General features: G+C 42.2%; 1 long non-coding RNA gene across 3 annotated transcripts; it reads left to right on the top strand.

Annotated features, from left to right (window-relative positions):
- The first annotated feature begins 14,751 nt into the window (after positions 1 to 14,751).
- On the top strand, positions 14,752 to 37,064 carry LOC109282898 (uncharacterized). Of its 3 annotated transcripts, none has more exons than XR_009463881.1 (3): positions 14,752 to 14,860; positions 34,907 to 34,947; positions 36,027 to 37,064. It is a non-coding gene; the product is annotated as an uncharacterized LOC109282898 (long non-coding RNA). The 3 variants fall into 3 exon arrangements; XR_002089933.2 differs by lacking the exon at positions 14,752 to 14,860 and adding an exon at positions 18,729 to 18,823; XR_009463882.1 differs by lacking the exon at positions 14,752 to 14,860 and adding an exon at positions 33,773 to 34,063.
- Positions 37,065 to 72,089: the final 35,025 nt, after the last annotated feature.

Consider the following 72,089-nt stretch of genomic DNA (forward strand, 5'->3'; position numbering starts at 1 on the left):
GAATAAAGCCAGTCTGTCTTATGCTGCTATTTTTTTGGTGTATTTGGAATTTGCCCCTTCACTGCAGGCCTCAAACCCAGGAAGTTAGACAACACCAGTTTCACAGTTTCCTGTTTCTATCTTCTGACCCTCCTGTAGAAGTTCCTTCTCTCTTCCATTCTAATATCTGCATTCTTCTCACTGTTGCTACATAAAGGCATTTACAGAAGAGGAGACTAGAATTTGTAGACATAGAAGTAAATTTCTCAAGACGCGAGGGGAATTTTAATAAATCTTAGTGCTGTGCTGGAGAGAGAAGAACCATAGTAATGACAGCTTTGATACAGGTAGGATATAGAAAGGACTTCAGGTGTCATCATGTCCAGCCTGCTACACTATGGCAGGAATGCTACTTCTAAATCATATCTGTCCAATGGTTTCACAGTTTCATAGTTGGTAGGGTCAGAAGGGACCTGAGCAGATCATCAAGTCCGACCCTGTGCCATGGCAGGAAAAAGTATTGGGGTCAAACGACCCCAGCAAGATGTTTGTCTAACCTCCTTTTAAGACCCCCATGGTAGGAGCCAGTACCACTTTGCTTGGAAGTTGGTTCCAGATCCTAGCTGCCCTGACAGTGAAGTAGCGCCTCCTGATGTCTAGCCTGAATCTACCCTCTGCCAGCTTGTGACCGTTATTTCTAGTCACTCCTGGTAGTGCTTGGGGGAACAGGGACTCCCCCAATGCCTGCAGGTCCCCCCTGACTAGCTTGTAACAGGCCACTAGATCCCCCCTCAGCTTTCTCTTTTGGAGGCTGAACAGGTTCAGGTCCCTTAGCCTCTCCTCATAGGGCCTGCCCTGCTGCCCCCTGATCATGTGAGTGGCCCTCCTCTGGGCCCACTGGTAATCCAGCTTTAGCTTGAAAACCTCCCCCAAAGGAGAATCCACAACTTGGCCAGTTTGTTTTTCTGCCTTACTGTTCTGACAGTAAGGAAGTTTTTCCTGATTGCTAATTTTTTTTATTTTTTTTTTACTTTGCATTCTACCTTCTGAGGCTCTGGTAGTTGTTCTCTCTCTTTATAGCAACCTCTAAGGTATTTGAAGACTGCTATCATGTCCCTTTTAGTCACTTTCTTTCCAAGCTAAGTATGCCTACCTCCTTCAACCTTTCTTTGTTTGGCTTGCCTTCTAACACTTTTAGTATTTTTATTGCCTGCCGTTATACCCTTTCTAAGTTTTCTAAGTCTATCTTAAAATTTAGGATCCAGATCTGTACCCAATACTCTAGATGAGGCGTAAGCAGTAGGGACTAGAGTGGCATTATTGTATCCTGTGCTTTATACTCCTGTTGAACAGGACAAAATTGCATTTGCCTTTTTTATGAGTGCATCATGTTGCTGACTCATAGTGAGTCTTTAATCCACTTAACCCCTAGATCCTTCTCAGAAATGCTGTCATTAACCCAGTTATCTCCCATTCTTTCACCTCAATATATATTGCTGTTTGAAAATAAAATTGTCCTTAGATTATTTTGCATTTTCTCTAAAAACAGCTAAACTAAGAGTGCAAACATTCTTTCCTTCCCAATTATTATATAAGCAATACATGTTTCCTTCCTTTCAATTTTTTTTCTATGTTCTAGAAATTGACCTATTCCAAATAAAGGAATCAAGCAACTCAAAAAAGGCTCATTTAAAGATTTCAAGTGCCTTTTTAAAAAGAAATAAATCAACTGCAATAATAATAAAATTCAAGCATTGGTAAAATTCACCCCATGTGGCAGGTAATCATATGGCCTCTGACCTACATTTGCTTGCCACTTAGAGACAAGCATTTTTTTTTCTTTTTTCTTTTCTCTCTCTCTTTTTTTCTTTCGAGTGAATAAAGTATTTCCTAAAAACATGGTAACCTGAAACTGTTCACAGATGTAATCTGAATTAACTGAATGGTTTTGTGAAACCAAACCAAAGCAGACCAAAAGAAAGAACAATTGATCTTGCTTGACAAAAAAGGGTTTTGAATTCATAATTTTCAGAAGAGTGCAAAATGTAGCATGCTATTGTGCCATTTCCTTTTTATATCACTCAGTGAATCCTAAAGTTCTCCCTACAAAAATATAATTGTCATTTGGAGAGAGTACATTAAATTCACTATTCCTCAGTATTCCTACTGCATAGTTGGGAACTTCTAGCATGTGAGAAATGTGAACTCAGAGCTTCATAGCCAGAGAAGGTGGTTTAAAGCTAGGCCTCTCACATCCTGGGAGCCTGGTCTTATCAGTGAAATGCTGCTTTAAAGCAGAAGGCGGTAGCACCATCTCTTGCTTGCCCAAATATTTTGTTCAACCAAAATACACATCTGTTTCTTACTTTAAATATACACACATGTATGTGCAGGTACACAAAATATGTATTTACATAGATTTTTTTTTTTTTTTGTGAGTGTTCAGTTTGGACCTGAACTGAAAAATGTATTGTTTACACAGGCCTCCTCCTATGCAACCTCTATTTTGAGAGATGCACTGGGATGCAAGGAGTGCATAGGCCTATGCTGCCTATCTTTATAGCGGTTCACCTCATCATGAAGCATGAAAGAGCTAACCCTATCTGACTTCTCAGGGCTTGCCCAAGTTAAATGAATTGAGACCCCTAAAGAAAAAGAAAAGTACTGGAATCACACCAAAAGGAATAGGGCGATCTATTTTCTATGTCCCCTTTTTCTTCCTACACAAACAGAACCTGGAAAGAGAAATGATACTAAAAATAATACTGAGGAAGACATGAGGAGACAAAGTAACTGGAAATTCTACCTATTTATTGTTTGCTTTCATGACAAAAAAATTTACTCTTCCAGGATCCACAGCTGCCCTCCCTGCCCCGCCCACAGTCTTCTCGAATCAAAATTCCCCCCTCATTACTCGAGACCACTCTACTTCATGTTACTAAACCTGCTAAGGATTCAGAATCAGTTCCTTCCAGCTATGAGCTACCCTATTGATAATATTCCCTGAGTCTCTATGTCCTTCATTTTGGACTAAAACAAATTGCTATCCTGCATAATATAAAATAAACTATAAAAATGCAATATAATGGTTTTGGTATTAAGTCTTGTGGTACACAGGTGTTTCTGTGGCACTTTTGTTTGATATTTATTTATTTTTAACCCCCCCCCCCTCCGATTATAAAATGTTGTTTTTTCATTGTTTTACATTGCACAGGGATTTCAGGTCTACAAAGCCAGTTCTACCACACTCCAAAAAATGAGGGTTACACAGTATAGTTTAAGAATGTTTTTTATGCCACAGGTCATACAGGAGCTTCGATATGTGACATTCCCTGATGCGGACAAAACGTGCCCTACGGCTGCCACCAGTCCCTCTGACCTGCAGTTAATCTTTAACTGCTTTTACACTTGTCATCAATTCTTCTTGTTCCCATACATGCTTATTGTGATATATACAAATTAAAATAAAGATAATATATTAGAAATAATTGATATATAATTTTGATATTGCATTGCATTATATATTTTATATTATATATAGTATATGACAGGGGTGGACAAAATGTGGCCAAAGTCAGACCCATACCCGTTGCCTACCCCCCTCCTTCCACCTCACCCCACTCCACCCCTGCCCCCTTTTCTCCCCTTACTGTCAGGCACAGCTCTGCTTTGACTTGGGTTGGATTCCCTCCTGGGCACAGAGCACATGGAAACTCCATACCCTGCATGGCCAAGTAGCAGTGCTGAGGCAGCTGCATGTTCAGGTAGGAGACACGATTTCATGTGCTATGCTCTATGACCTGGGAGAGAATAAAGCTTGAGAAGTGTCTGACAGTAAGGACAGGGGTGGGAAGTGGAGAGGCAGAGACTGCAGGGAATGGGGGGAAGGGACAGAGATTGTGTGAAATGGGGAGAGGATCAGAGGCTGTTGGGGGAACAGGCAAAGACTGTGGGGAATGGAGCTATGGGGATCTGGGGATGAGGGTAAGTAGCAGGGGGTCAGGAAGACTTCAGGGAGAAAAAGTGGGAGGGAAGAGGGGTGGGGGGCTCTTTCCATGTTATAGTAGCTGGGGGGTGGGGAGAAGGAAGACATACATTTAAGATAACTAGCCAATAATTAGATTCTATACCTGAAAATTAATAATCAATTTATAATTTTCCAATGTTTATATGAAAATCTTAGATTCTATCTGTATTCAAGTAAATTAGGTAAATCAGGAGCAAAATTACCACTATCCACATTCCATACATAGTTACACTAAAAACGCCAAGGTACTTATAACTACTTCTTAAATTTGTTCCCTGTCACTGTAGAATCTAAGAGTCTCCCAAGAGACGGAAGAGTAAGATCATGCGTAATTAATTTTCTTTCTTTCTTTTTCTTTTCTTTTTTTATTTTTTGCCTGCTTTATGAAAATGGGAATAGAAAGTGAACACAATCAGTGCAGTTTTTGTGAAAACCCTAGATATTTTATCTTAATCAAATCTGAGCTATGTCGGTCAACGTAGGGAGAATTGTAGTGAAGTAGGGCACAATTTGGAATATCATAAAAATTAAGAAAATAAATGAATCATGCTTAATTAACATTTTCTTGATCTAATCTGAGTTCTCTGGACCTCTATTTCATCTGTACAGTTCATCTGTATTTGAAAACGTTGCTTGATTTTTGTAACGTCTGCCCATTTTTTCAGGTTGTCTGGAAATATTTAGAGAGGAGCAGACTATTAAAGTGAAGTCATAAACTCTTCCAGCAGTGTCAATTCCCAAGATTCATGTCTTATATATTAACAATCCAAATTTTCATAGTTCATCTTGCTGGTTACTCTATTCTACCATGAACACATTTAACAGCTTTATAGTAGGTCTCTTTGTCTGGGTCATTTGTGTAAATCAGCAATAATATAGAACTTGGTTCAAAAATTAATCTCTCTAGAGCCCTATGGAACATTTCCCTCAATTGGAACTTTTAAGATTGCTGATAACCCACAGTGTTTTGGTTATCCCTCTGTATTATAACCCATTGATGTCAAGTTTCAGGTAGAGCTATCATGACCTTTAATCTTTTCCATATTTTGTTTTACGAAGAATACTGAAATTTCCACTGGAATGAAAATCTTTGTATTAAGTTTTTCATTTTAGTGGGTATTGTTTTGAGTCAGTTTTGTCTCATGATTAGTACTGTTAGTTGATTAGGCCATTGTGATTTGTAATTTCTAATAAAATAAAGTCTATGTATAGTCTACCACACATGCACAGATTTTTTTTTAATTGCAGAAAAATGATAAACACAATTATTAAGATCCATGTTTAGTGCTTCATTTCAAGTTTGCTCCAAAGTGCTACAAAGCAGCACAAGGAAATATACAGGTCCTGTCTACTTTCTCTGCCTATGTGGACTTTTCAAGATTGAATGTATAGAGACCAGGGAACAGCAGACTCTGGAGAGCTGCCACTCCAACTCATGAAAAAGTGGACTAAGATAAGATCTCTGACCTTCTGGTTATCCTTTCTTCAATCTTGCCTTTTTAACAAGAGCATATAGCAGCAGTAACTAGTAAAGAAAAGTCCCAAAATGCTATGCTACATATTACAATTATCCTTTTGAAAATATAAAACAATAAAAGCAACATTTTGAGATTTAGGCCACTGGATTTCTTACAAAATAGATCACTAAGCATTGAAGGGAAAAGTAAAGAACAGCTGTCTTACAGTATGTTAATCTATCCATAATACTACAATAGGAGTTTTATGGAAACTAAATATCCTTTATCTTTCATCTAAGTTTTTATTAAAATATACTTTTAGGAACAGACAGCAATAGTGTATCTTTCTAGAACTGAAACATTCTTGGCTTAATTTCTCTTGAGGCACTCAAATTGTGTGTTTAGAAAATGATCATCACTTTAAACTACGTGAAGATTAGAACAAACCATTCACTCTAGTTACACCATTGCATAACATTATTCTATCCTACTCTCTGTAAAAGCATGCATAGTGTTACATCATAATTAATATACATTCACATACTTCATATGACATTACATAGGGAAAAAGTCCCAGGAGAATATGAAGTTTGGATTGGTCTTTACTGGTCTCCTTGTAAATATTGCAATACATAGATAATAACGTATTTTTCATATCAGCAATTATTTGAAGTGATGAATTCTAATGGGATAAAAGTTGAAAGAAATTGACATGTATTTTGCCACTTTGTCTAACAGAGAACAAAGAAATATAGAAGAAAAGATGTGGAAAAGACTAAGATTAAGTAATATGGGATGGAGTGTACCCTTAGCAAATTTGCAGATGATACCAACCAGGGGGAGTAGTAGATATGCTGGAGGGTAGGGCTAGGATTCAGAATGACCTAGACAAATTGGAGGATTGGGCCAAAAGAAATGTCATGTGGTTTAATAAGGAGAAGTGAAAAATACTCACATAGGATGGAAGAATCCCATGCATCAGCACAGGCTAGAGACCAACTGGCTAAGCAGCAGCTTTACAGAAAAGGACCTGAGGGTTACAGTGGACAATAAGCTGAATATGAATCAGCAGTGTTCCCTTGTTGTGAAAAAGGCTAAAGGCTAATGCATTAGTAGGACCATTGCCACCAGATTGAGGTAAGTGATTATTCCTCTCTAGCACTGGTGAGGCCACATCTGGAATACTACATCTAGTTTTGGGTCCCCCACCATAAAAAGGATATAGGCTAATTGGAGAGTGTCCAGTAGAGAACAGCAAAAATGGTAGGGGTCTGGGGTACATGATTGTATGATTAGAAACTGGTTTAAATAGCAAGTTCAGATTTTTTGTGAAAATCACAAAATTAAGTGATTTTCATGAAAAACATGATTTGCAAAGACCTGCAATGATATGGCATTTCCTTGAAAAAAGCTGGAGCCATGGGGGTCCCTGTGCTGCTGTGGAGCACCCAGACCCCACCCCTGCCAGCAGTAACAGCAGCAACAACAGTGCATCATTGGGCAGGGCCAGGTGGGCAGTGGGAGAGAAATTCTTTGCACTGCCCCAGTGGGGAATCTGTGTGCAGAGTGGAACCAGGGCCAGGGGCGGGGGGCAATAGTGGGTAAAACTGAGGGGCAGTGGCCCCCATGTGTGAATGATGCCACCTGTCCTCCATCCTTGCCTGCTGGGTGCAGGCATCACTGAGCCACCACTACCATGATGCCAGGTGAATTTAGCTGGGCTGGAGTCAGCAATGCAGCCCATGCTCGAACACCCCTGCCCACCTTCCTCACACAAGGTGGGGGGCGGGGAGGGCAGCCCAGCTGAACCCACTTGGCATCATGAGTTTGTTGGCTATGGGCACCATTGAGCTGCTGCTGCCATGATGCCAGGCAAGTTTATCTGGGCTGGGGCCCCCTGCATGAGAGTGATGCCACCACATGCTTCAGCACCCCCTCCCCCACCTTGTAACCCTTTGTTGGCTGTGGGCTGCAGGCACCACTGAACTGCTGCCATGATTCCAGGTGAGTTCAACTGGGCTGGGCCTCCTGCATGTGAGTGAGGTTGTGGGGGGAGGGGAGAGCTAGAGTGTTGGCTGTGGGTTGCAGGCACTGCTAATCTGCTGCTGCCACCACCACAACAATGCCAAGAGAGTTCAGGCTGTGCAGGAATCTGTGAGGTTCTGGACATGTTACCAGGTGAGTCTGGCTCCCCCCCCCCCCCAACACTGATCACTAGTATTGTGGCTAAATCATTGGGGATTAGGCCATGATATTAGTGAGCAGGACATAAAAGCTAAGGAGGCAGTAGTCACGGGGGACTTAAACTACCCAGATATCTGCTGGGAGATGCAGACAGCAAAGTCCCACCGTTCACGCAGGTTCCTATCCTGTGTACAGGACCTCCCCCTGATGCAGGAGGTACACAGTCCCACTAGGGGGAATGCCTTACTGGATCTGGTATTGGCAACGGGGAATGATATGGTAGGGGACCTACAGATCGGTGGTCACCTGGGGGACAGTGATCACCAAATAATAGAATCCATCGTAAGATGTTGAGTGGGTAAGGTAACTAGTAGGATGAAAGTGCTAGACTTTTGGAAAGCTGATTTCAATGAACTCAGGCGATTAGTCAAGGACGCACTGCAGAGTAGGAGTTTTGAAGTGATGGGAGGCCAAGAAAGGTGGCTGTGCCTTAAGGAAACAATCCTTTGGGCACAAAGGGAGACGATCCCGATGCGAGGAAAAAGAGGGAAAGGGGCCAGGAGGCTTCCTTGGCTGACCAGAGAAATTCAGGACAGCATAGGGGCCAAAAGTGAGGCACATAAAAAGTGGAAACAGGGAGAGATCACCAAAGAGGAGTATACCTCCTCTGCTCATGCTTGTAGGGGGGCAGTTAGACGTGCCAAAGCTACCATGGAGCTGAGGATGGCATCCCAAGTAAAGGATAACAAGAAATTGGTTTTTAGATATATAGGGGGTAAAAGGAAGGCCCAGGGAGGAAAAGGACCCCTACTAAATGGGCAGAAGCAATTGGTGATGGACAGGGGGGACAAGGCTGAACTCCTCAACGAGTTCTTTGCCTCAGTGTTCCTAAGAGAGGGGCAAGACAAGTCTCTCACTGGGATTGTAGAGAGGCAGCAGCAAGGTGCCAGACTACCATGCATAGACTCTGAGATGGTGCAGAGTGACTTGGAGGAACTGGATGCCTTTAAGTTGGCAGGCCCGGATGAGCTCCATCCGAGGGTACTGAAGGCACTGGCCAACATCATCATGCAGCCACTGGTGGGAATATTTGAATGCTCGTGGCACATGGGCCAAGTCCCAGAGGACTGGAAAAGGGCCAAAGTGGTCCCCATTTTCAAGAAGGGGAGGAAGGAGGACCTGGGCAACTATAGGCCAGTCAGTCTCACCTCCATCCTTGGCAAAGTCTTTGAAAAAATTATCAAGGCTCACATTTGCGAGAGCCCGGCAGGAAAAATTATGCTGAGGGGAAACCAGCACGGGTTTGTAGCAGGCAGATCATGCCTGACTAACCTAGTCTCTTTTTATGACCAGGTTACAAAACACCTGGACACAGGAGTAGGGGTACATGTCGTATACTTGGACATCAGGAAGGCCTTCGATATGGTATCCCACCCCATACTGGTGAACAAGTTAAGAGGCTGTGATTTGAATGACTACACAGTCCGGTGGGTGACAAATTGGCTGGAGGATCGCACCCAGAGAGTCATGGTGGATGGGTCAGTTTCGACCTGGAAGGGTGTGGGCAGTGGGGTCCCGCAGGGCTCCGTCCTTGGACCGATACTCTTTAATGTCTTCATCAGCAACTTGGACGAGGGAGTGAAGTGTACTCTGTCCAAGTTTGCGGATGACACAAAACTGTGGGGAGAAGTGGACATGACGGACGGCAGGGAACAACTACAAGCAGACCTGGACAGGTTGGACAAGTGGGCAGAAAACAACAGAATGCAGTTCAACAAGGAGAAATGCAAAGTGCTGCACCTAGGGAGGAAAAATGTCCAGCACACCTACAGCCTAGGGAATGACCTGCTGGGTGGCACAGAAGCGGAAAGGGATCTTGGAGTCCACTAGGACTCCAAGATGAACATGAGTCAGCAGTGTGACAAAGCCATCAGAAAAGCCAATGGCACTTTATCGTGCATCAGCAGATGCATGACGAATAGATCCAAAGAGGTGATACTTCTCCTCTATCGGGCGCTGGTCAGACCACAGTTGGAGTACTGCGTGCAATTGTGGGCACCACACTTCAAGAGGGATGCGGATAACCTGGAGAGGGTCCAGGGAAGGGCCGCTCATATGGTTAAGGGCTTGCAGGCCAAGCCCTACGAGGAGAGACTAGAGAACCTGGACCTTTTCAGCCTCTGCAAGAGAAGGTTGAAAGGCGACCTTGTGGCTGCCTATAAGTTCATCATGGGGGCACAGAAGGGAATTGGTGAGGTTTTATTCACCAAGGCGCCCCCGGGGGTTACAAGAAATAATGGCTACAAGCTAGCAGAGAGCAGATTTAGATTGGACATTAGGAAGAAATTCTTCACAGTTCGAGTGTCCATGGCCTGGAATGGGTTCCCAAGGGAGGTGGTGCTCTCCCCTACCCTGGGGGTCTTCAAGAGGAGGTTGGATATGCATCTAGCTGGGGTCATCTAGACCCAGCACTCTTTCCTGCCTATGCAGGGTGTCAGACTCGATGATCTATTGAGGTCCCTTCTGACCCTAACATCTATGAATCTATGAATCTATGACCCATTACTTAACCTAAGACATATTTATGAAAAAAGGCTGAGGGAGCTTGGCTTATTTAGTCTAGAGAAGAGAAGACTGAGGGGGAATTTAATAGAAACCTTCACCTACCTAGATGGTGGCTTCAAAGAAGAAGGAGCTAGACTGTTCTCAGTGGTAGCAGGTGACAGAACAAGGAGCAATGGTCTCAAATTGCTGCAAGGAAAGTTTAGGGGAGATATTAGGAAAAACTTTCTCATTAGGAAGCACTGGAAACAGGCTATCCAGAGAGGTTTTAGAATCTTATTCCTTGTAGATTTTTAAGACCTGGCTAGACAAAGCCTTGGCTGGGATGATATGGTTGGGGATGGTCCTGCACTGAGGAGGGGGCTACAGTAGATGACCTCCTGAGATCCTTCCAACACTAATTTTCTATGATTCTATGATTCTAAGTAGTATCATTCTGTCTAGTTCTTTAAAATGAAAGTGAATTGATAGTCCATGTCAACTAATGAATGGTCCCCTCAGAATATATCAAAGGAATGCAAAGCTAAAATTGTTTCCAACAAGTATGTATTGATATAAGAACTCCCCAATTCCAAAAATGATGACCAGTATATGATTTGCATACATAAGTAAGAATAACTATAGTCAGTTCTTTAATTCCATACAGTGGTATGATTCGATTTATCTCCTGTGGTACCACTAGTGTTCACATAATTTTACTTTCAGATGGGGCAATTAAAAAATATTTGATAAAGAGCAAGGATTTAAATAAGAGCTGCAAAAAACTGTCAGAAGGTTGGATTAAATCAATTTATGAGTAAGGTTTAAATAGTGAAGTATTATGACAGAAGCACTAGTTTCAGATACATTTTTAGAGCTGAACTGAGTTAGTCATTTCAGACAAGCATTCAACTTGAGATTGCTATATCATTAAGATAAAACAACTGAGATTCCTATATCATTAGACCACATACAAGCATTACATTTCTATTAATAGAATCATGTTTAGTCTGATAGAAAAGCTAGGTGTTCAAGCATTCATAGTGTTTAGTCTGTTCTAAAATGTGTGTGCTAGAAATTTAAAGGTTTACAGTAGAGATGTAAGTCCAGTCTGATAGGGGTTAAACTGCCAATGTGATTATCTCCTGGGTCATCTGCAGATGGACATGTCTAATCTCCCATAGCCTCTGGCACATCTGCACAGGTTGACAAGAAGGATGCATCATAGGTCCTGAGTCCATGGACTTGTGTGTGAAGGCCAGGGATTGATGGAAGGCAGCAAAGCTGACATGCTTGCAACTAACAAGACAGGTGCCATGCTCAGGGTCTCTATCTCTAGGAATGTCAGAGCTTCAAGGGAAGAAGGCTCTACTATGGCTGGAAGTTCCTTAGGTGGAAATGGTGGGGTATAGCTCTCAGTGGTGGCCAGCCAGTCAGGGCTGCCTGGGGTGCTCAGTTGCTCTTGGCAGTTTAGGACACCTGTAGGGCACACTGGGATGTATGCATAGGGGACTTCTGTCTGAGGACCATCACCAGGGCAGGCTGCCTGAACTTTTTCCCCAAACGCTGAAAATTTGCGCAGTGCTCTATAGACAGGGTTTAGTCTGCTGAAACTAAAGCATGTGACACTGATTCATTTGAATCCTCATATACACCTGTAGATTATAATATGGTTTTTAAACACTATTCTTTTTCCTGGTAACTGCATCAAATAGGAGAAGGAAAAACAAACAAGCCAAAAATCCACTAGTGTGTCTTTATAAATAAACTGTTTCTTATGTGGCATGATAAACATTAGTCATAACCAAGTGGTCACTGGATGCTGCCACTACAGGAGAGATTTAAGGTTGCTCAGGTGCTATAACTGTGGGTTTACATACTTTATTCTGATGTCTTTTATATTTAAACTTAAATCTGACTTCCATAACTTCATAAAGCTTGGTTTGAGGAAAGCTACATTTCTCTAACACATTTAATACCAAATTGCCAGCATGTACCCTCAACAGTAACTCTATCTTAAAATAGATTTTTGTTTGGGCTTTGTTAAACTATAACCACATCTGGCAGATAAACCTAGCAATTATTGTAGGATGTTAACATCAGAAAGGGTAGAGCTGTTCATCATTGTAAAAGGAAGCATAAGAATGAAAAATGGAATGAAATTAAGAAGGCTTAATATTTGAAATTGAGAAGTACAAGAGTAGTACAATACTCACTTTGAGGCACATTACAAGCAAACATATTTTTAAAGAAAAAATGCTGGATATGCCATTGTTAGTAGCAAGCTGGAACAGTGACCTAATTGGCCTTTTCTATCTTTATACTCTGAAGTACCTCGATAATTGTTCATTTTTTTATGTATCATAAGAATGTCAGTTTTACCTCCCGAGAGAAAAAAATCTCCGATCCTCAGTCCTGTCTGAAGGGGGAGGGGGGGATGACCCATAATAAAACAGAGCCAACTTCAAAATACTTTAAAAATGTATTAACTGAAGTGGTGTGAAAAGTGGGGAAAAAGACAGACATGATTATTCCTTCTATTTCAAAACTGAATTTTATTTCAGCTTTGTTAACATTCCTTTTATATTTACTTCCTGGGAAAATTAAAGTGCTTGAATTTTTCTTTCTGTAATACTGTAAAAAGAAAGTGTTTTGCTTATGCTTTAACCCCCTCATTTAATTGGAGTATATGCTCAGGAACACAGAACCTGTAATTTATAATACACTTGATAGAGGTTAGCTGCAAAAATCATCTGACTTTGTTTACAGCTGGTTGATTAGGGAAAAGAAATATTTGGGAGGTTCTTGTCAGTAAATATCACCTGTTGCTCCACTGGTATTTGTAACTAATTTTACCCGCAAGACTGGATGGGGTTTTGTTCTCAAGAAGGTTGACTAATGCACGGTAATACATTACTCAGTATAGTAGGGATAGGTCTAAATAGGTTCTGATGCAAGCTCGGTATGCCCATGGAGAGGTAAGCCTCACATGCTTATCCCTGCTCTGTGGGCACAAGCTATCTACCACAGATAGTATGGGAGTAGCCCAGAGCAGCTTAGAGTGCCCCTGAGTATGTGCATACGTGCTCAGTGGTACACCAAGCCTCTCAGACCCTCTCACAAACTGCCTATGCTATTTAATTTGTAGGTATGTAGGAGGTGTCTATTTCTCAGTGGTGGTCCTAGGATCACTCTGGAGGATGTATAGACCTAGCATATGAAGCAGCAAATCCTCTGTCTATATCTGTGCATGATAGATAGAGGATTTAACTGTTACAGATCCCTGTAGTTCTTAGGGCAAGCTCCTACTTTAGAGTAGATTTAATCTTTGGTAATGAAACCAAGAAGACATCATACTACATGCCTGTCTATCTGAAGGCTTCATATTATTGCCCATTATTGTAATATATGAAAACCTTCCAGCTGAAATGAACAGCAACAAGAATTTCCCAGGTAAAATTCCTTACACAGGTAAATAATCATGAGGGTATTCATACTGGAGATGTGAGATGTGAGTATCAAATTCAAATCTCAGTTATGGAGAAGTAACAATTTGTGATAGTTTAGCTCAACTTCTCTGGGCATAATTATTCTTTTAGATAATGAACAAGCCATTTTATCTAGATGTTTAATAGGGGTGTGTGAAACAGGCTGTATTCAATTCAGATTTGGATTTGGCTCAAATCAGGGACAGTGATTCGATTTGTTGGTTTGGACTACTGATTCAACTTGGCCGAATCCGAATCTGAAGATCAGATGCTGATTCAGAAAATCAGCGATTTGGCCATAGACACAGCTTTAAATGTCTTTTTTTACATACTTCGAGGTACCAGGTGCAGCTCGTGAATGCTGTGATGGTGGGGCAGATGGAGCATCCCACAGGAGTGCCCCCCCCAGACCCAATAGGCCCCAGTAACTGAGCCAGGGGGTGAGGGGAGAGTGGTCCTCTACAGTGGACCTAGAAGTGGACTGGAAGTGCTTCTGGTCCATTTCTGGGTCCGCTGCCAAATGATCTGGCCCCCCGTCTGCCTGTTGGACGCTCCTCCATCTGCCGCAGCATCTCAATGTTCATGAGCTTCCTCATACCTTGAGGTATGTAGAAAAAACAGTTAAAGCTGTGTCTATGTCCAAATCATCAAATCTCTCTGAATTGATTTGGAGGGTTTCAATTCAATTAGGAAAAATTAAATGGTCTCCTGATTGGATTTGGATTCAGAGATTTGGTCATCAAACTGGGCCAGATTGAATCAGTGACTGAAGCTTTGCACAGCCCTACTGTTTAATACATTCTATCAGTCCATACTCTCTAATAGACTCCTGGTTTAAATGTTCACCTTTTTAAATAAATCAACCTAGCTCCAAATATTTTCAGTTTTATTCCTCAAATACGTATATGCATGTATACATACGTACATATGTATGAGAATCAAGATTCTGCCTAGTATTCCCTTCATTTAATATATATTAGTATATATTTATAAAACATATATATATATATATATATTTTGGCAGAGCACAGGGTGCTCCTGCCACTTTAAGGGCCTGGAGCTGGCAGCCTCCAGGTGCCTGATTGCGGCAGCCATTTTGGGGCCTATATAAACTAGGCAGTTTGGCTGCAGGAGGTCAGGCAGCAACATTGTGTGGCCTTAGGGCTGCTGTGTATGTCCTGGAGGTAAGGGGGAGCTGCAAGGGGTTGGCAGGAGGCTCCTGGTCCTGGGCATGACCTGAAACTGCACCCTGCTGGGAGTGGGTGGTCTGGTGGGGCTCTCAGTGGCGCGGGAGCCCCCAGGAAATGCCAGGCCAGTGATCACCCCGGTGAAAGGTGGGTTGGGGCGCCTTAACCCCTAGCTCCCACCACCACTGGGTGGGTGACCCCTGAGTGGGATGAGGGCTGAGAGGGCGGACCCCGAGAGTGGGAGTAAGGTGGGTGAGGTCCCGCGGTTGCTCCTAGGAGGAAGGGAGTAGTGGCACGGTGAAGCCTGAGGAGTAGAGAGTGGCTAGAGAGACCCAGCCCGAAGGGGAGAGTCCCCTCTACTGGCCCATGCTGGGGCCAGGACCAGTGAGGGTCAAAAGGGCCGGGGGCCCATCGAGAGGGACGCCCAAGAGCCAGGGGCCTGGGGTCCCGACTGGCCTTGAGGTGGGCCAGGGCTAGATAGCCGAAGGTTCCGGGGGAACCACACCCGAGAGGGGAACAAGGCTTCGGGTGGGTGAGGTAGCCCAGATGGCGGCGGAGTGGCCGCCTGTGTAGCGAAGATCATAGTGGGGTCTTGCATGGAGGATTCTGGGGCCCAGTGCAGGGGCCGGTGAGGATGAACACCATGATGCCATCTGCGAGGCTTGAGCTGCGGTATTAGGGGAGGTCGGAGCTGCAGAGTGCCCCTGGGCATCGGGGCAGTTGAAGGGCAGCCTCCTGCTTAATTAACATCATAATGAACTCATTATCATAAAAGGCGTGGCGGGTGAGATAAGCGGGCGGTTGCCCAGAAACAGGTGGGCGGGCCTTGAAGAGCTCGGCCCTGAGTAGGCCTGCTGTCACGGTGACAGGCGGGCGGGCCCCGGGAGGCCCCCCTGGCACAAAATATATATGTTTTTAGAACTTCATAACAACCCCATTTATCTTCTGGATTATAAACCATTTGAACTCAGCAACATGTTCAAATTTAGACTTTTGGATTATCTATCCATGTTGAAATTGGTTCTTATGTTCAGTCTTCATCTTTGAGCCCTGTGCATACACATAGAATAGTGAAATGTCCATTGCTTTCTAAAACAAATCCCTTTGAGAGAGTTTTATTTCTCTTCTCAGGGAAGTTTATATCCTCAGACCTTGTCTGAGGATATAAACTGAGAATATCACCTGCTTGACATTTCAGTAGTTCTGTAATAACCTTTCCTTCAGTATATTTTGAAGAGATGGCTTTGTTCTTCCTAATGATTTCAGGAACCAGCCTCTTGACTTTTTTTCTTTGACTATTACTATTCAGCATGTGCCAGAAAATTAATTGAGCCTAGCCTTCACTTTTTCCTCTTCCCTGCTCTTCCATTTTAATAAAAATAATTATCTTTTGGCTAACCTAATTTTAATCTCTCTTTAGTAATTTAAGATGTCTTGTTTCTAGTCTACCATTAAAAAACGAAAAAAAAAAACAACAAATGGATACATTTGCACTGGGTGAGAAGTACAACCAGTGTAAATGTTCTCCAACATATCCTAACCTTAAAACATTTTTCTACTTAATCTCTCCTAGTGCACTTACAATTTGTTTAAATTGCTTTGTTAAACTTTCTCATAAGTTATTTTCTGACTATTTTTGTTCAGCAGTCAAAGAATCACATCACCATATTATATTATAGTCAAGTGGTTCTCAAACCTAAACATTTTTAATCATTTTTTCCTGAAATAAGAAATATCTAGGGCCAGTAATGTCTTTCTAATACCTTATAAAAAAGCCCTGTAACCCCTCTTTGCCAATTTAAATATACATCACATGTTCTCTCTACCCTCTGAAGAGATCAATATACATTTAGGTTACAAATAGTTCACATTACTCAAGCAGCTAAAAAGGTACAGGTAAAGACCCCTTTAAATTCCAGTGAATATCTTATATCTGAAGTCAATGTTGAGGAAATAAACCTCTTAATCTCAATTCCACACATTCTAGGAAGCAATTATTTTGAAGACAGTTATTATTTTGCATTATTATCATTGTTATCAGATTAATTCAGAATGCCTTGCACTTCAGAGAAAAAAACACTTCCTAGATTGCCAGATCTTTGGCATAAATGTTAGCTTCATGAACCCTGCCATGGGCTGGAGGGTTCATGGGGGTAGAGGAGGGTCATGAATATTGTCTTCCATTTATTTCAAGGATATGATATGTGTGATCTCATTGAAAAGCCCATGTTATGCTGTATCCATTTATGTTACTGTTATCAGTATATAGTTTCTGTTATGCTATGGTTTATGTATATATCTTTAGGATTTTGGATATAGTTTGGCCAGAGAATTGACCGATACATACTTAAGGGCAATTGTGACTTCCAGACACAGGAAAAAGGAGACATTATTGGGTTGGGAAAACAAGGCATTGTCGTCTTGTAATGGGAAAAATAACCACACAATGATGGCATCTGAAATAAAGGTCCACCAACCAGAGGATTGACATATGTCCAGGGATAAAAATTTCTGGAGATTCATGAGGAATTGGGACAATGCTGATGAGGATGGGGCATACTGGTTGAAGATATTATAAGGACTGTTTATAAGGTAGCCAGGGTCTTTGGAAGAGCTCAGGTACCCACTAGTTAGGGCTGGCAGAATTAGTTGGAAGGCTGAACTCTGGAAATACTGGCAGGACTCCCGGGAGGGCTAGGGTGTAGCCAGATGAGAGTTGAAGAAACTTTACTTGTCTTGCTTTTCTGTCTACAAACTTATGGTCACTTTTTTTGTGTGTGTATAATTCTTTTCTCCTATACAATAAATCATGCCATTATTTTGTCTCTTTATTGATTTACCTAAGGCAGAGAGTGATCTCTGAGCAAGCAATATTCTAGGCTTATCCAGTCTGTAGAAAGGGGGATCTAAAATGTCTTCCATAACCCAAGGGCTATAGGGTTGGCAGGGCAGCCATAGGGAGTGCTAGGAGAGTGGGGGGGGGGGGGCTGGGAGGCTCATGCAGAGCCCCCCATGCAGCGTGGGGCAGTGGGGGGCAGCAGGGATTACCCTCCACCTGGCAGCACCTGAGGAGTCTGGGGTTTTTTTTTTTTTTCAAAGTGCCAGGAGCTGGGGTGGGCAGGGCAGCCACTGCTGGGGCTGGGAGAGTGAGCAGGAGATGGGCCTGGCTGATTCAGAGATTTGGCAGCAGCCAAATCTCCAAATCGGATTCAGCTGAATTGATTTGGGATGCTTTGAATCACCGAATCGAATCACTGTCCTCCGAATTGGCCAAATCCGAATCCAAAGTGAATACTACCTGCTTCACACAAGCCTAATGGCATGGAGCAATGACAACAGTGAAGCAGAGCAGTAGGGCTGTGCAAAGCTTCAGTCACTGATTTGATTCAGCAGAGATTCAGCCTGATTTCGTCGCTGAATCTCCAAATCTGAATCCAAATCAAATCAGGAGACCCTTTAGTGTCTCCGAACTGAAATGAAAAGATTTGGCGATTCGGATATAGAAATAGCTTTAAGTGTTTTTTCTACATACCTCAAGGTGCCAGGGGGCTCGTGAATGCTAAGATGGTGGGGCAGATGGAGCGTCCCACAGGAGTGCAGGGGAGGGGCCCAGTGTGCTTGGCAGCAGACCCAGAAGTGGACCAGAAGCACTTCCGGTCCACTTCCGGGTCCACTGGGGTGCATGCGAGGGAGCCCCCCCATGATTCTTAGGACAGCGACTGGTGCCTCCTGGGTCTGGGGGGGGGGGGGCACCTGGGGTCCCCCCATGGCCAATTGCTGAGCTGGGAGGGCACAGGCCCCCCCAATGCGCTCAGTGGCAGACCCGGAAGTGGACCGGAAGTACTTCCAGTCCACTTCCGGGTTCAGCACCAAGCACACAGGGGGCACCCCCGCACTCCTGTGGGATGCACTATCTGTCTCAGCTTCGCAGCATTCACAAGCCATGCCTGGTACCTCAAGGTATGTAGAAAAAACATTTAAAGCTGTATCTCTGGCTGAATCGCTGATTCTCTGAATGAGCATTGAATCTTCAGATTTGGATTAATCTGAATTGAATCAGGACAGTGATCTGAATCAAAGAATCGAATCACTGTCCCTGATTCAGGCCAAATCTGAATCAAATACAGCCCATTTCACACACCATGACAAAGCAGCACCCCTCACCAATGGAAAGGAGGAAAAGCATCAGTGGTGGAGTAGCATCCCTCAGCACTGGTCAGGGAGTGGAAAACTTGAGCTAGCAGGTATGCTTGCTATATTGACTATCAAATTCACCCTGTGTGGGACTAAGAGAAAACTTGGAACAATATTGACTGTGATAAACTTTAATAATTGGCTGAGGTAGGCTTCTGATTATTTTAAGGGTTTTCTAAATCTGCTTGCTGTCCTTTCCTCCTTTCATAAATCCTTTTAGTTTAAAATTGTGTCCACCTTGGAACACCTGAGTAGAATTTATTTTCCTAAGTTTCTAGGTCAAGGCTTGAGTCAAGATAAATAAATGTGTAAAACCCCTAAATTTCGCTCACCCCTTATTACTACCATCTTGTGCCTGCCAGAAGGGTTACAACACAAAAGGAAACCCTTTAAAATATAATTTGCATAGACTTTGAAGCATGCTACTATTACATGTGCAATTGATTTCACATTGCAAATAGGGATGCATGCTCTAAAACAGAAAGGAGTTAGCAAGCTAAAAAGGCTTTGTATCTGAATGATTTGAATGTAGCAGTTTCTGAAAACAAAGCTTGACAACAACAACAAAATAAATACATAAAAGGAAAAACCTAGACTTCTTGAAGTATATATTATTCTTACCTGAGGGCAGATTTAACTTATGCTTTGGCCTCCTGTGAGGTATTTATTCTACTCCAGTCCCTAAATAGAAATGCCATAGCAGCAACTGCACTGAAGTGAAAAACATTCTTCCTAACAGTAAATAAAAGTCAAATGACAGCAGTACTGAAATATAAATAGTTTACACCTCCTTTGAGGTTTGGGAACAAAGAGAAAGATATAAGAAGATATCATAACATGTATATGCACCGAAACTTTATTTTGCTTTTAAAGGCATATAGGGCACTTGCACACATGCGGGGAGCCTGCTCTGGTGCACTGGAAATCCAGTGCATCAGAGCAGACTTGATTAATCGACATGCTCTGGCAGCCTCATGTGTCACATGTATCAGCAGCACAGTGCATCTCCACACTAAGTAAATGGCAGCAGTGCACTTTGAACTAAATCACATTTGATGATCATTTTCTCAACACAGGGATACGCTGAGCCACTGATGCATGTGATGCACGGGCACTTTTAATTAGTGCGGCTCATTAATTAAAAACATCCAGCACTGCATTGGGAGCATGTGTAAAAATGGCCGTAGTCATCACCCACCATTTGGATGTTTGGGCCAAACTATCATGGTTCCTTCACAGAAGCCTGAAGTCTCTACTTTATAGAGGCACAAATATGATCTGTATGCCTCTAATGAAACAAAGTGGACAGATATTGGAAAATTACTATTCCTGATGCTTGATTGTATACATTGATACAAACAAGACTTTTCTCTATATTATTGATTTAATATAACACTAATAACTATATATAATATTGTTAATAGTTACTTAATTAATAACTAATAATTTCCCCAGTAAATCTATTGCTGTCCTTGTTTCATCTGTCTAACAATTCAGTGCACACACACTTTCCCTCTAGAACACAGTGAATGCAGTTTTTATTATCAGCAAAACACAACATGTTGAAGAAGCTATGAATTCAGGCCAATGAAATAAAGACAGCAATAGATCCACAGGAAATTATTAGTATTTTTTTTTTTATAGAAATCATTTAATTTATATTCTAGAAAATGATGGCCAAAAATGTATTTGCCATTTCTCTTAGGAGATTCATAAGAATAAATATATTTACATGGAGTTTTCCAAAGTCTCACAGGATAGTGGAATTCTCATGAGAACATTTTGAGAGTTTCTGACCATATTTTACATATTTTTTCTTAGAAGTTCTATCTTGCAAGATTTAACAATAGGATATCTAATTAAGCTTTATTTCTTGTTTGTCCAGAAAGCCTTGCTTAATTTATCTGGTATTGATCACTGCTTTCCTGGCCTATCTCTAGCTTCAAGTTATTTCAGCTTAGATGAGCTGTAGTCAGCAGCATACCCCATCTAATCTGAAGGTTGGTAGATGATCTAATGATTTGTGAACTTCAGGAGTCAACTATCAATAGGATACATGTCTTATATGAAGTATCCTAATCATGCAACCCTACAGAGGTAGGCTGTAGCACTTATTGTACAATTTGTAATAAGGTTCCTGGCAATTTTACTTTTTATGCCCAGAAAGTCTACTGGAATAACAGGAAGAAAGGCAATTAGACAGATGTAGGCTAGTGACTTTTTTACAATTCTGATCCCATTCCTCAGAGAATGGAAATTGGGTGGGATAGGAGAACAAGAGGGATGTTGGGTAGTGGCAGGGAGGGGGAGAGGGAGCATATTGTTTTCATGGCCAGTGATAGAAACAGGCCAAAATTGGGGAAAGAATGAAGGGATGCTGCCTCCCCCCATTACCCTTTCAAAGTGGTTTCTCTTTTCCCTACAGTGACCAACGTTACTTTATTCATGAATATAAAGATGTTTGACAGAATGCAATAAGATTATGAATACTTTTATAGACCAATTATTTTAATCTTTACAAATCTTAAAACAACAACTCTCACATTTTTTTGTAACATATAGTGGTGGCATTGGATTTCAATAAAACTCTTTCAAGACCTCAGATGGAAGGCATCATGGAATACAAAATGCTATGTTGTGTTAACCTCATTCTTCAGAGTATCAAGATTCTGTCTAGTATTCCTTTCATTCAATGCTCTATAATGGAAAGTCTCCAACATGGTTATGCAAAGGTGTAATGATATGGTTGGGAACCCGAGGGAGCTGGAACACACAGATTGCCATCACAGTTGCACGGCTGTGGTGACAACAGTTTTTCTCTCATGTCCCCAGGTTGGCACCTTGGGTGGCTGCCCCATCACTGCTCCTTTGTTATGCCACTATGCTTCTGTTGAGATGATAAAGCACATGAACAGCTTTGCTTTCTTATGTTTGTCAACCATGCATATTTATTATAGCAGGATTAGACTCCAGGGGTCTGATGCCCCCAGTGACTGCATAGCTCCTGCACCCACCCAGCACCCTGAGTCTCCTTCCTTTCCTTTCACCTGCCAGGCCTTGTTTTAATTAGGTAAACTGAAGAAAGGGAGGTTGCCTTAAAATCCTGGCGTGAGCCCTTATTCATGCTTGTAACCAGTGAGTCCCTCCCAGACGCTAGAAACCTCAAACTTGCCCACCCCAAATGCTAGGTGGGCCCTGTTGGCCCATCTATGCTCCAGTACAATAATTACATTCAGGGATAATTCTGTGGCCTCCAACCACCCCTACAGCCATGCCCATACCACATGGGTGTTACCGATTTCTCATCAGCCCAATTTTCACTTAGTCAGTCTGGGCCTCCCTGCCTATATCCATCTCTGCTGCTCTTGATGCTTAGGTTCCTATGTTCTTAATTGGTCTTTGCATTTCCTGGGCTACAAGATCCCTGGCCCTGTTGAACCTAACCACACTTGATCTATGGGTTCCGGACCCTGCTTCTCACCCCTCTTAGGCTACTGAGACCCTATCCCCAGTTCTGCTCTTCTTGTGTACTGTGCTCAAGCTTCTCTCCCTCCCTAGAAACTAGAACTTCTTCAGCAATTTACACTTCTTAATTTTTTTAGTAACCACAAAAAAATGAGTTTAGTCTTTTATATAAATAATTTTTATGCAGCCAGGAATTGTTGGCCTATGATATTAAGCTTCATAGACAAATGGGGGGGGGGGGGAGAGATGTTCCCTCAATTCTTATCTTAGTGAAGAATCTGGGATAAGAAGGCCAAACAGAGTTTACTAGGATCTGTAGTACAGTGAACTCTCAGTAGCATTTCTATGATTCCCAGTGGTTCTGAGAACCTAGTATATTTCTGCAGGAAAAACTGGAATTAATTTCTCTTCTTCTCCCTGGTACTTTTCTTCCTCTGTACTCTGTTTAACTACTTACTTGCCAGCTCTGCTTATATTCTGGGTATCCTTCACTGGGTCAATTATTTTCTTTCAAACTAAGAAATGCCATGAGTGGAAGCAATATGATCTTCACCAGCTAATGATCTGACCACCTGATTTATTTTCATACTATATTTCAATTTGCACAAATAATTCCTTTGGAAATGTGTTTTAATTACAGGGCATCTACTCTGGGGCCATCACAGATTTAAAGTTATTTTAGAGTTGTTATAAGACAAGGATGAGAATTATTATTATTATTATTATTATTATTACTGACTTGTGTTCCTCTGTCTGCAATGGTTAAAAAGTTTCTGGAAGCCACTCTGATTTTTAGTTATCACATTAAATGTCTCTGAACTACTTTTAGTATCATTTTTATTGTACATAAATCTTCTGGAGTTTCTCTCTTTCTTCCTTTTTTTCCAGCCTTCTTTCTTCTTTTGGCCAAAAAGTTTTGAGAAGTGAAATGTATCTAGCCATTTCCTTTTTTTAAAAAATGAGCTGGGTTAAGTATTAGGGCTGTGTGAAGCTTCAGTTGCTGATTTGATTCAGAAGAGATTCAGCCAATTTGGCAGCCAAATCTCTGAATCCAAATCAAATTGGGAGACCAATAAAAAGGTCCGAATTGATCCAAAGCCTCCAAATTGATTTGGAAAAAGATTTGGAGGAGATTCATAGATTCAGTGATTTTTGGGCAGTTCTTGCTCACTGCCGCAGGGAGCTGGACCCAGAATACATGCTGGTAAGTAGGGGGTGAGAGGGGGTGGCTAGAAGAGGGGGAAAGAGACCATGGGGGGGATCCCCACCAGGACTCATCACCTGCCTGCTCCCCCAGCCCCACTGAGTGCCCCACAATCCCCACCCACTCTCCCAGCCCTGTCAATGGCTGCCCAACCCGGCCCCATCATACCAGCTCTTTTTTAAAATGCCCTGCACTCACTGGCTACTGCCTGGTAGGGAGGGCAATTCCCGTGCTGCATGGAGGGCTCTGCCAGGAGCTCCTATCCCCTGCCCATTCTCCCAGCCCCATCAATGGCTGCCCCACCCAGCCCCAGTATCCCTGCAATTAAAAAAAAAAAAGCCCCGTACTGACTGGCTGCTGCATGGGCTGTTGGGGCCTCTGAGGGCTTGTGGCAGAGCCTCACCATGCAGCATGGGGCAGTGGGGGGCATGGAGATTGCCCCCCACACCTGACAAGATCCAGTGAGTGCAAGGCTTTTTTTTTTTTATCTGCCAGGACTCTGGGGCCAGGCAAGGCAGCCATTGACATGGCTTGGTGGGGGATGGGACATATTCAATTCAGATATTCAGTCGATTCGGCAGCATCCAAATCCCCAAATTAGATTCAGTGAAATTGATTCAGGACAGTGATTTGAATCACCAAATTGAATCGGCTGAATCCAAATCCAAAGTGAATACTAGCCACTTTGCACATGCCTACTAACTACTATAGTTTGATCAAGTGCTAGATTATGATGCTCCTATGAGGGCTCTAGATCCAGTCCCTAATCAGAGCCCTTGATCTCAAGTAAAAAGAACTAATTTAAATATAGAGATAGATTACTTAATTCAGGAGTGTGGAGAGATCTCATTGCATCATCACTCTTTTAGTGACTTGGTTGAGCTGACAGATTAATTCACGTTTATAAACTCCACAGTGAGATGTGTTTTCCCACTTTGTCAGGAGAGATGGCAAATGAGACATTTCATCAGCAGCAATCCCTTGCAATTCACAGTAATTGATTTCATGATTTTCTTATCTGTGGGTCCAAAGATGGCTGATAAGTCCTATCCAGGATCAGCAGACTCTTTTGCAGCTTAGGCACATGTTTTTTTTTTTTGTGTGAGATGGTTGGCTCCGGGTTCTTTATTTGGTCTCTGACATACTGTTTCAGCTGCTCCCACTTTTCTGTCTCCTGTTGTTATTGTAAGGTTTCAAAGTACTAAGATTCTTGCAGAAGACTCTTCCTCCATTTGTAGCAGTCCTGCATGATTAACTCCCATGAGTGAATGTTGATGGTACATTTTTTCAAGTTGGGTTTGAGAATATCCTTGAAGCTCTTTCCTTGCCTTCCTTTTAAGCATATGCCTTGACTAAGCTGGGAGAATAAGACTTAGTTTGGGAATCTGGATTTAGACATCCAGATGATGTGGCTAGCTGAACAAAGTTGATATCGGATGACCATCACTTCAGTGCTTGTGGTGTTTGCTTCTGAGAGGATGCTAATGTTGGTGCATCTGTTTTCCCACTGGATTTGAAGGGTCTTCCACAGGCAGCATTAATGGTACTTCTCCAGCCACTTCAGATGCCTCCTATATGTGGTCTACATCTCAGCTCTGTACAATAAAGTGGGGATCATAACTGCTTCATAAGCTTGTGTGAGAGATGGCTTCTGAGATGCAGAAAATACTCAACTATGAGTCTCACCATAAATTTGAATGATCAAAGCTGGGGACTGCTTATTAAGAGCTTGTTGATAGAGGACCTTAATCTTCTGAATGATAAGCATCAGTCCCATTTTCTTGCATGCCTCAGTTAAGACATTGACAATTGCCTGAAGGTCTGCTTCTGAGTGAGCATCATCAGTGTACTGGAGATCAATGACTGAGGTCAGAGTGATCTTGGTTTTGATGCAGAGTCAGCTGAAATTAAACAGCTTTCCATCCATTTGGTAGTTTAGCTCCGCTCCAACTGAAAGCGTGTTGGTGGTCAGATGTAGCATCATGGTAGGGAATAATGAGAAGAGTGTTAGAGTAATTATGTGCTCAGCCACCCCATTCTAACTTAAAACTATCTGTGATAGATCCATTATTGAGAACCACCGCTCGCATAGCGTCATGAAGCAGGCAAAGAATGGTGATGAATTTCAGTGGGCATCTGCACTTCAGAAGGATCCTTCACAGCACTTCTCAGTTGCTAGTTGAAGCTTTTATGAGATCAGATAAGGCCATATAGAGACTTTATGTTGTTCCTGGCATTTTTCCTGCAGCTGGCAAGCTGTGAAAATCATGTCAGTTGTGCCTCTTGATGTCCTAAATCCATACTGAGATTCCAGATGGAGCTCTTCAGCAAGAAAATGAAATGGTTCAGGAGGGTTCTTACAATGAATTTTCCTGTGGTGGACAGCAAAATAATCTTTGTAATTTCTACAGTTGGACTTGTCTTTTTTCTTGAAGATTGTCATGACCATGGCATCCTGGAGGTCATTTGGGTTTTTTTCATAATTTTTAGATTCTTAAGATGAGGGCATGGAGCGGTGAGGTGAACTCCATTCCCCCTGCTTGAAGATTTCAGTGGGAATTCCATCAGCTTCAGAAGCCTTGCCATTCTTCATCTACTTGATGGTTTTCCTTCTCTCATCATGGGAGGAGGGATTCTGGGATCATCTCTGACTGGATGTTACAGGATGGAGTTGAGAACACTCTCATCAACAACAGAGTCAAGATAAAAAGTCTTCAGAATACTCCTTCCTTTGGGCATTGGTGGCTCCCCTTTCTTTGATCAGGTCTTCTCCATCCTTAGGTCTCAAGGGGGTTAGTCCCTGTGGTGGCCTTGAAAAAAACTGCATATCATGGGCATTATTTAATGTCAAATCTCCTTTGTTTTGTCTTGCCACCGTCTGTTATTTATAACACAGGTCCTCCTTTGAGCCTCTGCCTTGGCTTGCTGGTGACTGAATTTCTTTTTTTTGGAGTTGATGTCATTCTGCCAAGCACAAAAGGCCTTGTGCTTGCAGTTGATCAATTCTTGGATCTCCCAGTCAGTCTCATCAAACCAGTCTTGTACATTTCCTAGTAGAAAATCCAAGTGCCTCTTTTCAGGTGTTGATGATGGTGGATTTGAAGGCACCCCAAGTGCTGCCAACATTCTCCCATTGTTATTGATTGGACTTCTCCAGTTTTCCATTGAGGCACTGGTAAAAGAAGTCTTGCTTGATTGGGTCCTTGAATCCTTTGATGTTGATCTTCAATTGACATTGCTTTTGCTGCAGTCATCATTTAGAAGCCAGCTTAAATGACATAACCAAGTGGATGAGTCATTTATCTCTTCAGCAATCATAAGCTCCTAATATATCTTTGATATAGACATCATTGTGATCCTAGGCATGAATAACGATGTAGTCAATCAAGTGCCAATGCTTAGATCATGGGTGTTGACATGATGTCTTATGCCTTTTTTTCTAGAACAGATGTTGGTGAGTCTATGTTCTGAGTATTTAGTCAAGAGAAGGATGCTGTTGGATTTGATCTTTCCTATTCCTTCCTTGCCAATGGTTCTGTTCCAAAGGTTTGAGTTCCTACTGACTCTGGTGTCAAAACTGCTGAGACAAATGAGTCTGTCTCCTTCTGGAATGCCAGAAAGGATTTTGTTAATGTTGGCATAGAATTCCTTCTGGGTTTCATCGGCAGCATCAAGAGCCAGGGCATATGTACTGATAAAATGGCAGGAAGCCAATAAGCCACTGTTAAGATGGAAAGTCATGAGGCATTTGTTAATTATGATAGGGAACTCATTGAGTTGGTTTATGAGCTCATTCTTGATGGCAAAGACAACTTCATAAAGCCAGCATTCTCCTTTCTCTTTACCATTCCTGAAGGGGGTATAATTACCTCCTTGTTCTTTGAGCTGCTCATCTCCTGCTCACCAGTTTTTGCTCAGTACAGTTACATCAGCGTTGTCACCTGAGTTCTCAAGCCATGATTGCAGTACAGTGCTCTGGGTGTTTGTTATTAGGATTGTCCATGAGGGTCCTGATATTCCAGGTCCCAAAATTGAATGCATCTTCATCAATTTTGACCATAGTAAAGGTGATCCCACTGGACATGGTTATCCAATCAGAAAAAAAGATTCTATTTATGGCACCTTTTCTAGCCCCTTACCCATTTGGTGATCAGAGTGAATCCTGAAGAGGGCTTCTCAGTTGCAGTTTCAGTTGCCAAATTGTACTCATGACTACCTCATTGAAGTGCTAGACAACCTTCTTGTATCTGTCACCTTCATGACTAGGGGCTGCCAGGCCTCGTAGTCCTAATCATGTCATCATTAACTAGGACTTGAAGAATGTGCTGGAAAAGCTGTTTCCATGGGAGATGCCTGTACATGATTTCTTTTGTCATGGAGAACCTGCTGCACACCAGCCTCTACACAATTCTTGACAGTTTGAGACCTTGATCCAATGGCAAAGAAGCCAAAACAATTGGAGATCTCGTTCTGCTTCAGCATCCATCTGCCTTCACAGCTGTTTAAGAAATGGGACATTTATCCTTTAATGGTAGTAATTATGACAGAATGGGGGGGAAAAAAAAAAAAAGAAAAGAGAAATGAGTCCTCCTTTTTATCTAATTCTTTTATTTACCCACCAGTGTGTTGAACTATACTAATATACACTTTCCCAGTAATCAAAATAACAGTAATCCAGCAATCCAGTTTTCTTTTCCATTTGTCTCAAGATGGTCAAAAGGGATTAGTTTCTGCATAACTGCATTAAGCCTCCAGCAGGTTAAAGGCCATTCTGTGTAGAAGAAAGAAACTCCACATGACACTGTGTAGAAGAGAAATAAAGGATCTATTCAGCCAGAGAGAAAGGGGGTGAGAGACATTATATGTCTAGCATTGTGATTCAAAACTAAAGTAATTTAATCTGGGTTTTGCCACTTCTTTGTCTCAATATAAGGCTATAAGAAGGGGTTCAGTCTCTCTAACGTATTTGAATACAATGAGCTCTGCACAAGGTTTTTAAAGGAAAAGTGTTGATGTTTACTTAAGGGGGACGTTCTGGGCTATGGTCCCAACTAGATGGAACTCTCTGAAGCCCTGAATGAATAAGATGCTTATTCCTCATAAAAGAGTGGAATTACAGAATTTCCCAAGGAAGTATTTACTGACTCTTCTAGAACCTGTTCTGAGATGCCTACCCTTCTCCACGCACTGTACACAGACACCAGGGACATGTCCGCATTATAGGGCCTCTCTACACATGCAGGTAAAGGCACAATGGGATCTAATGTGCAATCCCCACAATCATGCCTCTTGCCATGCCACACATGCATGGCAGGAGATGTGATCATGGGATAGTGCATTAGATCACACTGCGCCTTATTGCTAGTTTAAGGATTCTGGGATCCTCCTGCAAGAAGCAGTTTTGCAAACTCTCGTGATTTTTGGCAAAGATCTTAAAGTATACACTTCGGGAATGTGAAAAACTTAGTTCTTTCTTTTATTTATAGTGTAGACTATGTACAAGTGTAGATTTTAAGAACAAAACCAAAAATCATGAGAGTTAGCAATACTGAAGAAGCAAGCTCTCACAGCTGGACACCCCTCAGTTGAGAGACTTCCTGTCATGGGTGCATCCCATGAACCCCCAGAGCCGGGAGATCACAGCAGCTGCAATATCCCAGCCTCAGGGCTCTCACACATACCCAGGGCAGCTGTGCCTCCATTCTGCCAGGACCCAGAGTAGCAGCTTCCCAGGCTAAGAGTCCCCTCAGTTGCAGAATTCCCAACTGCAGCTGGGCATAGTGCACCCCTGTGGCTGGAAGCCCATTTTGCTAACTTGGCTCCCAACTGCAGGGGAGACCCTGCTACACGTGCTAATTGAAGGTCGATAGCAACTAACTATGAAGTTAGTACGCATTTTTGAGGTCTAGCATTATAGCTAGTTGGAGCTTTTTATTATCTGATATGTATTTTGCATGAGTAGCAGGTGTCCAGGTAATAACACAATTAACCAGTTAATTGTATGATACCTGTAATGCTGTAATGTGTACAGGGGGCTATAGTGGTGGCATGTCCTGGCAGGACTGTTCCTGAACACCCACCTGGTTTTACACCCATGATCCTAACCTAGAAATGGACTAAGGATGTGTCAGGCATCTTCTGTTGAGATCTTAGTTTCTGGCAAGCTCAATGTAAGTTCCTAAGGTCAGGCCTGCTTTTTTAAATCCAGTCTTCTATCTCTACCGAGCTTAATACTTGAAGCTAGCTTCTGAGGAACACAGTTATTCGAAGAGCTAATAGTGGCAGCAAAAAGTGGGATGGATTCTCTTAGACATCTTGGGCTACTTGTATAAAAGGTCTTCAGTATTAACATTCAGACCTTACATTGGGCATAGCATGTAATGGGCAGCCAACAGAGTGAGAGGAGCACATAAGGGTCATGTGTTCAGCACTGTCATAGCTGAGAAGAGGCACCTTTGAACTGAGAAGGTGCAAGCTGTCAGTGGGCTGACTTTTCTGACAACAGGTAAAAGAAAAATTATATGTAGCATCTAGGTGTCAGTCTTTCTATGCATTCTTAGTGATTTCATGCTAGCATTAAAGCAATTACTGATACATGATGCCACTATTTCTTGGGTATGTTGGAGAAATGTGTTGTTTATAATATTGATTTTTACTGTATGTACTGAGCATTTATTCCTCTGAGAACTGCATTTAAGTTTTAAAATTGTTCCTTTTGGCTGTGTATCAGGCCTAGACACATTTTAAAATGTTTAATTACCTTCTTTATTTGTGAGTTGTTTTCTTATTATTCAGTTCACTGAAATCTAAATAACTTTCAGGAACATGATGTTTTCAGGTACCATGATACTCACCAAGTTCTTCATTTCATTGTGTTTTCTTTTTCATCTTTATGTGCAGACAATTTCCTTGGTTTCCATCTATTTGTGCAGTCAAAAGGAAAGGTTGAGGGAACGTGGTTCTCAAAACTACATTTAATTTAAAGAAAAGGAGATTAAGGAGAGGTGGGGGGTTAGGGGTGTAGGCATTGTAGCAGTTTAAAAATATTTGAAAGTCTTTCATAGAAGAGGAAGAGGAACTGTTTTCCTTTGCCATGGGGGGCAGGACATAAATCAATAGATTTAAACTGCAGCAAAATAGATGTAGGTTATATCTCAGGGAAAAGTTTGTAAGAGAAAGAACAGTAGGCCAATGACGGCATCTGCATATCTCCTTCATTGGAAGAAGATATGCAGGCATTTGTCTAAGATGGTATATGAATAGGACATCCTAAACTTGTCCAGGAAGTTGGACTAAATGACCCTTGAAGTCCTTTGCCTCTGAGTCTGTTTCATTGATATAAAAGGCAAGTATAAAAAGCCAGCAGTGCACTGGGTATTTTTTTCAGAATGTGTTTGGCTTTCTGTGTTGTATTGCTTTGTGAAAGTTTAATTTGTTTGAACATAAAGCTCCCACTGTCCCGTATTGCCAGATCAGTTCATCCTAAGTGAGAAATGCCAGATATATTAACCAGCAAGGATTTCTGTGTCTTTCTATATACTTTATGGCTGCGTCCAAACCAGCAGGGGCATGTGCTTGCTGCCAAATGTGTGCTGCTACTTTGTGCAGCAGCTCACATCCCTGCATGTGCCCTTTGTTGTGGGACATGTTGTCCTGCTGTGGGCAAGCTTCCCATTCCTGGCTGGGCTCCATGTGCTGGTGGGGCAGGGGGGCTGGCTGGGGCACAGGGTGTCTCAGTGTGGGCCTAGCCTGCAGGCAGCACCTGCACTGAGGCACCCTGTGCCCCATCCAGCTGGGCAGCCACAGATGGGGATGTGGAAGCTCTGAGTGCTACAAACCCCCTGTACTGCACACTGTGCCCCAGTCAGCTGTAGAGTAGCTGGCTGGGGTACATTGTGCCTCAAGCCTCTGCTTTGCTGCAGAGCCCCTATGCTGAGGCCCATAGGTCAGGCTGCCCAGGACTGCCTGCCTGCCTGCTAACACATCTCCACGTTCTGCTCCCTAGCTGGCTAGGACACAGGTGCCTTAGAGAGGGATGCCTCAGCTTGGGGCTCTGCAGCACGTGGAGATGGGGAAACAGTCGAGAGCAGGCAGTCGAAGGCTACCTATTCCCCTGCCTCCCTTTGCCCCAGCCCTATTTTTGGGTGCTTTGGTGGGGCGTTTACTACTGGGAAATCCTGGTAGCAAACTTTGCCCCTGCACTGCAGGTTAACAGCGCTGCTCATGGTTTAATGTACAAAGGATGCAGTTTGTGACACTACAAACCACATGTGCCTGAATGTGTGGATGCAGCAAATTAGTCTATTTCATATTCCTATAGTTAGGACCACTTATCCAATATGAGGCACCAAGAAATAATTGGGTACAATACTAGGAAGAAGTATCTATACATAAGTTGGCAGTAGGGCTGTGCAAAGATTCAGTTGATGAGGAGATTTAGAGGATGTTTGGCCCAATTCAGCAGCCAAATCTCTGAATCTGAATTGAATCAGGAGACCAATAAAAAGATCTGAATCAATCTGAAGCCTCCGAATTGATTCAGAAAAGATTCAGAGATTCAGCTATCCCCACTTGCCACTGCAGGGAGCTGGACCTGGAATCTGTACTGGTAAGTAGGAGGTGGAGTGGGGGGCCAGAGGAGGGGGGAGGGGACCACAAAGGGCGAAGGGACCCCTGCCAGACCCCATCCCCTGCCCGCTCTCTCAGCCTCATCAATGACTGCCCCACCTGGCCCCAGCATCCTGGCGCTTAAAAAAAAAAAGCCCCACACTCACTGGGTGCTGCAGCAGCTGTTGGGGCCTCTGGGGGCTTGTGGCAGAGGCTGCACATGCAGCACGGGGCAGTGGGAGGCAGCAGGGATCACCCCCCCCCCCCAACCTGGCAGGAGCCAGTAAGTGTGGGGCTTTTTTTTAAATCCCTGGGATGATGGTGCTGGGTGAGGCAGCCATTGATGGGGCTAGGAGAGCAGATAGGGGATGGGACCTGTTTGATTCAGAGATTCAGCCAAATCAATTTGGGACAGTGATTTGAATCATCAAATCAAATCACTGTCCCCCAAATTGGCCAAATCCGAATCCAAAGTGAATACTAGCCACCCTGCACAGGCCTAGTGTGCAGCAATTTCTATTATAAATCTTGCTAGCAATGTTAATGTGATTGTTAAGGATATTTTTAATATAATGTGAGAAGAACAGAGGTCATTCAGGGGGGTGGAGTACATTACACATTATTAAAAAATAATCCCATACAAATCTTGCAGCACTGACCACTGTTCTCCCCCTACTTTACCAAGGTCAGGTTAGGCTTCTATTCTTTGTAGTTGTGCAATATCTTGATTGTGTAGTTATAATAATAGGTTAGACAAGGATTTCATGGGATACTTTGGATAGGGATTTCCAATGGACAGGCAGTCAGAGGGCAGGGCTAGTTGACCTACAGCAGTCTGTGCCAGCCCTACTTTTCTGTAATTCTATGAACAGCAGAATTTTGTCTCTCTCTCTCTACTAGCTCAACATGTTTTGCTGTTATTTATTTAAATGTCTTAAATACTAAAATCTTCTTAAACTCATTCAGGATGGAGGATTGAAGAGAAGTTGTGACTGAATTTTGGTAGGAACAGATTTAGGCCCAGTCCTGCTCTTGTAATTTTTCATTAGGTATTATGGGACTGTTATTAATAACTGAGATTTTTTTTTTTTAACCACTAACTGTAGTGCAAAGAGGTTGAAGCAGTGTAGTCTCAGTCTGTAGCTGTGCCCAGAAGCTGCTGGGCAGTGGTTAGGAATGAGACATATGGTACAACTTGTTAAACTGGGACTGTTCTATTCTAAAACCAGCTGCCGCTGGCCCTGAAGAACTTGTGTATATGGTGCATACCAGCTACATCCCTTCTCTCCAAAGGGGCTCTGGCACACCCATTATACCATATCTATGATAGCTGGAGCTTACACTAGTTGTCAGAAATTACTAGCTTTGAACATCTCATTACTTTCCGGTACCTTTTTACACCTTGGGAGTAGTCCAAAGAGATGAAAGCAGAAATGAGGACTTTCATGTTTATATTTGTCCTCTTTGGCTCATGGGTCAAAAGTTTCTGCCTCTCTCTCAACTGCCTAACAAAATTGGATCATTCCACTAATTTTATAATATACGGATATGTCAATACAACAAGTTTTCAAAGGCAGGACTGGTGAAATTATGAAGAAACTGTCTTTAGGTGACAACTAAACTTTTAGTGATTTTTGTCTTTGAAGCTGGTGGAGGAACTATAAGATGTGAAGTTCACAGATATTTTCTCCTTTGTGCTGGTTTTCTGCAGTCATTGCAGCAGTCTAATTGTAAGTTGATTAAAGTGAAAAAGCTCCATACGAGGAAACACAACAATTTTCTGAGTGTATTGGAATTGGGATGTATAGGTGTTGATGTGGGAAACCTGCTGTAATTAAAGATGTTGAAATGGTGCATATGGTTGTTGAGGAGAAGGCCTCAGCCTCCCCTATGCCACTTCGGGCAACTTGCTGCGCACCAAAGTGACACTACCATTGAGTACACATAACACACACATAGTTATGTGTGGAATGTGTTTCCCAAATGTTTTACTAAGCCAGTTTCTTTGACTGATTCAAATTCTTCCTAGATCAAAATTTGCTTTTAACAGAAATACAATGTAAAAAAAATGTAAATTAATCTATCCATTAGGATGTGTATCTATCCTTATGAAATAGTCAGTCAGTCAGTCAGTCAGTCAGTCTTATTATTTTCTCATGGGAAAAATCATTGCTATACCAATCTTACCGTTGTTCCATTTAGGATAGTACTAGATGGAAAGTGCTAAAGTCCTTTATTTGGTAGCTAGTACTGAGATGGATTGTTGTGGGAGAAGGATTCTAACAAATCCTCATTAGTTAGAGATTAGTTAATGGTCTGGCTTATCTCCTTCATTTATTTAATTTTTTCTTGACTATTGCAATTGTATATTTGCTTTGTTTATCCTTAATTGTTCCTACCCCACCACCTTCTGTTTGTCCTCTTCTGAGTCTCAATGGTAGTGTCATATTAAATTTGGATTGGGAACAGTGTCACTGCTGGTGTTTGTTAAATGTCTTTTATTTTTGTGTACTTATTATAATTTTAATCATAATAATTGTACATTAACCTAAAGGCTGCCATTGTTTCCTTAGGTTCTGTGAAGAAGAAAACTACAATGATATAAAATAGTCAAGTGAGTTAATTACAGTTGATAAAGAGATTAAGACTTTTGCTTTCATTTCATAATGACATTCAGATTTTCTTGATACATTAGGGGCGTTTATGTTATATTAGCATGTGTCTATAAAATCTAATGGAAATGTACAGTTTGAAGTTTGTTTATTAAAAAATGGTTTCCTAATACTGTTTGATAGTTCTATACTAATAACGTTGTTTCATATTAGCAACACAGAAGCCATAGAGGGAGATAGTTTTATGGCAGATATTATACTATTGCTGACTGTTGATATTGTGGTTCTTGAATTCACTTTATGAAGGGAAAAAAGTTTCTTTTGGAACAATATTTTCCATATCCATAGCACCTGGAGATCCATGAATCCATTGATCTCCAGGTGCTTTGAAATAACTCTCTCAAATCTCTGAGGTAGAAAAATGCCAGAAAGATTTTATATATGGGGAAACAGGCAAAAGAGGGTGAAAGATAAATCTCATTTCAACTTAATCTTAACACAGGTATGTAGCATTTAAATCCCATTTAAATTTAGTTTCTACCTGTGTTGAAATAGGATTGTCTAGGTACATGTACCTGGAAGAAATTTAATGGAGGAGGTGCCTCCCCCTCTCCCTTTAGTCTAATAGCCTAGAGGAGCAAGACACTCAGGCTTCCTCACTCATAGATGGCTTAAACCTGTATCTGCCACTTGCCAGCTAAGTGCTGTAACCAGCCCATGGGCAAGGCATTTCCCAGAGCACTCTATCCCTTCTGTCAGAGATGGCCCACTGAGACCCAGAGGGAGGAAATATACAGGGCCAGGGGAAGGAGAAAGAACTAGACTGAGAAGGATGCAGCTCTGGAGGGTGGGGGGACTTGACTGTAGATTTTTCCCCCAACAAGGCAAAAGCAATCCCAGGTTGGGTTTTTTTTTGGTTTTTTTTTTTTTTTAATACTTTTAACCAAATTAGATACAAGGGGCAGAAAAGTCAGTGGGGGCCAAACCCCTAAACCTATAGTTGTTTATATTTTTGTCCATAACTAAAGTTTTGCGACTTATAATGTTACATATGTGCTCAGGCAATTCTATTTTGTTTCAGAATCTACACAACCAGAGTGGAAATTTCTGAGCATGTCCAGAAGGGAAACATAGGGCAAAAGAAGTTCAAATAGAATACAAACTGTGCATAAGTGCCAAAAATTGAACTCATGTGGCTATGGAAATGACATTGAGGTGTGTAAAAAAAAAAAAAAAAAAAAAAAAAAAAAAAAAAAGATTTAGCCATAAGCGGTCCAAGTAAGTCACATCAGAAATCTCTAGCTGATGTGAAAACGATGCCTACATATACCAATTCCTAGCAGTTTTCTCTAGGGATAAATTTATCTTTTCCTTGGAGAAATGCATAAATTTCCATTTAACACTGTATTATATACATTATTGAAAGGTATTCTTTACTATGGCTATAGAGCAGCCAAGATAGAAGCAGCCATTGTTAGAGAGATGTATCTGTGTTTAGCCTCAGGGCTTGGGTCAGTGTCACTTTTCCTTTGGAACAGAGTTATCATATCCAGTTATTATCTTCTCTTCTAATTAGTCCAGTAACAAGTCATTGCTATTTCCCAAGGCAGACTTCTGGAAAGAATTTGTCAATGGAATAAGATGGAACAGTATGTTCTGGGCCAGAAAGACAGAGCTTCAGTTCTATTTCAAGCTCTGCTGCTGACCTTGGCCATCTCACTTTTCCTTTGCATGTCATCTTTAAAATAATACTACTGATAGCTTACATTTATTTGTAAAATTGTTTTCTCTCTCTGGCTGAAAACAATTGTTGTGTTTGTTCTATTAAAACATTTGTGGGTTACCACAACTACTCAGTGGAGTTAAGAGTCTGATTCTAGAAGGTGCTAAATGTACTTTAGGCTTCTACAGCACACAGTACAGGACCTGGATTCACAACATATTTACACTAATACAATTTACATTATTTATGTGCACTGATGTAAATGATATGGATGATGCAGGTATCTGGGGCTATCTGCTTTCTGTAGGGTCTATTATAGTGCTTGTCCCTTGTGGCAGGAAAGGATGAAATACACTTTTTACCTATTGCAAAAAACTATCCCTGGGTAGCTGCAGACACATGACACTTAAACAGATAGTTTTACCTCTATTTTTTCTTGGGATAGTTCAACACTAGATTCAAATAAGTAATATCAGTATGATAGTCTGTACATCATGTGTCTGTTCCTAGTGTGCACTAGTATAAAAGCACATGACTTTGATGTAAACATAGTATGTATCTACCCTTACAGGAGGCATTTAAATAACTCACAATAACATGACAATCTTAATCTTGTTAACATGGTCATGAATAGTTTGGAGAAAGTTAATCCTAGCTCCAAACTGGTGAAGTCTGCTAAGTTTAATATTGCCATTTTAGGAATTCTTGTAACTTTCCTGATGTTCTGATCATTAAATCTTTGAAAACCAAGTAAGAATGGCCCCTTTCCTGATGAAAAAGCTTTGTAGTGGAAAGTAGTGAAAGCTGATAAAATCTCAGAGGGTCTCTGATTTCTGTTTCCTGTATTCCCTTACAGAACACAGGATCAAAACATTCTTTTAGGATTCGTAAAAATAAAAATTCATGATGATCCCAACTCGTAATGATGTTGACCTATTCTAATTGTATTCCTTTAGTCATTATCATTTTTGAGTACCTTTCATATTATGTGACATACTCCAAGTTATCTTTTCCTAACTGGCACACTCTAATTTGTATTTGTTAGAGATTTTTCTGCTGATCTCATCTATTTAAGCAGAATGCAGAATTTCCACATTAAGTCAAACACTGAAACCAATGTTCTATTTCATTTATAATTCCTAGCAACTTGCTATGGAATTATTTCCCAACATTTGTACTTAAAATTGCACTTATTTATATTTCATTTTTATCCTGAATTGCAAACACATTTATAATATTTTCCTCTTTCTAAAGATATGTTATAGTGGAAACATTTTATATACAATATACATTTTTTTGCATTTTATAATCCTGTGGAACAAAGTTGTATTATGTGGATGAATTATGCTACTTAAAACTCTAAAAACTTCCCTTTGTACTCCATATCATAACATGCACTCCTGATTCCTGCCTCTCCTTACCACCTTTTTCAAAATCTGCTTCCTGTCTCACTTTCTGACTTTTTCCTCTGTCATAAGGTTGGGGTCCCAGGGGTGGCTATGATACCCCCCCGATGGCTCCACAACCATGCCCACTCCACCCCTAGGGCACCTCCTGTCTATGCTGCCATGCCTTGATAGAAATATAATGATATACAGAGTATAGGAGGCTGCCCTGGCCTTACTATAATGACTACAATATGGTCATGGACTTGTGGGCCAATTGCATGCCTCCGTACCATCCCTACACCATGTCCTATGATTCACAGATGGCATGCTTACAGTTTTTCAACCAGTTACTGACACAGCCGCACACTGGGCCTTCCGACCCTTTGGCTTCTCTCAGCCCCACTCCAGGCCTCAAACCCCTCAGTCTCTCTGCAAAGCCCTTTCCTGGGTTTCCAGACTCCTCTCTCTCTCTCTCTCTCTCTCTCTCTCGGCCTCATCCAGATTGTCAGGCCCCACAGTGTCTCTCCCCATCCCTCTCCAGACTCTGAGCCCTTGGTCTCACCCAAGCCCCTCTTGGGCTACTAGGCCCCTCAATCTTTCTCCCAGCCTCTCTCCCAACTGTCAGCTCCTCTCTGGTTCCTTTTTCTGGACCCTGTTAGTTCTTCACTTTCCCAGCCACTCTCCAGGCCCTCAAACCAGTTTGGCCCTGTACTCTATTCCCGGTCGCATGCTTGCTCGTTCTCAGGGAAACAGTTTTCTATAAGCACACTCTTAGGAATGACTGACCCCTAGCTTTTTCCACACTAGTTTGGAATACCCATTAATTAGGTATTCAGGACAGTTCATATATTTGGGAAATTCTAGTAGGCACTTTTGAGCTACTGGGTATTTCCAGTTAGTCCCCTATGTAGCAATTTGTTTTAGCATCACATACTCAACATAAATTTATGTGAAATACATGTGGTCTAGCTGGCAGAAATAAATATCAGAGGCCTCACAGCCTGCAATTAAATATCCAAACATTGTTTCCCCCTTACCTCTACCATTTGGTTTCCGCAGAAAATTTACTTTTACCCAAACTGTGATTTTTTTCCTTCTCTGCAAAGTGACATCTTGCTGATTTATTTTTATCACATTTTCAAGATCCATCAAGCAATACAATGATTACATTAATTTTTCATAACCCCACTTTCCCTTACAAATATATTGCTTGTCAACATAATTACTTTTTATAATCAAATGAAAATATTTACATGTGCCTTAAGAATCACCTGTATCTTAACCTAATTTACTTTTAAAATGTTAATCTAATCACAAATTATGCTGTAGAAATTGTAGATATTACCTTTTTTTATTTATTTTTCAGACTTGCATTTAGAAATATTATACAACTGAAATATTATAGGTCAGTGCTGGGTTAAATGAAAATGGAGAATACGAGGGACAAACAGGTGCTATGAATTATAATTAACCAAAAGTATCAAGATAAATAATGCATTTTTTATGCATATATTTCAAATAAGAAGGCTACATGTCCTCTAAAATTAAAAGAAGAAAAGTTGTTAAATAGTAGAGAATTTAAAGATGGCTTCATGTGATAGAGGTAATCAAATTCCAATTAACTCTATCAAATTTCCATAGTTTTTCAATATGAAATGTGTGCGCCAGTAGCTGACCTCCATTCTGATGCAATGTCCCAATATTAATTGGCTAGCAATGACAGTCCGCAGTGAAAAAACAGTGCTAAACCAAAGATAATCATAAAAGTCAACACTTTTAATACACCGTTTGCATTTCAAAGCCTCTCCATACATACACATATGTACACATATTAAATATATGGAACTTTTCATATTGAAACATGCATTTTCCTTGTGTCATCTGTGCTTGAAATAAGAGCCTGTTGTGGCTCAGATGGTTTAATAAGGATCGGTCTAATATGGGAACATACTGTCTGTTAGTTTCTGCAAGCAGTATGCCTACATAAGCTATGATGATGCCACTTAAGGTGGGGAGATGATCCCAGACAGAGAGATACTACAGCCATATAATCTATTATCCACAGAGCTGCCAAACTGGTCCAACTACTCAGTCAGTTTGTATGTGGATGAAAGCAAATCTCCCACCTACCCATCTCCCGGGGGGGAAAAAAAAACTACTGGCAATCCCAAATAACTCTCTCTCCTTTTGCAGCCTGGAGTGCTTTAAGCCATTTTATAAGTTATTCCTCATGAAGAGGTGTATTCCTTCCCCTTCTCTTACCTGCATAAAAACCAGCTTAATTATGAGTGAAGAAGCTTTCACAGTTCTCACTGGCAAAACCTATTGAACAAGTCCAGGTATGCATAAGCAAAACTAAACATTTTTTTTGTTTTTTTTCCTGAACACAGATGCTCTTCCTACTAGAAACTAGCTATAAGCTGCAAGAGCATTAAGTGCACAAGTCAAGCTTCTCTGTACTTTGACTAATACTCTAGATGTAGCAGCTTTTGAAGGTGAAAGCAGTTTTACCTATAGTAGTTTAGTTGAAATGATATGGGACTGCTAAAGGCTAAGCTAAGACCAAGCAGAAAAGGCACTAAGAAGAGCTTATGTTTTTTTTCAATAATAACAGAAGCATGAATAGTAGTGGCAAGGATGTGGAGTAGGCACTTCCAGTCAAGCATGAAAAGCAAAATGAAAGAGCAATCTGTTGGGGGCGAGTGAAGGTAGGAAAAGCAGAGCAAGGCAAACAATGAAAAAAAAGCAAGCATGTAATACTTTGTGTCTGTTTCTGCACTCTCTGAGATTTTGTTTTAGAAGTGTACTGTCCATGAGTTGGTAATTAGAATTATAGAACATTTATGGTTTGAAGGAACCACAGGAGATCATCTGGTTCAACCCTCTGCTCAAAGCAGAACCATCCCCAACTAGATCATCCCAGTCAAGGCTGTTTAGCTGGTCTTAAAAGCCTCCAAAGATGGAGATTCCACAACCACTCTGGGTAACCTTTTTCCAGTACTTTACTATCCTTCTAATAAGAGGTTCCCCCCCCCCCCAGTACCTAACCTAAACTTCCCTTGCTACACTTTGAGACCCTTGCTCCTTGTTCTGTCACTTAACACCACTGAAAACAGTCTAGCTTCATCCTCTTTGTAATCACTCTTCAGGTTTTTGAAGGCTGTTTGGCCAGTCAGTTCCCATCCTGTACCGGTGCATGGGATTGTTCTGTTCTAAGTGCAGGACTTTGTACTTGTCCTTATTGAAACTCATGAGATTTCTTTTGGTCCAATACTCCAATTTCCCTAGGTCTCTCTGAATCCTAGTCCTACCCTCCAGCATGTCTACTAGTCCTCCCAGTTCAGTGTCATCTACAAACTTGCTGAAGGTACACTCCATCCCATCTTCCAGATTATTGATGAAGATATTGAACAAAACTGGCCCCAGGACTGACCCTGGGGCTCTCCATTTGATACTGGCTGCCAACTAGATATTGAGACATTGATTGAGCCAGGATCCTTTGAGCCAAATGATTCAGCCAGTTTTCGATCCCATTTACAATATTCATCCAACCTGTACTTCCTTTGCTTCCTTGTAAGCATGTTGTGGGATACCATATTAAAGGCCTTGCTAAAGTCAAGATGGATCACATCCACTTCTCTCCCTGAACCCACAGAACCAGTTATCTTATCATAGAAGGCAATCGGTTTGGAATCAGATTGGTCAGGCATGACTTGCCCTTGGTGAATCCATGCTGACTATTCCTAATCGCCTTTTCCTCCAGGTGCTTAGAAATGGATTTCTTGCAGACCTGCTCCATGATTTTTCCAGGGACTGAGGTGATGCTGACTACTCTGTAGTTCCCTGGATCTTCCTTCTTCCCTTTCTTAAAGATGGGCACTATATTTGCCCTTTTTCCAATCATCTGGGATCTCACCCAACCCCCACAAGTTTCCAAAGGCAATGGCCAGCAGTTCTAGAATCACATCCACCAGTTAGATGGACCCCATGACAAATACTATATACGGTACATTAAAATTCAAATGGAAGTTACTTCAGTTTTATTCCTTGTTATTCTCTTTGTCATTAAGTGACATGGTGCAGATTAATGAAGTACACTGGAAGTGGCAAAGAAATGACTGAGACATGCATGGTTTTGAATAGCCCACTTCAAAACTTATGTGTATCTTGCGGTGCTTAACTGGTCTCCTTATACAGCTGGCCATATTTTGAGATCACTCGAAATACTCCAAGTATTTCCCTTTATATGGTCTATAGACCATCACTTTAATAGCAAATCTTTAGAATAGAACTTTGTGAAGGACATCAACGTTTGCTGTGTATACATGCATGCGCGAAAAAGAAATTGTTAATAATGAACTTTAGGAATGTGTTCATTTCAGACTCTTTGGCTTTTTCTTTAAGTTTGCTTGGTGAAAGGAATGAAATCTGGTGACCAAGAAAAAATGTACATGTTTTTCCCCCTACAAGTTGAAAAGGGAAAAATGGCATGATTTTGTGAAAATTAACCTTTTTAATTTTTAGAAACACTGACCCTCTTAGGTAACTCTGTCAAATATTTAAATTCTGAATATATTTAGGACAGAAATTCAGATAAGGTAGATGACTGAAAATTGTTACTGTCTGTTTTATGACTTCTGTGGAATGCTTTAACACTCCTATGTCCAGTTTCAAATGAAGAAGGAATGCAATCTTGCCATAAAAAAACCCCCAAAAAACAATCAACAGTGCAATTGTCATTTTCAGACTGTAGTTATAGGAAGGCTATGAAATAAAATTAATATTAAAACTGAGTTATTTTCTCAGCCCTGAAAGAATACTTTTGGGACAAAGGCATATTGCAATAAATTTTCATAGCCATTCTGTATTTTGTCCACAACATTCTTGTCCAGAAGGGTCAGCCAAGGTTTTTCAATATGCTCAACAGCCCAGATACTCTAAGAAATCTTAGATCCTAACTCTCATGGATTTTACCTAAGGCTATATTGATACCACTTCTGTATTACATCCAGGAGTGACTCTGAGAAGCATTTCCCACTATATGTACCCTGAATCTTAGAAATGAGGATATGTAGCTGCCTTAGATTAGTTAGGAGCTGGTGTCAATAAGACTGTCTGAGGCCACATACAGACATTACCCTTAAATTGGTTTAAATGAATGTAAATCTATCTAAACCCATAATTGTACAGAAGTTCAGTGCACATAGACTGGTCTAAAAATAGTATAAGCAGTCTTAGTTGACCTGGTGCAACATACACTCAATTCAGATCAATGTAGGTTAGACTGGTGCATTGAACTTTTGAACTGTTTCTGTATTGATTTACATTAGATCTTTGTTCCCTGGCATCCTAGGCTGCTTTCCAGCCCCTTCTATCCCTCTCTCGCAGGAAGGTGTTCTAGCACATGGCCTGTGCACTGATGCTTAGGCTGAGTGCCCAACTGGTTCTGGTCGTGGGTTCTCCCAGGACCAAGTAAGCACAGCCTTTATCCCCAGCACCACCTCCTGCTTCCAGCTATCTGTCAGTGGCAGGAAAGGAGGCATGAGTGTCCCATGCTGAGCCCCAGGACCTGAGCACCCAAGTCACTGGGCCATACCCCCACACCCATCATGAGGGACCCCATGACATTCATGGAGACACCAACACTTAGCGGAGAACCCCCAAGCTCAGGTGGACTCCTAAGAACCCCAACCTTGGCACCTACACACTAAGCCATGGATCCCCAAGTCGTTGTGATGAGGCACAATCCCATGGTTTCTGATTTGGGCATCCACACACTCAGCCAGGGACCTCCATGGGCCAACACTTGGGCACAGCCCCACAGACCATGATCCAGGCACCTGCACACTGTATCTCAGAGGCCAGAGCTAGGCACTCTGCAACACATAGACCCACCCCCTCCAATCAGAAGTGGATGTAGGTGGCTCACCTCTGGAGGGTTGGGGTGACAGGGGGCAGAACATTGGGAATGGGCCTGCACAGAGCATGACCCTATCCTCCGTGGCTCAGCTACTGCCGGCAGGTATCTGGGCCATATGCACCTGGTGTGCTGAAAGCCTTTTTGACCTTCAGCTACAGGGTTCCAGAGTACTAGGGCTGGGCTGGCACTGAGAATCCAAACTACAGCAAGTAGGCAGATGCTCATGAAAACTTCAGGAGAATGTGAAGTGTAGCTAGCAATCTCTTTGTTGCAGGTAGAGGACACTGGACATTTCTAGACCAGGGCATGGGGCATCTGCTGGAAGCCCCTGAAAAGTTCAAGGTCATGGGGTTGGCCTGGCCAGTGGAGTCCCAGTCACTCTAGAGTAGGGGCAGTACTCAGCTACAGCAAGAGGAAAAGCCATGAACTGACATCCACTCCTATGCATGCCCACTATTCCTTCCATCCATCCACTCTCCTGTCCTTCCATCCAATTCCTCACAGCAGGAACCGTACTCACCTATAGATACCAAGACCCCCTGGGAACTGCCACAGACCATGTCCTGTCCTTTTACAATACTGAACCCTTGTCCCACAACTGGGACTACACAGAGATGAAGGATCTTGTCACAATCTGAGTCAGGGAGCAGACCCAGCCCCAGATAGAAAGGGCACCACAACAGGGATTTGTTCAAGTGCATTGCCCAGTAGATGGCAGCACAGGGCTAAAACAAGGACTCAGTACAGTGCCAGGTCAAGACTAAATGGATGAAAATCCAGTACAAACATGTGCATAATGCCAACAAAAAGTCCAGAGCCAGGAGGCAAATCATTCCCCTCTATGAGGAGTTGTTCTACTTCCTCACTGTGGACAGGGCCATCACCACCCCACATACCTACATCACCATGGGGTGTGGGGACAGAAGGACTCATTGGCAGGAACCCCCTGGAGGAGGAGGAGAAGCAGGATGGCCCTTGGACGTGTCCATGAGCAGGTCACTGGCGGCCACAGGGCACAAAGCCTAATGATGGTGGCAGCCTCCAAGGACTTTGGCCCTTTGCTGCTGGTCCCTGGATCATTGTAGGATCTGGGAACAGACTTGCAACTGCAGCTGGACCTGAGCTCCTTTGGTATATTCTCAGGCACTGTTGTGGGCAGGGAGCATGGTGCAAGGGAGCAAGGGGAAAACTGTGAAGCCGTGGAAGTTGAGACCCAGGACTTGGAACCCAAGCCCATGCTCTCTACCTCATGGGAGCTCTCTCCTCTGGTCCTCAACATAATGGACTATGGCCAAACACTTTGACCATGGGACACCATTCCCAACACAGCTGCCATGGGTTTTCCACACCCACTCCTCCATCTCCTTGCTGTGCACCTTCCAGATGTGCATAGTGCTCCCCAGGACACAACTACCAGCGCAGCAGCCACTGCTGCAGCACAATCAGCCCTTCCCCCCACATCTGTTGAAGGCTCAGGCATGAATCAAGGATGCCTTGCTGCCTGGGATGGTACAGTTCTTCCCCACTCCACATGGCTGCGACAGGGATCCAGGCACTAGGGGAATTGGGAAGTACCTGAAGGGAAGAGAGGAGAAAAGAAACAGGTGGTTTATTCATGTCCTCCTGTGTGAATAGCATCTTGGGTGCCCTCATTCTCAGTGTTCATGGCATCCTGGGTGGCCTCATCCTCATTGGCCAAATTAAAGTTGGTGGCCTAGTTCAGGATGCTTGGTAGGCACAGGGTGCAGTTGGTGGCCCCCTGTAGAATGTCTGGCTACTGGCTTGGGCACCAGAAGCTATATCCCATGGTAACCAGCTTCTATGTTGTATCCAGATGGGCAAACATGATGTCCCTCAGACTCCTTAGAAAGTCATGCAGGGCAAAAGGCAGGACATACCACAGTTCTTTGATCTCCATGTTTGGGTATGGGTAGTAGGGCACCATGGCAGGGGGCAGGCAGGCTGGGACAGAGGCACACTGTAGCAAGTTTAGGCTCCAGGGGCTGCCATGATGCCTCCTGCTGACCATGCAACCCTTGCCCCTAGGGTAACCTCCCCTTCCAACTTACCTGCCATATCTTGATGAATTTAATTGATCGGAAGGGAGGCTGCCTAATGAGTCCTAGAGCAAGCTGCCATTTCCCTGACAGTTAACAGGTCCCTCCAGGACTCAACCCATTTCAACCCTGCCTTCACATCAGTACATCCAGGCTGCAAAGAGCACATATAGTGTTAAGGGCTATTCAGTCTCTGACCTCCCCTACAGCCAGACCTATACCTCACAGGTGTTACTGTACAAACATTTCCATGTTGGGGCCTTGGCCTTTGGACTCCGGCTCTTGTTTGCATAATGTTAGTCCTCAGGCTCCTGGACCTGTCTCTGCCCTGTTTTGGGCAATGATTCTTCTTTGGCTCTGCCTGCCCCATCCTGGCCCTGTTGCAGTTATGCTTTGGGCAATAAGCCCCCTTTGGCTCTCTCTTCCTGGGTTCCCTGGACCTGCTTAACTTCTACCTGAGCTAGGCTACCCTCTTCCTCTTGTCTGCCTTTTGGGCCAAATCCCACTCTGTCCTTGGCCCCTACCCCTGGTGGGTTCAGGATACCTGCATGCCCTCAGGCACTACTGGGGCCTCCATCAACCCCTGATAGTCCCAAACACAAACCACTGGATTAAACTATAACCAAGGAATAAAAACACTGTCTATAACATAAATTTAACTCACAGTAGGTGCAAACATTGACTTGTAGTTCACAGTCTTGCGGCAAGGCATCAGCATCTAACTCATAGTCCCCAGGGCAACTCAGAAATGAGCCAGGCATCCTTCTGCAGCATTCTAGATCAGGAGCTATTCACTCTTCCTGGCTCAGGCTCTAGGTTTATATGCTGCCTAGGCCCTGCTCCTTCCAGGCAGGTGGTGCTCCAGTCCCACAGGGGGTTTCTCGTTAGGGCTGTGGCAACTTATGACTGCTGCTCTGGCAGCCCTTTGCTGCCTAAACTAGTATCTGACCTATTGCCTGGCAGCTAATTCTGCAATAGGCAATTATAACTTCTTGCCCCAAACTGCCTATTCCCCTTCTACCAGCTCACCCTACGCTGAGTTCTCTTGACTATCTACAGGTATGCCCTTTTTCTCTAATGGGCAACTCTGCCTAAGTAGCAGTGTTTTTTTGCAGTGTTTCCTCTGGAAATTGCTCTAAGTTCATCTGTCTGAGCTCTATCAGCTGCAGTTTCTCTTCTTAAAGTAACAGGGAGACCCAGGCTGTCCTTTACACATGCAAAAGAGAGAGCACTAGCTCTGGGGATATTCTGGAAGCCTCAAGGATGGGCACAGGGAAGAGTGGTTGGGTCCTGGTGGACACTATGTACATCTGGAAGGGGGGCAGCAAGGACATGGAGGAGTGGGTATGGAAAACCCATGGCAGCTGTGTTGGGAATGGTGTCCCATGGTCCACATGTTTGGCCATAGTGGCAGGGTGCTGAAGGCATGCTTGCAATGCCTCACAACCAATCAAGCAGAGACCTAGGCACTTGGATGCAGTCTCCAGCAGCTGATGGAGCCCACAGGACATGCTGGAAGGCATGCAAAAATGCCAATAGCCTGTGGGCTTCAGCCAGCACAGACGGCCTGTATGCCCACGCCCCCCTCACCCAAAGAACAAATATGTGATCTGTCCATTCCTGATCTAAACTAGGTTGCTTAGAGAAAACAGCATAACTTAGATTGATTCTTCCTTGGCCTTTTTAATGTCTGTACATGGCCTGAGAGAGAGAGGCCAAGAGAGGTGCTGGCTTTGAGCTTTGTGCTACCCTAAGATGACTTAGTGGACTTATTTTATGGAGTCATTGTACATGGATTAGAACTGTGTGGGGGCAGGGTGTATTTTACAGTTGTGCTCTCAGATTTGGCACAGAGGCAGTGTAGACCACCGCCAATTGCCTTCACACATACAAAATATTAAAATAATAATAAAGGTTATCAAAAAGAGCAAAACAAGCAACATTCTAGTTATTCTTGAGGTTTGTTATCATGCCTTCCTTATCATAAATTAATTATGTATAATTATTTGCATGGATTCCTTGTAGTGGCTACTTTTCCCAGAAGATGCTAATGGGAATATATAGAAACGTCCGGCTTTAGTTACTTACAGGAAAATGAACAGAAATTGTTGTGTAAAGGGGTTGGTGATATTTATAGATCAGTGTTTTGTTTTGTTTTATTTTGTTTTGTTTTTTGTTTTGTTTTAACCTCTAAATATCATATGTCTTGTCTCACTGACTGAGTCCAAGCCACAGGTAAGGATGACTTTGTAGGTTCCTTCATTTGAACTCTGAGGGAATTCAGTTTGTAATACACGAACGTATGTATTAAGCATAAGTTCTATCCTAGGGTCACAATCTGCTTTCAGAGGCATTTTTTTTTTAAATGGCACTATAAACTGCATGGCAGCATGGAAGGGGAGGTACTGCTTTCAAATGTAGTTCCAAATTTTTGTTACCGTAAAATAATTCAGTGAGATGATTCTAATTAGCACACTCCAGCAGCCTATGCATCACATATATTCACTACTAACAAACTTTAGTTAATGCATCTCCACTGCCATTTTGAAGCATAGGATGCTGAATACATGAAGAGCTGTGGGCACTTTAATTATAGCAGCTCCTGAGAGGGTGTTTCTTTGTTTGTTTGGGTTTTTTGTTTTTTACTGCAAATGAAGAACATTTCCAGTCTTATCAAGTGGAGAAACTCATACACTTAGAATTAAGTCTTACATCTAATTAATTACTGTGGTAGAACTGGTATCTTTTCTGCTCCTTATCGCTGGGCACAAATCCAACATCTCCACAGCAATTCACTTCAGGCTAATAGACAATATCTCTTTAAACATGATCTGCCTCACCCTCACTAATTACCAGAGACCAAGAGCTTAATGTTGGTTTCTCTATTGAAATGTAGTGTCACACATTTGCCACAACGACAATCATTTGAATCTCCCCACAAAGGCAGAAGAAATAGGTGTCCTGTATAAAGATAAGCAAAAAAAAAAAAAAAAAAAAGGCTGCTTTCTAGAATTGGAACAGTCCTTCAAGTCTATTTGTTTGCTCCTAGACTTTTGACTTGGAGAGAAGCAAATAGTCACCCTGCAAGTGCGGATGTGTGCCAAATAGCATATTTGGACCATCTCATTTAAATTCTTGAACATTGCAAAAAAACCAAAAAACAAACAAACAAAAACCGGAGTCAAAACTAGTATTCCAGTCTGATGATTTTCTTCCTGTTTTCTTCAGCCACATTTTCTGTTTCTCCACAGTTACCGCCATGAACTTATTTCTCCTTCCATAGAGTCAGGAAGCACTAGGAAATGCTATGTAGTAGCTATCAGGAGAAGAAGTCTAAAGCTTTAACAGGTTGTGTATGGATAATGCCAATCTCTTGCAAAACTGATGTTTAAAAAATAGTGTTATGAGAATGTAGGAAGCCTGAGAAAGGGGAAAGTGAAGAGTAAGGTGAACCTGGGGAAATTACAGAGCTTGGCTGGGGGTTCCAGTGACAGGAAGCTATTTTTTTTTTTATTTTTTTTTTCAAAAAAAATTTTTTTGATTTTTTTTTCTCAAGTGCAACATTTCAGTGATTAGTGAAATAGCTGGAGATCTGTAGGAGACCTGTATTCACTTTCATCTCTGCCATAAACTTCCCATGATCGTGAATGATCACTCTTTCTGTGCCTTCATTCCCCTTTTGTAAAATAGAGATCTTATTGGATACCATGATCATGAGTTTCCTTTAAGTACCTGGGATTGGAGGTGAAGACTCTTTACCTTGCAATTTAACCTTGTGTTTATATGGACTTGTCTATGCCTAACCCAAAAAATGGAGAAGAGACCTGTTCCTGGTTGTCTCTAACACTTTTGTTACCTCTGGTGACTGGGTATTGCATTTTGAGCTGTAAAACAGAGGTTCAAGTTTCAGCTTGAAAGGTGTGTATATATTTCTGTGTTAGTTGTCTGGTAACTGTATATATACTACACAGTATATGGATTTCTTAAGAACTATGTCCCCCTGCCCCAGCAGCAGGGAGCTCCCAGCCCTGGCTTTGTGAACAGAGCTGGGGCTAGGAGATTCTTATCTCCCAGCCCCAGCTCTGATAAGACTTAATAAGAATATCCTAGCTCTGCTAAGAATCTCCCAGCCCCAAGTCCCTGATCATGGAGCCAGGGCTGGGAGCTCCCAACTGCAAGGGCAGGGGGACATTGCCCCTGCCCAGGCTTCAGTGGCTGAGCCTGCCCTGGCAGCAGGCAGCTCCTGGGGGCAGTGACCAGGAAACAGCTGTCTCCTGGCCCCATGCTCTCTGCCAGCTCCTAGGTTAGCACCCAGGGGGAGCCTAGAGTTCCCCCTAGCTGCTGCAGGGGCTTGGTGAAGGGACGTTGGGGGTGGGAGCAGACGGCTGCCATGAGCAGCAAATCTGCTCCTGTTTCCCCACAGATGTAGATGCCTGCCCAAGGTAAGCCCACCGTGGAACATTTATATGTGAAGACACACCTATATTTGTCCAAGCTCTACTTTTTGCAAATATTAATGAGTCCCACTCAAATATATTTCCATGGGAAGGGGGAGAGGGAAGAGGACAAATAAGCAAACAAGATCTTTTCAAAATATAGTGGAGCACAGCATACATTTGCTAATTTTCACTAAAAACAGAAAGGCATATAAATAATCAGATTTGGTGATCAATCAATGGAAGGCCAAATCCAAAGCCCAGTACATTAGGAAAATAAAGTACCTTGACTTCAGTTGATTTACATCAGGAGTAAAAAGAATAACAGAATTAAAATATCAGTATAATATAACTTTTTCATGAAATATTTCATGTTGCATCAATTGTATTTCACTTTACTAGTTAGTAATATTAATATTTAATAGCATTGTTGTCAAATGCATTATGTACACAGGGGTGTAGGTTGTAGCCGTGTTGGTCTAAGGACATAGGCAGACAAGGTTCCTTGGGTGAATCTGATATCTTTTATTAGACCAACCCAAATAGTTGGAGGATAGTTATTAAGCAAGCTTTTGGGTTCAAAAACCTTTTGTCAGGCTAAAGAAGTTTCAGCAGTTGGTGTGTGCTCTTCCTGGATGGAATGAAAAGTAAAGAAGCCAGGGGCTGGGCTGGGGAGTCAGTTGTCAGGCAGATTATAATGTGTCAAAAATTCAATGTCTATATTTAATCCATGATTTTTAGTATCCAGGAGGTTGATGAAGTGGAGTTCATAGGCTCATCTCTGGGACGTGTTTTGTAAGTTTCCTTTGAGGATCAGGACTGAAGGATTGGAGAGAGAGTGGTTTTTTTGTGAGAAATGTGCCCCCACAAGTAATTAGGTATTTCTGTCTTTGACAGATTTCTGGTGTGCATTCATTCTGTTGCGCAGTTGTTGTTTGGTCTCTCCTACATATTTTCCATCAGGGCATTTGGTGCATTGGATGAGGTATATTACATTTCTGGAGGTGCAGTTGTAAGATCCAGGAATGCTGATGGCTCTGTTGTGGGGTGTAGTGATAGTGGGGGTGGTGGAGATGTGTTGTCAGGTTTTGCACATGCACACACACACATATCATGTATGCTATACTATATATAGTGTATGTATAGATACACATACACATATACATAGTGTATACTCTATACTATATATAGTTTATGTATACACACACACACACACACTCACACATATATATATATATATATATATATATATATATATATATATATATAGTGTAAAATACCCAAGAAGCTAAATTATACAGAATTGAAACTACTTCTCAGTTTGTATTGGGTTGCTCAGACTAATGTGAAAAAGGTATAGATACATTAACTTTTCCTTAATGGTGTCCTTTTCTGCAACAAGCGTACATTACTAGGACATTTGCCTCTTTCTGGGAAGCTTTTCATTTGCTTTTACCTGAAGATATTACACTTTTATGACTAATGCATTTGGGGCTACATCAGAGTCCCTATATATTGTTCAGTGAAGAGAGAAAGGGAGAAAAGAGGCTCCCTGCTTTACACAACCTGCTGAAGACTCACTAGAATTAACCTGTTTGCTGCTATTAATCTTCTCCTTCTTGGGATCTACTTGCCGAGATGCAGTTGAAGAATATGTGGAATAAGGTTTCTGTCACCTCTATACACCAATGAATTAAGCTGATCAGCTACAAGAGGTATATTTCAGTCCTTAAACAGGCATAGGAGATGGTGCTCCCTTCTGCCCAGAGCTCTCAGATATTCTGCACAATGCCTCCTGGTACTCCACCTGGTTTGTTTAGCACTGACCATATGCTTAGTGCTGTGCAAGTGTAAAGTGAGGCTAGTGCCTGATCCAATGATCTTTTAATAAAAAAGATAGACATGAAAACATAGGACCAATCTCTCTGAATCTAAGACAGTTTATAGTACTTGAGAATATGCTCCAGCATGTGCTGGAGTTCTGTATCTGGTGGTAATTTACAGTTCGCATTGCAGTGCAGCTCATAGATAAAAATTCACTTCCTAGTAGCTATGGCATGTACAAAAAATTGGTTACTTTTTCCCACTTTTTTTTATTTCCTTCTATGTTATGTCCAATATTGTTCAAAACTTGCTGATATCATGATTTTTCCTGACCAGAAGAATGTTCTCTACCATAGTCACAAAAAAAAAAATATTTGAAAAGTCATGTAGATACGATTGAAGAACTTTAGATAAAATGTTCTAATGAAAATATGTAGACTATCTATGTGCAATATTGAATAATTCCTAATATCTGTGAGCATGTCTACATGTACAATTAACCTGAAGTAGGCTTACTGCATAGTAAAAATACTTATCAGTAAGCCTGTTGGAAGCAGTTTTGCTCCCACCCTGCCCTGCCCTTCTGAACTCCAGGCTCTCCCTTGGCTGTTAGCTCAGAGGCTGGAAGGGAGCATGAGGCCATTGAACAGCTGTGTTCTGGCCCTGTATGCAGTGAGAGGGGTCCTGATGTGCACAGGGTGGGAGAGCTGCTGCTGCTGCAAATCCATCCTGTGCACATGGGGAGAAGCTCTGTGACCAGCAGGGCTTCCACATGGCTGCCTGGGATCTGTCCCTGTCTAGGTTTGTGCCCACCAACACTACATAGCCATAGCGATGACTTACATCACCATAGCTCATCACTTTGGTGATGTAGGATCTCGTGTAGATGCACCCACTGGACACATCTACTTGAGACATGTTACTGTGCAGTAGCCTAGTTTAATAAACAGTAAGCGTGCACATGTGTACACGTGTGCACGCTTACTGTGCTGTAAAAACCCTTAATCACAGTTCAATTTGCTACCTGCACTTGCACATTTTGACACTATTTTATTTCATAAAACATTGTTTTACTTGCAGTGGGGGACCAAAATAAATTCTGAAACTTGCAGTGAAACAGAATTATCACCTACCAGCCAGCTCTAAGTGATGGTCTGCATTTTATTAATTCAATAAATTATAATATATTAAACATTCAGTAACAGTAACCAGCTAAATATAATCATCTGCCCTAAAGACCAATTACATCTCAGGCTTCACAAGAGTTCCTGTGTATTAACTTTGCTGTTGTTCATCTGTCATTAAATGAACTGTTATAAAAGTTTCCCATTTTCAATCTCATTTGTGGAAATGTTTAACAAGTTCCATTACATTATTACATTGTAACTCCTCCCTTAAGTGATGAACAAAATCCCATTTGAAAAAAGAAAGGCTCATTTTTAGTTATTTAGCATTCCAACCTATGAAATCAACTTCATTTTCATAATAATTTAATTTTTTTTTCGGCCTGAAGATGTTTTAATGTTGTCAATTTTGCTGGAAGACTACAATTCCTAAATTTTAATCAATGGTAATATTTTAGGCCAAGTTAAAGAATTAAATTATTCCTTGAATATTACGATAATGTACTATCCAGAAATGGGTATTTAGAAGCTGTTTACAAATATTTAAGTGATGGAAAAGGTTATTTATACAGGGTAAAAATCACCCTAAAAGTAAGTGGCTGCATCTACACGAGAGGCTGACTTTGCAGTTGTTACTACTGAGCAGTAGCTCATTACTACTGAGCAGTCAGCATCACTAAAAAGCCATTTGGGGACACTACTGTGCACTGCAGTAACTCTGGCTACTGTGCAGTCATTTAGTACTTTTGTATGAAAGTACTAAATGACTGAGCGGTAACAACTACTCAGTCAGCATCTCATGCAGATATGGCCAGTGTCAGGACAAGGCTTATGTGCGACTGAAACACAGTTTTGAGTACTTTAGCTAAATTTCTCAGTCTTTAAAAGAGCAAATTGCACCTATAAGACAATATAATTTACTTATTCATAGGAGATACGTAGTCATCACAGACTGTGTGAGTAACCAAGATTTGGCTGAAGATGGTGCAAGTAAAATGATTAAAGATATAAATATTATAATTTCAAATCATTCATTTAAATTTCTCAATAAAAATGACAGGTTATACCTTTCCTATGAAGAAAAAGAAAAAAAAACAACCGATATCTTTATGCAGACATTACTTTGTTTAGGATCATAGGAAAGTAGGGCTACCTCACAGGGTCATCTAGTACAACCCCTGCTTAAGGCAGAATCATCTGTGATTAAACCTTCTCAGCCAAGTGTCTTTCCTACCTGATCTTATAAATTTCTAGGCAGAAAAATTAATCACCCTTCAGACATTTGAAGACTGTTAACAAATCCATGACCAATCTTCTCTTCTCTACACTAAATAGCCCTAGTTCTTCCAGTCTTTCCTCATAAGTCTTGCCTCCCAAGCTCCTAATCATTTTTGTTGCTCTCTGCTTGACTTTTTCCAATTTGTCCACATCCTTCTTGAAGTGTGGGGGACAAAACTGAACATGGTACTCCAAGTGAGGCCTCATTGGTGCCAATTAGAGCAGAAGAATCACTTTCTTAGATTTGCAAGTGACAATCCTGTTACTAAAACCCAGTATACTATTGATCTTTTTTGCAACAAAAGTATATTGCTGACTTATAGTCATCTTATGAGTTTATGGTCTCAAACTTTTAGTGGTTCTCAAACTTTTTAGACTTGAAATACCCCTCATTATATTTGGTACACCCTTTGGAAACTGCTAGCTTTTAGTTTTCAGTCATTTTTTTTTTTTACTCATTTCTGTTACAGAGTATTCAGAAAGAGCAAAACAGATCATAATGTTTCTAACGCTATGGATTCCTACTTGAAATCTCTGGGTTTATTCTGTGAATCATGTTATATTGCCTAACAGTACTATATTGTGTGGCACCTTGTGACATCCTTGAAAAGATCTCAAGGCACCCCAGAGAGCTGTGGTACCCTGGTTGAGGATTACTGGTTTACTGTAACCCTCTGTCACAGGGCACTAAGGTGCCTGCTCCTTTAAGGGCAAAAACTGCCAGGGAGAGGGCCCTAGCAGCCAGGCAGGAACCCCACAGGTGCAGGTTACTGTGGCAGCAGGCTCATGAGGGAATTAGCCTGCACCTGCACCCAGTCAACTGACCGGAAGAAGGCAGGGCCCTGGGCATGTATAAACCCCAGGGCTGGGGCCAGAGAGTTAGTTCTCTGGCAGTAGCCAAGAGAAAAGGAACTCTCATAGAGGAAACTAACTGGAGATGCTTGACTGCCTGTTTTGCTCCTGGTAGGATTAAGGGGCTATAGGAGCTCATAGGTGCTGGTGGGAGGGGGAGGCCCAGTAAATTGGGAGGGGATCTAAAAGGGGTTAGAGTGTGGACCGTATGTTATGGTTGTGCTTTCTATTGTTATTGAAACTGGTGGACCAGGCTGAGGCTATTGGGAAGGAGGCCTCACTGGGGCACACTACAGTGTGGAGACCTCAGTGCCAGAGAGGGCGCAGTGATGGGGGGTGAGCAGGCCCCAGCACCAGAGGGCATAGTTACTGGGGCTGGACTAAGCTGAGGCCTTAATACAAGAAGACAATGTCTACATAACAACATTTGCGAGGCATGGGGTGTGATAAAGGGGTGGTTTTGGAGTCACGCATCTAGCCCATAAGGCTTGGGGGTATTGTAAGGCACCTCCTGAGTGTGGGACCCAATAAAGGGATCCAGCAACCTACAGAGTTTAGGGGAGCCTCTCAGAACTGTGACTGAGCAGTAACTCAAAGGCAGCCTCCCATTCCATCATTTATATCAGCAAGACGTGGCAGAAGAGGTTAGTACGCACCCATAGGGCAGAGCTGGCACAGTCCTGGTGCCCTAGGGACATCATGGGCATCCCAGGGATGGCAGTATCATGACACCCTCATATTCTTGTCTGCAGTACTGCAGCCTAACCAGTTATTACCCAGTCTGTATTTGTGCATATAATTATTTTGTCCCAAGTGCAGGACTTTGTACTTGTCCTTTTGAATTTCATCTGGTTACATATCATTTTTTCCAGTCTATCCAAATCATTTTGTATCCTAGTCCTATCATCCAGAGTATCTGGAACTTCATCTAGCTTGGTGTCATCCACATATTTGCTAAGCATGTGGTTGATCCCATCATCAAAATCATTAATCAAGATATTAAACATTACTGGACCCAGGACAGGCCATTGGAGAACCCCACTTGAAACCTCTAGTCAAGCAGACATTTAGCCATTGTTGAGTACTCAATGAACACCATGGGTGCATCCACACATGCAAGCACGTGCACTTGCAGCAGCTCAAATAGAAGTGGTACAGATTTGAGCTGGGGCTTTTTGCCTCAGTGCATGTGCTCGGACATGCACTTTGTTGTGGAGCAAATTGTGCCACTTGGGGCAAAATAACCATGTCTGACTCCTCCCAGATCTGCAGCCAGGGAGAGCTAGAGCCTGGGGCCAGCACCTGTGTTGTCCCCAGCAGTATAAAAAGCTACTCTGTCCTGGCCCTAGCAGTATAAAAAGCCACCCTGGCAAGTAGCTCAGGGTTACTAACTCTCAGGAGCTTCTGGGTCCCAGCCAATTGGTACCTGCGGACACTACCCCTTGTTCCAGCTGGACTGCTGAAGCAGCCCTGAGATTTCCCTGCACCCTCTACCCACTGTAGCAGTCTGGCAGTGGGGGTTGCTGTCTGGCTGTGACCTCTGTGCACCTGACAGACCTGGATGGGGACTGCACAGCCAGTAGAGACATCTGCCCCTCTGGGCCAGCTGCCAGTGGACTGTGGTTGCAGGGTTGGCCTTTGTGCGGCACTATTGCCATGTGTGCCCCCTGCCTGGCCATCTGGGCAGCTATTGACCAGAAGATGTTCCAGGTGTGGTGGCCTGCTTTGAACTGTCAAAGCATGTTCTCCTGGCCCCATTTGGCCAGGAGGTCAGCCACAGCCAGATGGTTCCAAGGTGCCAGCTCTGAGCAGGCAGGGTCCTGCCACTGGCCATCCCTAGCAGGAATTCTGGTGTTCCCTATTGGAAAACTGAAAAATCCCTGATAAAAAAAATCCCAAAGTCACTCTGTAAGATACCCCCAAATCCATGTTCCTCCACAAGTAAAACAAAAGACCACTATAAAGAGAGAGACAGAGTGTGAGACAGAGACAGCGATCAGTCAGACAATGTTTTATTGATAAATCTACAATGTTAAAGCATGTCTCTTAGCATAATAATAAAGTGAACTCTAAATAAATGTTTCATGAATTCATGAATATATATTTTGCTGCCCTTCCACAGAAGCGCTGGCCCCCACACAGGGGTTATGGCCCCCCAACAGAGGGTTCATCCCCCATACAAGGGCTATGGCCCCCCAACAGGGGTTTCATCCCCTGAAAAGGGGGATTGGCCCCCACACAAGGGGTTCAGCCTCCCAACAGGGGTTTTGCCCCCACACAAGTGCTATGGCCCCCCCAACAGGAGCAAAATGGCCCCTGCAGGGGCTACCACCCCCCCACAAGGCCCACATGCTCCACCCTAGCCCCCTGATTTCTGCCTCATCTGTCCCCATCCCCCACTGGCTGCTGCAGCCCCCACGACCCCAGACACCATCACTTAAAACAACCCCCAGAAATAAAAACTGGAAAAAAAGCCTCTGCTTACCTTAGAAGCATGGGGGGAGGGTGCTCCAGGGCCTCCTGGCAGATGCCCCCTGGGCAGCACAGGGCAGCTGGGGGGAAGAAATGCCTGGGCTGGGGCCGCTGGGGCTGTCACCGTGCCCAGCAGCATGCAGGCGGGGCTCCAGTCAGCCAGAGCCAGTTGGAGCTGCTGGTAAGAGCCAGGTTGTTTTTTTTGTTTGTTTGTTTTGTTTTGTTTTGTTTTTTGTTTTTAACTATGGGGTAGGGGGCAGGGATCGAGGGGGCTTAGGGGAATGAGGGAAGGGGCCGGCCAGGGCAGGGGTCATCAGCCTCGGGGGCGGGGCTGGCAAGGGGAGGGGTCAGCTAGGACAGGGGGAGGGGACCTTGGGGAGACTGGTGGGGGGAGAAGCCAGCCAGGTAAGGGGTCAGGGGCACTGGAGGAGTGGGCAGGGCTGTCAGGGGTCCCCCTATGGTCCCCTCCCCCCTCCTCCAGGCCCCCCAACTCCTTACTCACTGGCACTGGAGCCCTGGTGCTGAACATGTGGCCTGGCTGGCTGCGTGTTTCAACACCAGGGCAAGGGCCAACTGCAGAGCTGCTCTGGCAGCCAGAGCATCTCCATGGAGGACCCAGCCTCCGGTTGTCTCAGGGCACCCAAGGCCTGCCTTCCTTTGCGACGCTCCTTATGGAGCAACTTCCCTGACCAGGATTTGTCTGACCAGGATTTGTCTAGATCAAGGAATTGGAATCATGGGAAGTTACAAACAAGTTCCTTGTGACAAACCCCATTAGTCAACCTGCTGGCTTTGAACTACCACAGTGAGAGTGGTCCCTGCTAAACAGGTTCAGGACAGGCCAAGACTCCTGCGCAGCCAACCTTTACCACTGGGGCCTCAGTACTAACGCATTTTGCACTTGTGGAGAGATACAAACAATGCTGCACATCACTGAGGAGTGTCTCCTCTACAAAGTAAGAGGTGGATTAATAACATTGAACTCAGCTAACAAGGGGGCTATTGTTTGGCTTCATGGATTTGCATTCACTAAATGAATAAATAACCTTCTGAAGAGAAAGAATCTTATGCTCTTCTCAGCATCTTTTATCGTTATAACTTTTTTCTTAGTTGAGTGCAGAAATTTGTAGCATGTTACCAGTGGAGATTCCACTATTCACATATACTCATTGTGAGATGCTGTGATCTGACATCATTCCTAGGCATTCCACATCTGGGAAATAGTATTTGCAGAGATGGCATATGTACAGACATTTTTGGTTTTGTAACTTAATTCTCAGAAGCCTGGTCTTTCAGGGGTTATCTTTCTGGGAGCAATACTGAAACATCATTCTTTCAGATAAATATAAGCATGTCAAAATGTGATGATACAAATAGGTGTCATATTAGGAGACACTCAAAAGAGAGATCTAGACAAGTATACTCAGGAGAGCAACACAGATAAACATGTTATTTCTGGGGAAAAGAAGAAGAGGGTACAGTACAAGAACATCCCATAAAACTACCATATTGCATTCTCTTATCAAAATTTGGAGGACTATTTAGCCATCAGTTCAAGCACAGCCTAGCTAAAGTGCATCTCTTTTCTGTTTTATGAAACTTCCCTCTTACCTCCTTTCTGAATCGCTGTGGACAATATCACTATTGTAGCTGTCACTCAGGTTGCAACCTGGTATCATCTTTTATTGTGATCTGTCTCCTTGGGTCCACACATCTGGGCTATGGACATAACACATAAGAAAATGTGTATTTAGGAAGGTCAAGCCCTTATTCCTCTCTTAACATTCCTTGTATAAGGTCATTTCCATTCAGAAGGCTGTAAATATCCTTTTCCTAACTTGTCACTTTCACTACATAATCTGTCTCCTTGCATCTTTCTGATGGCTCCCCTTCTCTATCCTATCGAGCATGTTTTTACTTTTAAGGTACTTATTTGCCATCCCTCATCCACTATCAAAGTGTTAGCTTTCTCCTCTGATTGGCCCAGAATGCCAGCTTCCTTCACCCATTTCTTAAATTTTCAAATAAATAATTTGTGCCACCCGCAATGAGCCCTTCATAATGGCAGAAGCTACCTTATATTAAAATGAACCGTTTCCATGTATGCAGATATCACTATTTATCAAGGTAACAATATTGTCTCATTATTTCTTCATAATCCTACACCAGTATGTAGCCGTATTTTTCCCTTCTCATATTCTTGTGTTCATACACAGAAGAGGACTGTAGATCTTAGTTTGTGACAAGGGCTGTTAGGTATTATGAGAGCGCAAATAATAATAAAATTAATGATGGTCTCTTCCCATGATGTATCATGGGATTCTCATAATTATGTTGCTGTTTCATAAGAGATTGAGGTTGGTAGGGGAATCCAGACAATGGAGGAGAATGAGGGCATTGTGTACTGACCTAGAACTCTCAGGAGGTACCAAGACACATACCTGCAGAGAAATATTGTTTTTTCTGGCATAGTGCACACGCCTAAATAAGTCATGCATGTTATTTTTGGAAGGCAGAATATAAGAAAAAAGATTTTGGTAGCCATGGCCAAGAGCTATTTTATTCATGAAGACACTGTGCTACAAATTGTCAATCTTTTACTTCCCTGTCAGGGAAAGGAAGGTGTAGTCCAATGTTAACCCTACAACATCTACTCCCAAATTGCCACTCATTTTTGCCAGGTTTTATCCCATAACAAAGGCTTGAGGAATATGTATTACTATGGTGGGCATGTTATCAGTGCTACATATCTCCCATACTTTTGCTATGGGATAAAACTTACCAAAAGACTGGTGCCAATTTGATAACACATGTGAAAGGGTTAATACTGGAGTGCACACTCCCCCTGCCCTTTCACTTTTGTTTCCTTGAAGGAAAGCTGGCAGACATTTTGTAGCACAACCTTTTTATTCTTCTGTGCCTCTAGGAAGTGAAATTGTGGCAAAGAAAATGAATGTCTTGGTGCCCATCTTGCTGGGGTCATTTGATCCCAGCAGTCTTTGCTGCCCAAGTGCAAGAGGCTGGACCTGATGATCTGTAAGGTCCCTTCCAGCCTCTAACAACTATGAAACTATGAAACTTTTCTGCTTAAGATATGCACTTCGATGTTGAAGGGCTGATTTTTCAAGGAAATGTGTTTGTAGTATAGAGTATATACGGTATTTAAATATTCAGTGAAAGTATTTTATTTTATGCACCTAGGATTTACATCAAAAGTCAACATTTCTTTGAGAAGGCAGTATTGTAAAAAGTTCATTTAATTGTGAAAATTCAGTTTTCTGCCAAAAACATCTTCACTTGGAACATTTCAATTAGCACACTGGCATGGACCTCTGGCCTTGTCTTGTTTTTGAGTACCACTGGAGCCAGTCCCAAGGGTAGCTTCTAGAATGGAGGGAACCCTGGCTCTTCAGAGACCTTTACCTGACTCTCTGTGGTTACCCATGGCCCTCCTTCAAGGACTTATCCTTGAGTTCGCTTCACAAGAGAAGGTCTTTAACTCTTCAAAGGGGAAAAAAATCATGCTGAGTTTGAAGCAGCAAAGCAGACAACTCCTCTTCAATAAAAGCATTTAGTGGGGCAAAGGCCACACAGCAAAAGAACTGTGCCTCCACTCTAGATCCTGGTTTAACTTGAATTTTGGTGCAAAACTGAGTGAAAATTACATGAGTGTAAAGGTGACATTTGTCCAGGACCTGTGGTTATTGCTATTATAAAGGTCCTGACGTGTATAACATTGTTGGTTACATGCCCTGTTACATGAAAAATAAATCAGTTTAGCTCCCTTGTATGCTGCTTTATATATTTATAGACTGATCTGGTGAAATGCTATGTGCTAGTGAGGTGCTTTGTATCCCCAGTGATTTCACATTACCTTTTAATTAAGGAAGAGGAGAAGCTAAATTTTACAGCAAAAAGGGACATCTGTTTTATGTTAGACATTGGAAAATATGTTTCCAGTGATACTAGCATAGCTTTGAAATTATTCTATTGATTTCTGTGGAAGTATGCTAGAGTAAATGAGACAAAATTTGTTCTGCCTTAATGAATATCACTTCTTTTTTAAACTTGTGAGCTGCTCCCAGGATTAGAACAGTCTTCTTTCCCAAGACTAAACATCCCCTGTTTCTTCTCTCCTTCCATTTCATTCCAAACTTCTGATCTTCTTCACTGTTCACCTTCTGAATCCTTTTGAACATGTCCACTACCTGGTCTTCAGCTGAAACTTCACTTGTGCTGAATGATGTTCATACTCCTTGGGAGTTATGTGTCCGTTCATGCAACCCAAGATGGCAATTGTCTTTTGAAAGAGCAAAAGAAGATTAGTACTTTCACAACCAAACAGTGGCTTTGGCAGCAGCAAACTAACAGTACCCTTCCTGGGTGCATCTCCATATGCATATTAATGTGATGCAATAAACTCCAGTGCTTATTGTTCTGAGGTTTATTGCTCTTGGGAGCACTGTGTTTACACCTCCCAGGACTGCAGCAAAGTGAATTGGGTCATAGCAGCCTTGGCTGGCAGATGGTCAGAGCAGTCAGCCTGCCAGCCTGAGGCTGCTCCAACCTGGCTCAACACGCTGTGGAGAGGCTGGCTGGGGCACAAGGGTGCTTCAGTGGAGGGTTAGCCAGTTGGCAGCCCTCCACTGAAGTTGCCTCATAACCCATTCAGTCACTTCAGCATCTACACATGCACTGCTGCAGAGTAAAAAACTCCACAGCAGGAGAGTACTTGTATTTACACTTGTAAATTAGTCAGTATTTTTTTTAATTGAATAAAAACACTGAACATGAGTAAACACATTATCATATTTCCATACCTGTCATCCTTCCTTTTCATATCCTTGATCAAATAATCATAAATGTTCTTTCCTCATGCCTCATAACATTTTGGCAGGATGTAACATCATGGCACCATGAACAGTGACAGCTCTCAGATGCTGGCAGTGGTGGCACAGCTAGTCAGCAGTGACTGGGGTTGCATTTTTGCCTCTCAAATTGGCACCTGAGGCTGCTTCTCCAGTTGTCCCTCCCCTATTTAGTATTTCATTCTTAGTTTGCTTCAGACAAAAAGACACAACAGCTACTACATAAAATAGTGCCTATTTTGAAGCACTAAAATTAGAGTTGTCCTAAATTAAATAAAAGCCTGTTTAAATAGTAAAGAAATCCTAACAGATGCAAGATCAAACTAGCTTTATATGAAATTGGTAGGAAGAGAATGTCATCTAAGGGTTATTACTGAAAAGCTCAGGCAGGCAAAAAAGTGATCTGCTAACAGCCCATTTTTGGGTAATCTAAATAGGATTTGAATCTTATGTGATTTACCATAATTACTCGCATACAAGACAAGGTTCTTTCCTTCAATCAGCATAAGGGAAAAAGTCCTATATCTGCATACAAAGATACCTCATTAAATACATTGTCCATTTTTGAACTGCTGCTTAAAGCAGCATGTGCCCAGTAATGGAAACCAACTATGAGGTTGCTTAACTGCAGCAGACACTGAGCAAAACTATAAAACAGATGGCCCATATGGGGAAAATATGTTAATGGGAACCTACTACAATGTTTTAATTTTTTTTTTCAAGTCCAATCAGTTCTGAATTAAGCTCCAAATTTCGCCTGAGAAGAACTCAGTTGTTTAAGTCTGTGTGTTGCTACCACCAGCAAGTCTCCTACCTCCAAGACTTTTCAGTCTGGGGCTTCAGATTCTCCCAAATCTGTGGCAGAGGCCTTGGAATTCAGATGCCCTCTAGTCTCGCTTGCCCCTAACTAAAAGGCCAAAGGAGAAAGATAGAGGAAAAACCTGAGAACAATTCCCATCACCATAAATTGTGTAGCAAAGATCCTAGCCTTTGGATGCATTTGTAGACTCTCACAGGAGTCAGCCTGCCCACAGTGCAAGGGATAGGCCTTCCCCCTCTAACTACACCAAGTCATTCAAGTTCAAGAAGAGGAGTATCTCCTCTGCCAGGTAAGTAAAACCACCTGGCTGATCATGGTATCTCTCCTGGGAGTCTACCACAGGGATAGTTTAATGCAACCCATCTGAATAAGATATAGTAGTGCCCATTAACTACACTCCCTCTCAATGCTGACTCTTTTTGGTGAGCACTGCATATATTTTAGTTTCCTCTTCATTCCTACAGCTGATCTATGCCTTTCTTTCCCATTTCCAATGATTCCTGTTTCTTCACTATCCTTAAAAGCCTGGAAAACACCACCAAATGGGGCTCCAAACATTTCACTCAAAATCCGTCTGTTGCCTCCTCTCTCAGACTGTCATATATGATTAGTGTGGTCATAGGTGCCAAGTTTGGTTTCTGCCAGTGGGTGCTTGCAGATATAATACCACCCCCTCGAAAAACCCCAGCACTTTAAATTAAACTTGGTGTGTTCCCACACCAAGCCCCCACATGCCCACAAGAGGCAATGCATTACTTTAACCCAGCTTGCCAGATGTCTGTAAAGATGGGTGCTTTAGTGGGGCTTTTGGGTGCTTTTCTAATAGCTGATTGAATCAGCTTTAGCTAAAAGTAACAAACAGCCCCACTGAAGCACCAGATCTATACAGGTGCTGTATAGAGTCTGTATAGAGGCTGCAGAGCCAGGGTGAAGCAATGCACTTCTTCTAGTAAAACACTGTTTTCTTTTTTTATAAATGTCTGCAAGCATCCACAGAGATCTAACATGTAAAACCAAAACAGCCATGGCTTGTGGGTGCTGATCATGTGCTAGTTTTTTTTTTTTCTGTGAGTGCTTGAGCTTTGAGTGTGACTCCATGAAGTGAAGCTGGATCAGATTGCCCTGTGCCTCCTATGGATATATATTTTTGGAATACCCCAAGACTCATGACAAGAACATTTGGTTCCAGGCATGAGTGTGGGGCTACTAACATGGATCCTTTGTGTGGGATAGCTAGAGTATACACCCATACTGAGCAATGCTGAATTGTGGGGTCGCCATGGCTTGAAATCCTGTTGACTCTGGTGGGGCCCAGCCCAATGAACTATATGGTAAATAGTGAGCCTTTTGGCTTTGGACTAATATGATGCTTAGTTTGTATTATATATAAGTAGGTGCTAAAGTGCTGTTTAATAGTGTCTTTATGGAGTACCTATACTAAAACCTACAACAGTTTAAAAAAAAGGCAACATCCCTCAGCTCTGGATGAGCAAAGTATATGGGTATTATATAGAAATTACTATAGCTAAGTTTAATTTCAAAATCATTGTTTTCAAATTTGCTCCTCATTTGCATGTGTTCAGAGAGAGGAGGGTCTGATGGGAAGGGGAAGGGGCTACAGGGGGCAGAAGTTGGGAGGGGAATAGGGCAAGGGCACTACTTCACCCCCCACCCCCCCGGCCGATTTATTTTCCCCACTGTCATAGTTAGGAGGGCCAAATTCAAGGCAAACCTCTAATAATTTGATTCTATACCTGGAGAAGTATAACACATTTTTTTTTCCATAGATAGAAGCTAATTATTGTTGGGGGGGGGGTTGTCTTATAATCAGGGTCATCTTATACTCAAGTAAATATAGTAGTTTGGCCAGTTAAATCTAAAATGAACTAAACTTGAAAAAAAAAATTAAAAAAAAGCTTAGTTGTTACATTGCTGCTTTACCTTTTATCATTCAGAGAACACTTTATTGATGATTTATTGTTGAATATGCCATTGTGTTTTAAGAGGATGGTAAAAACTTAGTAGTAAACTAGTGAGTTTTTCAAATACTTCCCCTCTATAGGTACCTTTTTCCTTTCAGTTAAAACTGATTACTGAAGAATCTGAGGAATATCTTTCTTATACTGTAAAAGAATATGAACTTCAAATCTTTTGTCTGCTGATTGAAACTTTCCAGCATTGTGCAAGTTTGTTTATTTTTCCCCTTGAATGGGTGCATTCAGACGAGCATGCATGTGCAGTTTCCAGTGCTGTAGGCCCATGCACAACACATGCAGTCATTTGCAGGGACAGGAGATCCCAGTGTCAAAAAAACCTTTGCTCGAAAAAGCACAGTGGTGCATGTGGTGGCAGTACATGCCTCCCAAAGCCAGAGCCTGGACAGCCAGAGCCAGACTTAGGCTGCCAGCCAGGCTTTGCATGCCTGGACACTGCCACTGGAGCCCTGAGAGGCCCCCAGGGCACCAGGTAATATTGTAGACATTCCCTGAGATGTGGAACAATCAAGTCTTTTGCTTGTGCTCCGACTAACAATCAAGTGCTCCGAATAAGAATTAGTCTGATCATGCTACTGGATTGTAGTATGTTATAGCATGTACAGCAGTAACATTTATAACATTTTAAATAACTTTAAAAGCTGTAAAGATTGACCCAACAGATACTACATAATACTATAGTACTACAAATCAGACTAACCGTATAAAAAATAACCCTGGATAAAAGCATGGATAAATCTGAAACTCATCACTGTGATACTTAAGTAGGAGGAAGTGCTACATCTTATTCCACTGAAGTTCTGCAACTTGAAAACTCTCCCCCAGAAAGGAAAAAAAAACCCCAGAATCTGAAGCAATTGTACACATATTCTGACCTTACCATTAGGAACCAGTAAGATCTGCCTAAATTGTGAGGAGGGCACTCTTACAGGGAAGGTCTTAAATGCTAGCATTTGTTCCTCTTTCTGAACAAAATACCTTTTCTTCAGTTTGACATATCTCTTCTCTATGAAATCACTTTTCTGTAGGGACTAGTTGAGTCCAATTTCAATGCTTTGTACTAAAGGTTTTGTATTTACAAAAACTAGTCATTTGTTGGCTTGTCTGTTCAATGACTTTACACATTGACATGTGTTTGAGAGGTCTCTCCCTCTATGACTGCACCTTCCTAAAACAGTTGCACTCCCTTGCAACAATTCTGTAGAAGGCAGGGTAGATTTGCACCTCATAGACTAACCAAAGTGTGTGTGCATGTGTGCGTGCGTAATGTGCGTGTGCGTGTGTGTGTGTATCAATATATCAATCTGTAAGGTAGGTTAAAGACTGCTGAAAGCAGAACCTTCACAAAACCATGCAACTGACACCCAGGAGAAATAAGAATAGCCACTACTTTTTCGATATTCAGCCCTAATACAAAATGTACCTCTTCACCCCAGTTATTTCACAATAGTGTCGCTCTCATGGATACTATTGAAAAAGGAACAGGAAAACCTGTGAACATGCTTCAGGATGGCAGAGCAGAAAGAAAACACTGACATGTCTTTGAGGATCAGCACTCAGATACCACAATGAGGACAGCCAAAATCCCTTGAAGGAGAGGCTAACTATATTTAACCTCTAGTTTTAATACCCAGCCTCACATAGATAACACTTTTTGATGAATTGCTTAAAACACATTTAATTATATTTTGTCACGATATCAGCATCAGGCTAATTAAAAAATACTGCACTTTAAAGACTACTGTAAGAAGTAAAGGGAATTTTTAAACGAGTATTTTACAGCAAGATCTAAAAGAGCCTGGACTTAGCTTTTCACCTCCCAGCTCTTTAATATTTTGACTATTTTCCCCACATGCAATTTATTTTTCTACTAATAATTAATAAACATTTTGGAAGGCCCATAACCAGAGGGACATGTAACAGTCTAGCAAACTGTCTTTGGCAAGAGTTTTGCACACTTGGCTGATTTTTTTCTAAGATCTCACTTAAGGACAAGACATTTGGAACATCTTTTTTTCCTGGGCATCACAACATAACAGCTATTCTGTTTAGCATATTTGAGGCAGATGGTAGCAAATCTATTCTTTATGCCTTTTATGCCTCCCTGAAAGTGGGCAATGAAAATCAGCTTTGAGGCAAACCTGCACAAGAAGGATTTCTCATAGCTGCTGGGCAGCTGGCTCAGCCATCATGATGTGTTTGTGCACATGTTACTTATTTGAAGTGGTGTTTGGGGACTTCCTCACAGACAATACTGTCTAGGAAATAGAGTTTAAAAGAACCCTAGAAACATTATACATTACAGTAGCCATGAAGAATAATCTTGAGATTGTCAGATTTGGTTATTGGAAAAAAAAATGTTGCTGGATGAACTGTGGAGATTTTGAACACCTAACCAGTGGTTCCCTTTGGCACATTTTTATACATTTCTGTGTTTTATTTCAGAAGCTTAATCTAAGCAGCTCCAGAGTGCCTCAAGTTTGTGAAAAATCATCTGCAAATGATGCCTCTTGTGTTAGACCTTTCTGGTTGTCATAAAACATAGTCAAAATTACTTTTGTGACACAACTTTTATCATGACTGAAATTTAGAGGTGGAGAACTTAGTGAAAATACTACTACTACTACAACTACTATCAAGCTTGTTTTCCTCAGAAAGGCTTAGCCACTTATCCAGGCTCTAATAATTTTCACCAACATATTTGGAACAAAAGCATAAAATATACAGAACATTTTTGCTTTTGTTAACCTTGTGTCCTAACCCCAAAATAAATAAATAATAAAAAATCAGCAAAAAAATCTCCTTTTCTGTTGATACTTCCTGTGCTTACTTTCATCTCCATGAAGGAGACAGGAGACTCCCCAGAGAGACTAACCACACAGTTGAGAAATCTTGCTAATCAAAACAGAAACTAAATTTACACTCTGGAATTTATATTGCCCTACTATAACCAATTGGCTCAGGCAGAAGCCAACACATTCAGATCTCACGTTGGATATTTACAACAACTGTATTTTTATGCTAATTGTTCCTAACCTAGGGTTCTAATATAAATCTAAGCTATAACAAATAGCATGAAAAATGTGCAAACACACAAATTACATTTAAAAAGTCTCTCTCTGTTATGGAAATTAAATGTGGAAAAGCAGAGAGCTGACAAATACATAAATGACAAAAAGCATTTTGTTCATTGAGGCTTTGAGTGTAATGCATACTGAAATGGGAGAGTGATGTTTAGAGTTACATTTAAAGGAAACTACTTCCTGGTTTCCAGCAGACATTTGTGATGTTGAAACACTGTAAACAGAATATTTATTCCTGAACTTCACAGGAGTCCTTTGCCTTTAAAAAGGCATGTAAGCGAGCCTCTAAATTCTGAACATTTTGGTCTAATTCTCTGCTACCTTGAAGTATGCATCATTATTTTCCCTTGCACAGAGCAGATATAACATGCTAACTTGATGGTTCAGGCAGACAGGAAATGTCCTATGGAATGACTTTGAGCTTCAGTAATAATATAACCAAAGTGTACTATTTACCTATGAAAAACTGGACCTTGTTTGTTGTTGTACTAGGTACATTAGCTTGCATCATTCTGAATTGATGACTGGCTCTTTTCCCCTGGTCCCCTTGAAGTGGGGATATGGCGGTTGAATCATTGTACATAATACATAGACATTTGTACCAGTGGCAATATGAGAGCAAGCACCACTAAATCAAAATGGTATAATCACCTTGTACATGTCTAAATTACTTACAAACGGATAGATCTGTGTCCTACCCCATTTTGTCTGGTAGTAGTCTCTACCATACTCCCCTTACACTGAGCTTTCCCTAATAGATGCCAAACAACACTTTCACAACACAGCTGTGGGACTTAGGAGCTAAAGTCCCATTGACATTCAAACCCAGGGTGTTTACTTTGAATGGTGTTTTTGCACAGCAGGTACCAGGATCACTAACAGACATACCTGCCTATCCGCAGGCAATGTGGCATTCAAACTGTGAATAGAAAAGCTGTCCCTGCTGTTTGCAGAGTTCTGTAATTGAATTTCTATGCCTTACTTTGTAACACAAACTGATCCTACTGTCACATCCAAGCATAAACTGCTCAAACATTAGCTGTTGAATAATACACAAAGACTGAGGATAACATTTTCATATGTACCTAAATTACTTCAGAGCCTAAACCCTCTTGGTTTTATATAGGATGCAAGCTAATAAAGGGTCAGATCGACAACAGGACTTTGAAACCTAAGTCCCAACTCACTTTCCCACTGGAGCCTAAGTCCAAAATTTAGATACTCACAACTTAGCAGCCATCTGCTTCCTAAAAAAGCCATACTACCTTTATTTTTCAGTTGTCTATTTAGCAGACCCAAAGTGCATCTACACATGCAATTAAGGCAACAAAATAAACTCGAGAGCTGTCTGAGCTGGAGTGAACTGCTCCTGTGTACAGCATCTACACGTGTGCCTGGGACACCAGCAATTTGAACTGGGGTGGAGTATGCCTGGGCTGGCAGGGGGCACCAGGGGTTAGCTTTGGGTCCGGGTGGTGGTGTCGGGCTGCAGGGGGCTGGCTGGTGCACAAAGGTGCAGAACTTGTGAAGCTGTATGGCTAGTCATCAGCCAGAAGTCTGGCCCCAGCCTGGTCACCATCTATACATGCATTACATCACAGGTAAGTCCTCCAATGTAAAATAGTACTTTCCCCAATAGTACTATTCTATGGCAGAGTTAATTAGTTTACTGTACCCTAATACTGGCTGATGTGTAAATTGTGACACTTTACTGCAGAGCTAATTAGTCTGCTCTGCACTAAAGCATACATGTAGATGCACCCCCAAAATCTTAACAGTGTTCTGTGATTAGGTGCCTATGCCACATAGGAATCCTCTGCCTAGATGTTCTCCTTTTCTTATCCTATCTGCAGACCCTGGAATAATTAGTACACTAAGTGACAGCTTGAGCATGATTCTACAGTCAATCATTAAGAATATTTACATGGAAAAAATGGGTTGCCATCCCTGATCCCATGAAAGTGTGCTACTCCCTCCTTCTGGCTCAATAATTGTTGCTGGCAAAGTGCAACATTCTTCAGTTAAAGGGACTGAGAGAATTCCACTTCATGGGCACATCCCCATGAGTGTGCATGCACAGTTTGTCACACCTCAAAGTAGTTTGAGGCACCACAAACTGCACGTGGCACACATGCACCTCTTCACTGCATTGTTAGAAAGCAGCGTGGCAGGTTTTTTTGACACTAGAAAATCCTAATGTTAAAAAACCTGCCACTGAAAAAAGCAGCATGGTGCACACAGCAGCAGTGTGTGCTGCCAGGAAGGGAGTCTGGCTGGCCAAAGCTATGCTCTGGCAGCTGGCCAGGGTCTGAGCAGCTGACTCAGTGCTGCTGCTGTCCCAGGAGGTGTCCAGGACCCTAGGTAAGGCTTCTGGGGCCAGAACAGGTACTGATCCCAGCCTTTCCTACCCCACCTAGGTCACTTTGCTCCACGCCAGAGTGCATGTGAAGGGCTGTGCCTAGGGACAAATAGGAGCGGCCAAATATGTACATACGTATGTGCTGTTGCTATTTGTCCCATGGGAAGCAACCACCCCTGCATGTGCATACTCGTGGGGGTGTCTGCCTTCACTGCAGTCAACTGAAGCTTTTATAGACCTACCCAAAACTACCTAGCTTGGGAACTAGTAGCAAGTTTAGCTGTGACAGCAGGGGTATCTGTATGTTCTTTCATCCCAGTTAAACTGCTGGTTGCCTGGGTAACTACTTCTGACATCTTAGGTAGGTATTCTAAAATCTGAGCTATTAAATAAGGAAAGGTGCATTATCAGCATTATCACCTTTTCTGGCCTTGTTTTATGAGAAGGGGCTGACATAGACAGCTAACTTCAAGAGATGGTTCAGCATTATGAATCCTGATTGAAGATAGGCACCTCTTTGTAGCCTCTAGTAAGGTCCCTAAGCCTCTCTCTCCCTCTATGTGTGTATTGTATTTTATATAAAGTGCATGCACGCACACGGCCACACACATATATACATACACACATGTGCATAGGGTTTGGGACCTAGGAATAGCATATATAGTTAGTTAGGTGCTTAGGCATCTGACTCAGGATTCTGTGAAGGGGCTGGGCACCAAGGTCCTTTTGTGGGTATAGGCCAATGTCACTAGGAATTTCCGTAAATTTTACCCTAGGGCTAGTTTGAAAAATGAATAATAAAAAAATGATTGCAACGGATGTAAGTGGCCATTGTAGATTACTTATAAGTGCACTGAGAAACACAAGTCTAGAAACCCTTCTGGAAATAGGGCCTAAAATCCCTGTAACTGACACTAAGTGCCACTTATGTGTTTGCCTTTAGGCA

This window comes from Alligator mississippiensis, chromosome 1 (assembly GCF_030867095.1).
Source record: "Alligator mississippiensis isolate rAllMis1 chromosome 1, rAllMis1, whole genome shotgun sequence".
NCBI lineage: Eukaryota > Metazoa > Chordata > Crocodylia > Alligatoridae > Alligator > Alligator mississippiensis.